Source organism: Pristis pectinata, chromosome 2 (genome assembly GCF_009764475.1).
Source record: "Pristis pectinata isolate sPriPec2 chromosome 2, sPriPec2.1.pri, whole genome shotgun sequence".
NCBI classification, from domain to species: domain Eukaryota; kingdom Metazoa; phylum Chordata; class Chondrichthyes; order Rhinopristiformes; family Pristidae; genus Pristis; species Pristis pectinata.
In genome coordinates, this window is record NC_067406.1 from 90,601,670 (window position 1) to 90,673,758 (window position 72,089).

Genomic DNA, 72,089 nt, shown 5'->3' on the forward strand with positions numbered 1-72,089 from the left:
GCCTGCCCAGTTATACCACCCTACCCCTAGATGAATGAGCCCAATGCTGCTGCAAAGGCTACCAACTTGATGAGCCCAACAATGCTAGTTTTAGTTTCACCCCAGCTCCTTGCCCAGTGGAACACCTCACCTCACAACTCCACCCCAGTCCACTGACTTCATCAAGGTGAGTGGACAAATGGGCATGAACTTTCACCTTTGTACACTGAGGATGAGACTCTTGCCAGCCAAGGTACTGAATAATGCTTCTCACAGTTTGAATAGAAATGCTGATACTTTGTTTGTAGAGTCAACCTGCTGGAAAAGCTAAGTGGTCTTGAACTTAACCCTCTTCCAACAGCAGTGGAAAGAGTGATGGTGTATGTGGAGCAGGGGGTCTTACCTAAACTTACTCCAAATCATGGCAAGTGCCTGTTGCCTTTTTTTAAATCATGAAGGGATTTATTGCCATGTAATCGTTATGCCTTGAACAGATTTGAACCAAGTTCCAGCATTGCAGTTTGGGGTCTGATTATTACCTGCTGGGTTTCCCAGTAGTTCTCAGCTCCTTGAGGTAACTGCTTGGTGCCAAATGAAACAGGGGTGCTCCTCACCGGCTCCTGATGAAGGTCTCGGCCTCCCTCCTGCGCGGCGCCTCTCACCAGCCCCCGCTGCAATCTGCAGCCATTACTGAGGGGCAGCCCCGTGGGTTCCTGGTGGAGACCCCCACCACCAGCAGCCGGCTGCCTAGTCCTGAAACAGAATGATAACATGATAAGGAGGCCCAGGTATTGGATCTAATGGGAACGTGGTTGCTTGACGTGAAGTTTCACCAAATAGTGAGATTAGAGATGGTTTACAAAACAGTTATATTGAATCACTGATGCATTCAACCATCGAGTGAGGCTCAACCTGGCAGCAATGCTGAGTCACCATAAAGTGTGACACCTGGGGGAAACTATGACCACAGTTAGAGGGGGCCCTACCTAATGCACTCCTGTGTCATTCCTCTACCAGAGGGTCCATCTTTCCTGGGATCGAGGATGACTTGCTCTCATTTGGTTCTGAGATGGCTGAGGAGACAGATGCAGGAAGTCAGGTGGGGCAGGAAAAGTCTGACGGGACAGGCCAGTGGGTAGTTTGGCAGGTGGTGTGCTCCTTGGGTTGCTGACACGTGACCTCCAGGTCCTCAATACTTTCGCAAATGCTCTTTCCTCGCTTTGAGGAGTCTTGCGTCAGGGATTCCGAGGAGTTCGTGGGCAATTTGCTTTTTTTCAAGCAGATTTTGAGCAGATACTAAATCTTTTCTACCGTGCACCTGATAATTTTTTTCCCACTTCTCAGGCACCCCATCCACAACTATTCACTCGCTCCACAACTAAAGCACAGTAGCAGCAGTTTGTACCATCTCACCAAGACTCCTTAGACAATACCTTCCAAACCCAGAACCTCTACTAGCTAGAAGGTCAGGATCAGCAAAAGCATTGGGGGATGTCAGGGGTAAGTTTTTTACACAGAGAGTGGTGTGTGTGTGGACTGCACTGCCGGCAGAGGTTGAGGGGGCAGATACATTAGGGACATTTAAGAGACTCTTAGATAGACACATGAATGATAGAAAAATAGGGGGCTATGTGGGAGGGAAGGGTTAGATAGATCTTAGAGCAGGATAAAGCATCCGCACAACATTGTGGGCCGAAGGGCCTGTGCTGTGCTGTAGTACTCTGTGTTCTATGTCTATCACCACCTCCAAGTTGCCCTCCAAGGCCACATACCATCCTGACTTGGAAACAACATTAGTTCCCAACCTTGGATGTTCCACGAAGGAGCACCTCTGCTAAAACATTGGAATGTCTGGCAGCTAAATGGCAAATTAATGCAGATGCTGGAAATCTGAAATATAAGCTAAGAATGCTGTAAAGGCACAGGTTGTTGTTGCGGAGGAAGGCATGAAGGGCTAATATTTCACACAGCGACAACAATGCATTAAATGACCGCCCGTTAATGCAGCCACAATGACCTCTTTATAATCAGCAAGTGGTAAATGAAGTTCACTGTCCAACCGAGGATAATTGGAAGGGGAAAAAAAAACGAGCATTCTCTTTATCCTCCTAGTCAGGGCTCCAAATACTGTCACAATATGGTGAGTGAAAACAGTCCCACTGCCTATTCCTTTTTAGGTGATTTTGTGTCATTTAATACAAAAAAAAATCAATGAACCCACATACACTTTTTGTAAGAAAAAAAAGCATTTACGATTAATGCAAAAAGGGGGATGTAACAGTTATTATTACTGTAAATTACAGCTCACTAATATTGTTGCCATTATTGCTGATGTAAAGTTTTCCACCGGTGTAGGCTGCGCCCTTCGCCGAGGCTTTCCTGTAGGGCTTCCTCCTGCAGTGTGGGAGTATGTTTACCCTTTTCTCCAAGGCCTCTCGGCAGACGAGGGAATCCTCATAATTGCGACATCACGCAGGGGGCTCGGCTTATCGCCACTCAGTTTAAAGAGAAATCCGTGGGAGAACTGAAAGGTTTTAACGAGAGTTCCGGTGAGAAAGCAACTGCATATCTAAGGGATTCCCCTTTAAAAAGGGTGGGTTTCTTTTATATATATGCACACATATATATTGGAACAGCCATTCTCACAGACTGACTGCTTTCCGTTTTAGTCACACCAGAGATTTCTTTGTGGAGACGCTGTAATTTGCGCATTGAATAATAGCAAAGAGCTGTGAGAGTCATCCACAAGACACATCATGGTAAGTAGTATTTAGATCTTCTTGGCTTTGTATATGTCAGTATGCGAATCCGTTTAAAAATAACTGTCTCCAGTACATGGTTTATGTGTACTCAAGGTTTATCTGATCAGTGTTCTGGCTGAATGAGAAGGACGTGTTTAATTAATTTGTCGTAATTTGAATTGTTGGGAAATCACTGCCTTTTAATATGTATGATAAGACATTTTTAAAGAAAGGAGTCAGTGATAAAGCACTATATTTGCAATATAATGAATATTTCATTTACAATTATTCATATAGGGAATATTGCACTGACATTCCAGAAATCCTCTTTTAGCAATTATAAACTGGATTCTGTGCCGTGTGTTGTCGGTCCCTAAAATATTCAAACCCAATCAGAAGATCAGGGGGGACCGGGGTAAAGAATTGCTATTCAGGAACAAAAACTGAAAATGCTGAAAAATGCTCAGCAGGTAATTCAGCATCTGTGGACAGAGAAACAGAGTTAACGTTTTAGGTCCAAGACTTTTATCCGTTTCCTGTTGGGTATTCCCAACTTTTAATATTTTTCTTTCAGATTTCCAGTATCTGCAGTTTTTTCCCTTTTGTTTGCAAGGGATGGTGGACAAATTTAATAAATCAGAACATTAAAAAAGAATAAAAATATAGGCAGCTGTAAAGTACGGGTTACACTGCTTAAAACATCTACAATTAAAATAAGCAGTTTCTCATATTAGACAAAAACTGATAATCACAAGCCATTTCTAACCACACATTATTGTCTCATGGGCTGGTCTATTATTTTAATATGACCATCCACCCTGTATCAAGGAAGACCATGGAAGAACATGTAAGGAGCATCACTGCACAGATATAAAAAACAAAGTGCCAGTTGGTTAATCCACAAGACAGGACAATGTGCATACTGAACTGTGGAAGAAGCATACTTCATACAGAGAAAAGCAACCCCACAAACAACAGATCAGATCAAGGCTCTGCAGTCTTACTGCGTGCTGTCCTGAATAATGGATAATGGAACCTCTTATGGGTGGACAGGCATCTCCATTCTCAGTTCTGGTGTGGTCGAGCATGTAAGTGCAAAGTGGAAACATCTTCAGCCAGAAATGCCAAGAGGATAATCCATTTAGGTCCCAGTCATCATAGAAACAACCTTTAGCTAATTTTATTTCATGGCAAATGATATCAAGGTACAAATGAATGTTCTGGATGTAGAAAAAGCCAAGGAAGTACCAAGGACATGGTCCTATGTGTCTAACCAAGTTACTCCATTACAATTGCTTAGCTGGCATCTACCCAAAAAATTGGAAAGTAGCTTAGGTACGCCCTGTTCACAAAAAAGCAGGACAGTCCAATTCAGGAAATTACTGTCCCATCCGTCTCCTCTTAAAAATCAGCAAAATGATGGGAACTGTTGTCAACAATGCTAAGAGGTGGCACTTACTCACTAGTGCTCAAGTTTTGTTTCTGACCGGGATCTCTCACTCAAGAACTAGTTGAAAGCAATCATGGACAAATGGGCTGAAACCTACAAGCAAGTTAAGAATAACAATTTTTAACTTTAAGGCAGCATTTAACCAAGTGTGGCTTCAAGGAACAGTGGTGAATTTGAAATCAGTGAGCATCAGGGGCAAAACTTTCCTCCAACTGGTCACAGGTCACAAAAAGGATGTTGTGGTTGTTGGAGGCCAATCAGTCCAGCCTCAGGAGTTTACAGAAGGAGTTCCTTTAGGTGATATCTAATATCTTCAGCTACTTCATCAATTATGTTCTTCCAGTATAAAATCATAGAACATAGAAAACCTACAGCACAATTCAGGCCCTTCGGCCCACAAAGCTGTGCTGAACATGTCCCTACCTTAGAGACCCATAGCCCTCTATTTTTCTCAGCTCCATGTACCTATCCAAAAGTCTCTTAAAAGACCCTATTGTATCCAAAGTGGGATGCTTGTGGAGTTCCTTTCACTTCTCCCCAGATAACTAAGCTGTTTGTATTTATGCGCAAGAAGGTCTGGACAACATTTGGGCTAAATGGCTAATAATAGCTGTGCCACACAAAGACAGACAATGCTCACCTTCAACATGAGGGAATGTAACCATCTCCCATGGTAATTAATAATATCTTGAAATGAAGCAAAATAGAGCTTAAAACAGGCTTAAAATAACTGCGCTGGTTTCTTATATTTTTATTATATAACTGAATCCCGTTGAATAGATTACTGTCTCAAAATTGTTATTCTTCAGTGACTCTCTGCAGGAGTCCATAATCATATTTATTCTGTTAATATTGATTACAAGAAATAATTTGCATGTTTTAGATGATAAGCATGCTACCCATGGGATAGATTGAATTAGCAATTATGCTGATAAATATATTCATCCAAAATGGATGGTTTAGTAACTGAAATCAAGACATAATAGAACATTTGTAAAATTGAAGAACACCAACAGTTTGGTGATCTCAGGTCTGCACATTGCAGCAAACTCGTCTTACGTTTGATTTATAAATCTTGTTAATGAATACTTGCAACTGATAGATTTAAATATAAACCAGAAGCCCCTCCTTACAAGCCTCCATTGAACTCTGCGAGAGCTTACTGCTTGGGCTGGATGTCAGGCTAAACAGTCTGAATCCATGTTCCCAGCACAGAGTTTCACTCACTAACAATTTATTGAACTCAGAATATATGGTATAAAACTAAGGCATGGCAGCAGGCTGGTAGAATAAAACTTTGATTTATAACATACTATGGGCAATTTCTTGGAATCATATCAAGGTACAAAATGATGTACAAATTAACTGCAGAAGTCAGATACTGCAAAGTACCACTAGAATACTTCTATAGAGGTTGAAAGATTTCCAGTGCAGTAATACAGCCCTTCCAATGGCTCTGGAGAGCAAAAAATCAGAAAGGCAGACTCCCTTTATGCTAATGCCATCTCCACTAACTTTCAACACAGAACGTAGAACTTCCGACAGGCCCTCTCATTAAACCTCTTTCTCAAAGCTGATGCCATTTTGTGGCAGGATTGTTTGTTATCTCCTTTTAGTTGAAGCTAAAGACATTAATCAGGAAACCAAAAAAATCGATGCCAGTCACAACGGGCCTTGAATGTTGCTTGTTATATGGTGGGCAATTTTTATCCAAAGTCTGCGCGCAGAATGAGAAATTAAGGGAGGTTTTCACCAGAAGACAGTAATATTTACAAAGATTTTGGATTTCATACTTGCTATTGAGATTTCCTTCTTTTCATGCAAAATGTGAATGGGAATACCTTTGTGCCTTTTATTGAATTGTTCTTTATTGTACTGTTACTTTATTGTGTGGTATTCTTCTTCAAGCTGCAAATGAACATCAGTCATACAGTATTTACATTTTCATTCATCTTGCTTTAAGAATGCTGCATGTGGCTTTCAGAACACACAGAAAGACTACTGATCCATCTGGCTTATATGTGGGATGCACTGGTCGGTGGCATGATGGTGTTGAAAAAGAGTGAAAGAGTAAAAGGGTAGACAGAAATGGGACAAGAAACAAAAAATACTTGCTATTGTGTGAAAGAAAAGGAAGATTTTGTTCAAGAAACAATTAAGTTTCAGTCTGAACTGGTTTCTAATTTTTTTTTAATTACTGATTTTGATTTAATTGGAGAGCAAAAGTTGATGCAACTCATGAATTAAGCAATTTTTAATAGCCAGAAATACCAATTTTGTCAAATACTGGTAAAACTGAATAAACTACACTGAAGTGAACCAAAAAACAAAAAAATGAAATATTGATAGAGAATCATAGAATCATAGAATCGTACAGCACAGAAATGGCCCTTTTGGCCATTCTCATCGATTCCAACCGTGATGCATACGTACACTAATCCCGTTTGCCTGCATTAGAACTGTATCCCTCGATGCTTTTCCTATCTAAGTATAAATGTCTTTGTAACATTATAATTGTATCTGCCTCTACCACCTTCTCTGGCAGCTCGTTCCAGAGAACCGCCACCCTCCGTGTGAGAAACTTGCCCCTCAGATCTCCTTTAAATTTCACCCCTCTCATCTTAAACCCATGCCTTCTTGTTCTAAGCTCCCTGGCCCTGGGAAAAAGATCCTGAATATCTATCCTGTTCAAGTGCTTACCATGTTTCCGGAAATAAATGACTGTGTTAATATGGGAGCCGGCTATAGCTTGTTATACCCCCAGAAACAAGAAAGTTCTTCATTTGCTTTGCTTTGATACATGTGTTTAAAGCAGTACAGTTAGCCTCAGCACCCTTGATGCATTTGTTATAGCAGTACAGTTATTTCTATCTCTATACCGCAGTTGGTAATCCATGCTTGATGTATTTATGTGTTTTGTTGTGAGGACTTTTGCAGTGGAATAGTGGCTGCTGACACTAGTTTCAAGGGTCAGAGATGGGATACTGAGTACTGGTCTGAAGTGCTAGAAATTGACTAGTCACCATGATATTATAGCCTTGAGTTTCAACCCCCAGAGAAAAGAGCAAACAACAATTGAAAATATAATTGAGTACTTGGGCATCCATTTAATTGCCTGATTCAGTTTAAAGCCTGGCCTTTTGTATTCCCTCAACTTATATATTTATTTCAGTTACACAGGAAGTACTTGAATAAGAGTCTTTTCCCCAGCAAATCACTCCTTCCAAAACCCGGTGAAAGGTTATTTAGTCGCACAAAGCAAGGCCCTCCACCTATTTTATTATCCTAATTGCAACATGCAAAGAAGCCGTGTCTGGAAGCTAAATGGCACATTTCCAGCATTTTGCATCAGCCACTGGGAGGCTCAACTCTTCCATTCGAGCTGAATATTTGTTCCAAATGCTCCATTTTTAGCCCTAGAAAATTAAAGATTGTTGAGAATTACAACTGTAAAACAAACATGATCAAGCTAGCTTCATATGCAATATTCAAGTTCCAACAAAGACCACTCCCAAATAATATAACTCATCAAAGGCACCATTGGAATTAAGTTCATAAAAGTAAAATGCAAATGTGATTTTTTTTTTAACACAGACTAAATTAGTACCTGGAACACAGAATAATTTTACTAGTGCCCTTGTGAATTTTTTTATATATATGTCTCTCTTTTTTCTCTTCAATCAAGATTTTTAATGTCAACCCGAACGGCATATCATGTTTGGCAAAGAGATTATCACCATGGTTCGAGTTGTCCAGAAGGCTGAGCACATTGGTCTTTCCCAGTAAATGACTTGGAGCTTTTTGTTTAGTTTCCTATATTCGCACAGTCATCCAAAAAGCCAGTGTGTGTGTTATGATTGAGCACACCCCCCCCCCCCCACCTCCGTGAAAGATAATCATTGCAGCAATATAAGTTACAACACAATTCCTGTAAAGTAATTGTGGAAGCAAAAAAAGTGGGGAAACTGTATTTTTATTTTTAGAAATTAACTGTAAAAGTCTCAAGAAATAGAATAATGTGACATTCAGAAATAACCCCTTAGTTATTGAAAAAGGAATTAGATGTCATAGAAGGAGTAGTATTTATTAATTGAATCATTTTTTCATAGTAAATGATACTCTGTAACCATCTCTAAAACATGGCACTTGCACATTGATTGCACGCTGAATAAGCAATGAAGTCATGTTGTATAATAGCTGGAACAAAGAGTTATCCTGATTAAACTGCAAAACAGAAAATTAACAATAGTTCCATAAGAAGCTTGAGAGCCTTTTCCATTAAAGTGAATTTGTGTTATTATTTCCACTTGTATAAATAGTTTCCCTGGTGGTTCAGCTACATCCTATACAGTCTGAAGAAAAATAAGCATATTGTTTAGAAGATGGCATGGTCCCAGCAAAGGTTATCACTGCTTCCTTTGCCAGGCTTGTTCATGCCCAACTGAAATACCAAGAAATGGAATTATAGAATCACCCTGAAACAAGCAGTTTTTCTGACATATTTCCCAAATGAAAGTCAATCTCAATTCCTCAGGATTTTCTTAAATAATTAGAAAATTTCTCCTATTGCTTTGGCCAACCCTGGCAGTTAAAGAACTAATGTAATATTTTTGCTGACTGAATTAATAATATTTTCAGTTACGAACTGTGCCGTGTTCACTTACTACGGAATCCCACGTGGCTTACTGTTAAGTGACAAGCAGAGAGAGCAATGACACACATGCTCAATGTGTGCAAAACCTTGCAGCACAGCTTTGCAAGCACTGTTTGTTTCCATTTCCTTTCTGCAGGAAACAGTCATTATTATATATGTTGCCATCAAAATGTTAAACATTGAGGAAATGCTGCTTTGAAGCATTCAAAGCCTCTCAGCTTTCAACATAAGTTGAATGAGGCTTCAGACAGATAAGCCACGAAGTATCATCCTTGCTCAAGAAAGAAGTGGCATTTGAAATTTAGTAAGGAATTTGTATTTATTCCTTTTAATATTTCTAAAAGGAAATTACTGTGAAAAAGAATGCAGATTTAAGTTTGGTATTTCCTTCACCGCCTTCTGTTGCCTGTGGTAACATTTATGACAAATCATTTATTCAGATTAGAACATTGATGAAAGTCTGGTTGAAGTTATATTATAAAAATAGGTTGCATTACTCCCCTGATCATCAGTAGATCAGAAGGAGACCATATTAAGTTTTTGAGCTTTAATATTCAGCAAAAATATGGATTCATCAAATTTACAAATGATTTTCACTTATAGGTTAAATGATTTGGAGGGAGAAAGTGAATTGGTATTTAAATTAATATATTTCTTGAAACTGATTTTGAACAAATAAAGATTACATGAATGCTTTGTAATGTTATGCTACTTCATTGAAAAATATATTGCACTTTCCATGTGGCATCTGTTCAAACTCCAGCAGGTTCCATTACTACTAAAATATTGAGAGAAAGCTCAATAATTTGGGTCATTCTAATCAATATCTACCTAATGTTAATATGCCATTGAGTTCAGTGGGGGAACACAGCTGATGTGGTCATAGAGTTCACTTGCTCCACTGTGAAACTGGGCGAGCAGAACAATGTGTACGCAGAAATGAACTTGTATAGCTCTGGTCATTGGTTCCCCTCCGTCAGTGTGATTTCTAGTTAGATAACAGCTCATGGGACAGTCGTTAAGTGTTCCCATAAGAATAAAATATTTTAGATCATGGAAATAAATCACACGGGGAAACACCACACCAATCTGGAAATCCCCTCAGAAGTCTTTATACTAGCTTTCAGATATGCATACCCTACTTCTGATAAGACAAGATCTCCCTCTGATTAAAAATTATTGATATAGTTTTAAAAATTGAACATATATAAAGCAGTCTGGTTGTCATTTTCAGTTTATTTGATGGTAGTTAAAGCTTTTGACATGCTTTTCTCTCAATCATCACAATTTAGAATACTTACTCCAGTAACTTCATGGGTGAAATTTCAGTTTTAATAAAAGGGCATGTAATGTCTGTGCTACTTTGTGTTTAATTGTTTAATGGACTGATAATTAATTTATGGAAATGCATGGCACTGTAAAGGTTATTTTGGAAAATGTGATTTTATGCACAGACCTCTGAAGAAAAACTTTGCCCTATTCTTCTTCAAAGGAACTTTTGGGAAATACTTTTCTATTCAATACCAATACCAGGATGAATGGATAATAATAAAGCATGGGAAATGCCTACTCTGTTCTGATTTTAAGTCACCTGATCTTTCAGGCTTATGAAATGCCCAAGTCAGGTTGGGAAATAGACTTTTGCAAATAGTGATACAACAACATCAATAGAATCCTAATTATGAAATCTCAATCCAGTAGAGGTGTGCATATACAGCTACAACCTGAAGAGCAGGGAGTTTTATTTTCCAGCTGAATTTAACATGTTATGTCATGGAAACAAGAGCATCAAGAGTGTTGTGCTGGATCCTACAACCCCCACACCCTTACTCCCCTCACTGAACAAACCATTTTAGGGAGAGATCACCCAGAGGCATATTAATAAGTCCAGCTCTTAAAATTGGATTGTGTTCATGAAAATTAAAATCAAGCAGTATGTAAAGTAGGCTGCCATTAAGATCACACTAGTTTTTTTACTGGTGGAGAGAGTTTATTTATATATGCACATATATATATATATATATATATATATATATATATATATATATATATATGTATATAGTAGCGGCTGCTACTGCGATGTGAAAACAAGACACTAGTCGAAGGGTTTCAGAACAAGAACTGGTTTATTTTCCTGCCTTGCGCGCGAGAGAGACTGTTCCCACCCACTTAAAATGGCAATGACGTACATGCTACGTCATCAAACCTTGCCCGCGCGCGGGTTCGCCCTGTTGCTCAGGGAAAATGAAGGCCCAACGCCATCTTAGGCCTTGCCGCTCCGACGACGCGCGACCCGACCGCCGAGCCGGTTCGCTTGCTCGGACGGTGAGTCGCTAGTCGCTATAATGTATGTATGTGTGTGTGTATGTGTGTGTGTGTATATATATATATATATATATATATATATATATACACACACATGCACACACACATATATATATAATTGTGTGTGTAGAGCATGTATAGATAGAGAACAAAGCAGGAAGCAGTATAAATATTTATCTTCACTTTTTAAACTGATTCTGCTTTGAAGGTAATGAATGCTTTTTTTATTTTTGCAAAGAAATAATTATCAATATTACTGTTAAAGTTGAGTATGAATCCAAGTCAGCAGTGCTACATGCACAACTAAGAACCTGGCAAATTCAATTGACTGAGGCCTAATTTTGGTATCTATTAATAGCTGTGGATGCTTCCCACCAGAGAGGAGAATGCCTATGGCTGTACATTTGATAGTTAGCCATTACCAAGAGTCCCCCATACCTCCAGGGTAACCAAAATACACTGGTATAATTTGTTGGACTGAAGTGATTAAAATTGTGAATTTGTTGACCCAAAAACCAAAACTGTAATTAAATTACAAAGACTTCAATTTTTTGATTTCTTTGCTGCATTTTCTCCAGTACCAATTATTGGGTTGTGGAGTTTGCACAGATCTGATCATATTTTAGTGAACCAAGTTTTATTTTAGCAAAGCTATAATTGCTGATGTTGTAATGAATCATACAGCTATCTCAACAGTCCTGTAGCATACCTACAATTTTCACAAAACAATAATACGACAATGAACTGTTGTCACAGTCATTGTTAGCTAATCACAACCAGTTTGGCTGCAAGCTGAAGATGACAGAGCAAAATTAAAATCATGTGCAGGATTTAAATTGTACAATTTACAGCTTACAATTAGATTGTACCTACATTTATTTATTAAAATTTTTATTGTTATATTTTCTACTATCGACTTTGACACTTTATTCACATTCTCAGATTTTACAGTGATCACCAAACTACTACCAGATTGTGGCTATTGGCCCATTAGACTAACCCTCCTTCAGTCCCATGTGTGGTTTTTAATATGACTGTACAGGAACCAGAGAAACAGGCATCACTTCAGATAAAGTGTCAATGGTTCTATCTCTGTTTAATTCAGAGTAATTAAGAGATGGTATCTTCTGAGTTGTTGTCACAAAGACAGTTTATGTTTTTTGCCAACAGAATACAGGCGACCAGTCAAATACAGGCCAACAGAATACAGGTTTAGGTAATGGAATTTTGCCCTTACAGAATTCACATATCACTTCCCAAAAATTTGAGATACAAAATAAAATTCATTTGTACTGAATTTGTGTTTAAAAAAAGCAAATAAATCAACACAATTTTTTTTTCAACTCGCGTTTCTTGACGCATGCACAGATAACATGGGCTTCACATTATGGAAAACCATGATATGGCCCATTTTCTAGGAACGCAAACACCACATCCCCGTAACTTGGGGGTCATCTGTATGTTACTATGTCATTCAATTGCTCATCAGTGAAGTAATCTCACACTTACTGATTTGTTGGAAAGAAACTTATCAGAGCTGAAATGTATTTATACCTACACAGCAGTAAGTATTCAGAAAGTGGCCATTTCCAGCATATATTTGACACTGTCAATCATTGATTACTCTCTTTCTCAAATAGTGCAAAAGACTGCAGATTCTGAAATGAGAATAAAGCACTCACTGATCAAGCAGAATTTATGCAGACAGAAACAGAATTCATGTTTCAGATTGATGATCTTTCTTAAAGAACAGTTTTGATGAAAGACCATCAACTTGAAAAATCAACTCTGTTACTGTTTCTGGAGGTGCTGCCTGTCCTGCTGAATCTTTCCAGTATTATCTGCTTTTATTTCAAACTGTGGCGTATTTCAGTTTGAAATATTTTTAGATGTTATTGGCTGGCTTGATTTTGTCTCAGATGTTTAAACTGTTCTGAATTTGAACTTAAATTTGTTTTGGTTGATATACTGTGGGTCCTGATGCAGGGTTTGGACAATTCCTTTCCTCCCACAGATGCTGATCAACCCACTGAGTTCTTCCAGCAAATTGTTTGTTGCAACAGCATTAATATTCACCTAACTGTTTAATTTTACTTAATTTTTCTCTGGAGATTTTAACTATCACAATAGCTTCTGGTTACTGTCATTAATGTTTCATTACAAATGCTCAGTATATTCACGGCAGTTTCTTCTCTCTACCATTTCAAGGAGGGTATTAACCCATTAAAATATATTTAGTGTTCATATGATAACATAGATGCCACTTTCTAGTTTTATGTCATTTTAAACATTTGCAAACAAGCAAAATTATCTTGCATATCGAACATTTTGTTGTCCGTGTTCCAGTCTATATTCTTTTACTCTCCTGATTTAGTGAAAATTAGAACCTCTTTCAGCATGTTGTTCTATCAGTGGCTTTGGTTCAGTCCTACTCAGGCCCACTCCCCCAGCTGGTTTTTGGTATGTGGACAACTCCATTGGTATTGCTTCCTGCAGTCAAACAGAACTCGAAAATTTCATCACTTTAGTTGCCAACTTCCACCCTGCTCTCACCTTCACATGGTCCATCTCTCACACTTCCCTTACTGGATCTTTCCATCTCCATCTCAGGAGAAATGCTAGATACCAACATCCACCACAAGCCTACAGACTCCCACAGGTATCTTGACTATACTTCCTCCCACCCTTCCTCCTGTAAGGACTCTGTTCCATTCTTCCAGTTCCTCCATCTTTGTCACATTTCCTCTAGTGATGAGATATTCAGGAGTCTCTGAAATGCCTTCTTCCCAAACTGTGACTTCCCCTCTGCCCCATAATGGACAGACCCTCATCTCAGCTACTTCCCAAAACTCTGCTCTCATCCCTTCTCCTCCTGGACAGAGAAAGAATAGCCCCCACTCTATCAGCCTCCATATTCGGTGGATCATCCTTTGCAATCTCTGCCAACTCCAACAAGCTTCCAACATTTCGCTCCCTTTGCAACTCCCTGCTCCATCCTTCCATCCCCATCTACCACTCCCCCTCTTATAGTGCTTTCCCATTCAACTGTTGGAAGTGCAACACCTATTCTCTTCACCTGTTCCCTTGTCACCATCCAGTACTCTGAATAATCTGTCCAGATGAAACAGTGATTCACTTGCATTTCTTCTAATCTAGTGTTCACAAGGTGGCCTCCTCTACATTAGAGAAACCAAATGCAGATTAGCTGATTGCCTTGTGGAACACCCACACTCAATTCACAGGAGTGACCCTGAGCTTCTGGTTGCCTGCACGTTAATTCGCCATACTACTCCCACTCTGACCTTTCTGTCTGTGGCTTCCAGCACTGTTGCAGTGAGGCTCAGTGCAAGCCTGAGGAAACAGCACCTCATCTTCCTCCGGGCACGTTTCAACCTTCAGGATTCAATATCAAATGCTCCATTTTTAGATTACTCACTCTTTCTTTCTGTCTGTATCAGAATTGCCTCATTCTCCCTTTATCACTTTTGCTTAGGTTTTCCTTTTTTGTCTAGTTTGGCCTGCTGGGCATGCCCCACAACCTTTACTATTAGCAACACATTACACAAATAAAGAAGCTTAATCTGATCTTGACTGTCCCTTATCTACCACATCAGGTCATCTGGTCTCACCCTATCAGAGGTATTCCCTTTGTTCTACCCATCCGATCCCCCCCCCCCCCACCTTCTCTACTACTGAAAACTGACTTGTTTTCTTTCCTTCACAGTTCTGATAAAAGGTTCCAAACCTGAAGCGTTAACTATTTCTCTTCTTGCAGATGCTGCCTGACGTGCTGAATGCTTCGAGCGTTTTCTGGTTTTATCAGTAAATTTATTTCCTCGGTCTTTTTTTTTGGTCAACAGTTGAGACATGAGAACAGAGAAGCAGAAAGACTTCTGGAGCAGCCTTTGCATGGAGTCAGGTTAGTGCACTTCAAGTGTCAGTGGTAGAGATAAGAACTGTGCCAGCCTTCATAATTGAATTGGATATTTGGACAGAGGAAAGGGGTTTGAGGGAAAACAAGAGTCGATTTATGTGAGTAAAACTGTCAAGGATAGACAAAGACTTAGAATGGTTCTACTTCTATTTTAGTTAAATGCTGCAAACAGCCTGTTGCAATTAGAACTAGTAACATGCCATTAATTAAAGGTAAAGTATCATAAATGGTGAAGCTACTATTAAACTTAATGGCATTACACCTGTTCAGACACAAAATGGCCACCCCAGTATGTAATTGCTACCACCTCCTAATCATTCTCTCTCACACCCACTAACTTCCTTCATTCTGCCAGAGCTTACTTAACGCCTGGTGCCAGAGAGACACAAGAGACCCATTGAGCTGTGTGGGAAGTCTGACAGAAACAGCATCCTTTCCTGAAATGAGATGGCATAAAGTAGCCCTTCTGGGCACTATACATTTTTTGGAACTTCACCCATTAGCTAGCAGCAAAAAATGATATTTTATTAATGTCATTCACATATAAATGAGGCCAGAGAGCAATATCAGCTGTGCTGTTCCAAAGCAGTAATCATTCCTTCAATCCTTTAAAAGTCCTTCAGTGCTGTTAAACATCAAGCTGGTTCCTCCTCACAGTGAGAAAAAGGTTTAGATGATTTAAACCTCCAGCTAAAACATAAAACATTGCTTGGTGTCAAAACCCTTTTGCCTTTTTGTTCATCTGAGACAAGAGTAGGAAGTGCGTGCCTTCATCCCCCAGCACCTAGATTCTTTCCCTGTCTTTCCTTTCCATTCAGTGACACCTCCCCAGTATTTGTCTCTTCACCAGAAATGCAACCGACTGCTCTCTCAATAGCAAACACCAACACTTTATAATTTCAGTCTTCGGCCTCCTCCACTGCCAGGAGCATTCCAATCGCAAACTGGAGGAACAGCACCTCATTTTCCATCTTGGAACCTTGCAGCCTAATGGCATGAACATTGAATTCTCTCACTTTAGGTAATACCCAACCACACTCCCTCCCACCAAACCATTCTCTTCTTCCTTTTCCTAGCCTATCTCTCTTTTTTCCACTTTTTTTTCTTTTTTTCCTTTCTCTCCTTACCTTTGACCCATCCCCCGGTGGATCTGCTCTCCCCTCCTCCCCCACACCTGCCTATCACTGTCTCTTACCTTGCATCTACCTATCACCACCTTGTGCCCACCCCTTTCTCCCCCCCTCTTTTGTCCACCTATCACTGCTCTATTTTCCCTCCAATATATTGGGCTTCCCCCTTTCCTATCTTCAGTCCTGAAGAAGGGTCCTGACCTGAAATATTGATCATCTGCTTTTGTCCACAGATGTTGCCTGGCCTGCTGAGTTCCTCCAGCATCATTGTGTTTTTCTTCTGGATTCCAGCATCTGCAGTCCTTTATTTCTCTAGCTTTGGTGGGGGGGCGGTTTTGAATGCCATGCACAATCATCCTGGGGGCCTTCCAGGTTCTAGGGGTGGAGGTGGGGAAACATTCGTGGGTGATTGTTGGTAAGATGTCAATGAGGTGTTTAAGATGACAAAAGGGCTCAGTTAACAAAGTGACCAGTGCCAATACAGATATACCCAATAAAGAGCTGATGCCATGTGACTTTCTCTATATCCTTGGTCCAGACTTCCAGATTATGAGTCCTGTAACATAACTACTCTGTTATAGTTTCTTATACAATTTCAAATGCCTTTTCCTTGCAATATATTCATCATTGTTTATCTCTGGATAATTATTGTAGAAACACAATTCACCAAAAGGGCCTGAAATAAGTTACCAATTTACAGAATGAGTGGAAAATTTAACACATCTGTTTGGAGAATATTTGAAGGAGTTCCAGTTTCAAGCCCAGTGATATGTAGGCATGTTGTAATGGCCATGTGTGAGGTTGAAAGCCTCTGTTTGTAAAAAAACACATTGTTTTCGATTTATGATATATGCCTTAGACTTTGCATATATTTACTACTTTGCTGTCTTTGGATAGTGCTTCAGCATTGGACAAATCATCCTAGAGAGGCTTGCAATATAGTTGCTACCGTTGCAATCATTACTCTTGAGTTCAAGTCTCAGGACAAAGTAATGACATAACTAATCATAATCAAATGTGTACACATAATATATTGTGTGAATGCCTTTAGGAACCAGGTGTACCATGTGATATGACTTTTGGTACATTGTTGTGTCAGCCACTGTTGTTCATTTCAATAAACTATCTTTAGTTAAAAGCCCTATACTTGTTGCTTGTTGAACACCAATGTAGTACAACCCATGGATGTTACCTTGGTGACAAATTTGGGGTGTTGCTGTTGAGGAATTAGCAAGGGGAGTTATTGACTGTGAGGGAAGAGGGCAGGAATAACTGCATAGAGCAATAGCAATGGCAGGCAATGAGCATGGCAAATATGTTGGTGAGCTGGAAAAGTATGAGAGGTAACACCCATCTGTTCAGTATGTGGAGATGTTCCTGAGGGCAAATGACATAACTGAGGTACCGAGGGAGGACACAGAAGAAAGCAATATGACCATGCATTAAAAAGTGCTAGGTCATTGGGTACAGGGCTAGAGACAAATGAAACCCTAGTGTGTTTAAGAGCACTGAAAACCAAGGATGAGGTCTCTTATGGGGATATTGTAAAAAAATTTTAAAGTGACATTTTAATCCAGTGTCCTCAGAGATTTTTGTGAGTTACAGATTCAGTGTTCAGCTGGAAGAGATGGTGAGTGAATATGCCATCAGTTTAAAGACCAAAAGGTGCAAATTTCTGACCTATTTCAATTGGGCACTGTGGTGTGTAGGTTGGGAAATGATTTGAGCACTCTAGACCTGATGTTCAAGGGAATGTTACAGCTATGGAAGAGGCATGAAAAAGCATGAAATAAATGGATATATATTTATGTAAATTTACGTTTTCCTCATGACATGACCCTTTATACAGGCAGGATGTAAGCCCACTGAGCTAGGAATGTCGGTATGGGCTTCTTCATGGCCAAATCACGTATCTGTTAAAGGCACGTTGCACAGGAAATCAGTAGGTCACAGGAGTGCCAGAGGCAACAAGACTATGAATCATGTGGGCCGAAAACCTTGCTGCATTGGTTAAAGAAGCCACCCAGCCTCAGAGTGCCCATTCAGGATGAACTGATGTTTTAATTGGCACTGAATAGGGTGTGTTGCACAGACGTGTGAGTGCTTTACTTTGATAGAATGTGGACATTGCATTTATTGTCCATCCCTAATTACCCCCGAACTGAGGAGGCGGTTGAGTCAATCACATTGGGTGGATCTGGAGCCACATAAAGGTAAGGCTGATATATCGCATAAAGATGGCTGATTTCCATTAATAAACCAGTGGGTTTTTACACCAATCCAATGGTTTCATGATACTGTTGTTAGTTTTTGCTTAGCATTCCTGATTTATTTAATTAATTAAATTGCAATTCCCCAGTTACCATAGTGGAATTCAAACTCATGGCTCTGAATCAATGGTCTAGAACTCTGGCTGTTGATCCAGTAACTTAACCACCACTTTACAGTGCCTGTGAAGAAGGCATCTACTACTGGTAACAACGTATACCATTGTTTGCCTTGGATGCCAAGAGACCAAAGATATAGTACAATCCCAATGGGATACCATTGATGCATTGGAATCAGAGAGGTGGAGGTTAAGTATGCTAAATGGAATTTACTGCACACCCATAGAGAGAGTTATTAACAATCGGTTGGTAACTTCCACATCAGTTGGCAACACCATGTACTGTATGTGTGCTGATCTAGGTACAAGCCAATCAGTTATTGATCAAGATACATAACAAAAGTACCACAAAAACGTTTAATTGAGTGGTTTAGTATTGGGCACCTATACAAATGGAATTCTCCAGTTTATGTGGGCAATAGACTGTTGGGTTGCCGGTGGAAATAGAGCCACTTAGCATCGTGATGGATCAGAGCTGTGTACTTATAAACATGGGCATCCATTGGATTGAGTCACTTGAGTTGAGGAACTTGAGTAGCTTCAGGCGCTTAATAAACCCCACGCTAAAATTTTGAAGAATTTCAGCTTGGGTTTATTAATCTCCTGAAGCTACTCAACCTGAGTTATGCCTCTCACACCCCAAAACAATTGGTGAGATGGGCTCAAGAGCTGCCAAGAAGTCTGGAACTCATAGACACAAACACATGAGGATCACTCGCAACAGCTCTAACAAAGTGATCAAGGGCATTTTGAAAATTAGTAGCCACATTTCTGCTATAGGTGAAGGAGTGAGGAGTCATAGAGTACTACAGCACAAAAACAGGCCTTTGAGACCACCTGGTCCATGCTGACCTGATCTTCTACCTAGTCCCATCTACCAGCACCCAGACCATATCCCTCCAAACCCCTCCCATCCACGTACCTATCCAAACCTCTCTTAAATGTTGCAATTGAACCCACATCTACCACTTCCACTGGCAGCTCGTTCCACACTCGCACCACCCGCTGAGTGAAGAAATTCCCCCTCAGATTCCCCTTAAATATTTCACCCTTCACTCTAAACCTATGTCCTCTAGTTCTAGTCTCACCCAACCTTGGGGGAAAAAAACCTGCATGCATTCACCCTATCTATACCCCTCATAATTTTGCATACAAGGAGGTATCCATTGAAAAGAAAACATAATGAAGGCAAGTGACTCTGTCAAGGAGAAAAAGTGTGATGATCGTAGTATTGGTAGAAATACCTTGGCACCATTTCAGGTGGTGTCAGGAAAGCCCATCTGAAGAGCAGCGTGTAGCTTGGGCCATTAGGTGAGGGAAACAAATATATGCAGGTTCCTCAACAGGAGGAAGTCTAGAAGTTGAAGTCAATGTAAAGGTTGTGTGCACAAGAGATTGTGTGCACAAGATCCATCAGTTTGGAGCCAAGTGATTGTACATAGAAAGATGATCAAGGTCAAAGTTGAGTTTATTGTCATATGCACAAGTACATGTGTGCACAGGTGCAATGAGGTACTTACTTGCAGCAGCATCACAGGCACATAGCATCATATAAGCAGCATTCACAAGAAAAACATAAACATAAATTAAACAATTTTTACAAGAAAGAACATAATCAGACAAAAAACAAAGTCCATTTTAGTGTAAAGTGGTCATAGTGTTGCTAAATGGTGGTGATTAGAGTTGTGCCGGTTGGTTCAAGAACCCAATGGTTGAAGGGAAGTTGCTGTTCTTGAACCTGGTGGCGTGGGACTTCAGGCTTTTGTACCTCCTGCCCATCGGTAGCTGCTAAAAGATGGCATGGTCCGGATGGTGGGGATCTTTGATGATAGATATTGCCTCCTTGAGGCTGCGCCTCCTGTAGGTACTGCTAATGGTAGAGAGGGGTGAGCCCATGATGTATTGGGCAGAGTCCACTACTGTCTGCAATTTCTTATGTTCCTACGCATTTGAATTGCTGGACCAGATCATGATGCAACTGGTCAGGATACTTTTAACAGTACATCAAGAGAAGTTTGTTAGAGTGCTCGGTGACAAGCCACACCTCCTTAACCTCCTAAGAAAGTAAAGACGTTGGTGCGCTTTCCTTATGATTGCATCTATGTGCTGGACCCAGGACAGGTCATCCGATATGTTAACGCCCAGGAGTTTAAAGCTGCTGACCCTCTCCACCGCTGATTCCCCAATGTGTGGTGAAGTTGGGATATACAGTATGGGACTGCATTCCTTGTAAACCATCTGTATCACAATTTTCTGTCACTCAAACCCTTGACAAAAATTGACAAAATGCATTATTTCTGTTTATTTGATTATTTTTTCTCACATAAATTCTGTAAGAGCTCATTTTTATTCCCTATCTCATTTTTTTGCTATTTATGAATTCTGTAAGGGTGAACTTCCGTTACCTGAACTGCTGTTGGGCGAGAGCACACCTTATCTTCCGGGGCGTTAAAAGAATTGTAAGAGTGTTTTTCAAAACACAGAGGTTTGCAGAGTTGACTGCATATCTGTCAGCAAGAGCTAAGCACATGTTTACTTGCTGCAGGACAGTAGGACCTGGGCAGTAGGTCCATGTGAAATTATCTGCAGGAGGCCACCATGAGGTAGAAAGAAAAAAATATACAGCTCAGCATCAAGGGAGGAAGAAATGTAGATAAAGACAAGATACCCTGGAGTGACAAGCAGTTTGTAATGAGCAATTTGAGTGTAGTATGCAGTGTAGACAGAGGTCGTCTTCTGAACTATGGGAGTCCTCAGTAGTGAGTGGTTCAGGAGGGGACTTTGCATTTTGTTTAGATGAAACATATCAGCCATCTCATCAGAGTACCAAGACAAAACTGTCTCCTTGCCTAATCTGCTGAAAAAATGGGAAGTGTTGAATGGTGCTGCTGTGATGGGAGAGATTCATAGGGCTGGGAAAAGGATGCAGTGTCCATAAGATATCTGCTGTTCACAGATCTGCTGAATAGCCTGAACCCAGCCCAGTTGGATCTGATTGCCTAGCAAGAGGATTGTGTTGCCATGTGGAGGCAATTGAAAGTGCCTGAGGATCCCATACTTGATGTTATCTCAAGCTTGGACTTACTGATGTTGGCTCAGAACATTATAGCCAAGTATTTTGGAGAAAAAAAAGTATGAATACAGTTGTAGTTGATGGGTATATTGTTCAATGTTAAGAGTGGGAGTTTAATATTGATATTTAGAAATACATGTGATGTACTGTTTTCATCATTATTGTTACACAGACACCTTTGTACGGGTCATGAAGCCTACTGGAGAAGTCTATTTATTGAGATACATAATGTAGAGTTGTTAAGTTAAGTGTATATTGAGGGGACAGGAAATAAATGGATTCATATTTATTGAAATTTATAGTTTCTAATCGCGTATATGTGTGTGTGTTATAAATGGCTACTTGTGTGAATATCTGCAAATAGTTAATTGATAGAATAAAATATACATAAGTGTTGTTGTTATGGGTTCCTTTTTTTAAAAAGGGAAAGCAGAATCGTATGTGAATGTGCATGTACCTTTAAGAACCATGCGTGCTAAGTGGTTTGATCTTTGATCATGGTTGGATCAGCCACTGCTGTTAGTTGACTGTTGCTTGCCTTCAATGTAGGATGTTTGGTTAGAAGTTATATCCCTGTTACTGACTTCACTGAATACCATAAAGAAGCTGGGAATGCTACAGTGGCAAAATGCTGCTTCTGACTAATTTCCGGAGGATGGTCCTTGTGCATGCATGTTGTCAGCTACTTGTATGGAATAATGGAAGCTGTGTTAATGGGGTTAACTTAAAAGGGACATAGTATTTTAATTAGTAGAAAAAAAAACTCAACATGGAGCTGTTAAATGGCATAATTCAGGACGGACAGAAATTTCACTGATATAGGAAATGCAAATAACAGCATACTTATCAAGCATCTGTGTGGGATGTGGAATCACTTTGGGGACAAAGGTTTACAAATTTGGGTGTGCCAGATGTGAATTTCGGATTAAAAGTGTCAGTCAAAAAACATAAAAGTATATCAATTATGAACCATACAAAATCTTTCAAATTAATTAACATGAATCATTATTAATGCAACAAAAAACAAGCTTCATAATGAGATAGGAATACAGTACTAGATTGGCTTGGGGAATACAGAAAGAAAGCTTCAACATTTGGGACAAAGGAGTGTGAAAATGCTAAAATCATTGTCTTCAGCTACTAATCGGAGTGATCCTACAATATAGGCTCAAATTTACTTGGGAATGAAATAAGTCTTTTGTTCTCCTAGTGATAGATTATTCATTATTCCAGGAGGTCTTGTGGAAAACATACTGGCATATAAACACTGCTTTCTGAAACACAATTATTAATAATGTACTTATCCTGCTGATTACTTAAAATGATAGCTACAAATGTATATCTGATATGCTTTAGCTGTAATTAGCTCTTTATATATAAATTCCAGGTTGATTTTTAAATTGTTTATGTTGAGTTTTAAATTAACAGATTTGTTTGCAAATGCTGATTAGCTTTTACGAGTTGGGCATGTAAATGTTAGATTTCATTATACTACCAATAGCTAAATCTAGACTTGATGGGGATTTAGAAAATACTTGTTACAGAAACAATAAGTTAGGTCTTTGTTTACAGTCTATAGATCCCACTGCACTTGAAGTGCTCTGAAGGAAATAATGGTGGTTGAGTGTCACAGCTCCATCAGAGAAAGCCTTTACTTAGTTTTCCAGTCTATTTAAAACACATTTGCAATGCAAAGTATTGCTTTCAAAAAGCCAGAAGCTGACAATTGAGGTGGTAGCAGGAAATGAGTCTGAACCAGAATAAGTCATACTTCTGAAAAACAACATCACCTTCAGATGAAAGTTGCAGATCCAAGAGAATATGTGGAGGAAGTCCCTAATCTTCATCTAAGATTATCATTGATAAAAATCAATTTCATTTCTCAAGTGCTGGTTGGCAGAGCTTATTAAAATAAAAGCTTTGAAATTTTCTAAAAGCCCATCATTAGATGTAAATCATGACAAACCTGACAGAAATGGTAAAGGTTTTCTCAAAATGAACCTTGGCACTGGACAACATTTGTATGGTGTATTTAGAATTGTCAATATAGCTCAAGAAACTATCCTCATAATCTGCATGCAAAGCATATTGTAATGAGGAGACTGTGCTGCTTCATGCATCAAATGTGGGTTGAAAAAAAATTGATTTTCCAAATAAACAAATACTATGACAATATGAAGTATTGCGTGGCCTCTCTATAAACTGCTTATTCTTTATTAAAGAAAATTAATAAAAGGATTGTGAATGAATGAGTAAAGAGAAGAGGAATGTGAAGCTGTCCAGGATTACATGGTGGAGAGTATGAGCTTGGGTGTAAGCTTAGAGGAATTTGCAGAAATAGGGTGGCATGAGATCAAGGAAAAATTTGTAAATGCTGACAAGGATTTTTCAATGACTATATTAGTGCAGGTCAATACAAAAGAAGTTCAAAGATCTTTGACAACACAGCCTGTCAATGGTGGAGTCTCAGGATCCACCTGACAGTGGTCACCACTGGTGGATGTTCTGCCTTGCAGGATAATTCTGGCAGCCAGCTCTTGAGGTCAATTTGGAATGTTGAGCCATGGGAAAAGCAGAGAGGGCAAGCAAGGGTGGCAGGCCAGACCGAGAGTTATCTAGCATATTGTTAGAGGGAATGAGCAAGTAGATGAGGAAAAAATAAAGACCAAAGATGAAGCCTCCTGACATTTCAATAGGTGTTTGGGAGGAAGCCATTGCTAACGTAGATGGAAATGGAGGTGCTAGAATGTCATGGAGTGGCTCAGAGTGGAAGAGAATGGATCTGCCAGTTTTTGTAAATGCCACAGAGATATCACACCACAGATAAAGCTACCTTTGTGAGCTTCACCACCGCACTCTTCCTGTTGTTGGTGGAATAGGCATGGTGCAAAGTCAGAGTTGTAGGAGAGGTGGGTCTGAGTAAAAACGGCAGCAACAGGACTCCATAGTTATTCTCATATCTTTGTTATGCAGATGTACAACTGTAGATGTAAGTACTGAGGCACAAAGTTGGACAGAGAAGGCGATCAAAAGTATGGAAGACCAATATGAAATTGCCTCTACATACCAGAGGACTAACATAGATGAAGAGAGTCATTCAACCCAGCAGGTGAGTGTCTCACTATCTCTCTCTTAGGTGCTGGTATATTGTTGCTAATCCAAACTAACAAGGGCACTGCATTGAATAAAAACCCTTACGGTGGCAGGCATCATTTCTTACTGTGCATTTTTCCACACTAAAACTTGGTTACAGCACAGAGAGAACAGTTTGTCACATAACACAATCCTTAAAGTCCAAAGCTTTATGTTGCCTGTATCACATGCATAACAAAAACAGAAAATGCTGGAAATATTCAGCAGGTCAGACAGCATCTGTGGGATGAAAAACAGAGTTAACGGTTCAGGTCAGATACCCTTTGTCAGAACACATCTGTTTCCTGCCTGTTTCTCTTCCCACAGATGTGGTCTGACCTGCTGAGTATTTCCAGCATTTCCCATTTTGTTTTAGATTTCCAGTATCTGCATTTTTTTGATATTGTATGTATATATTACAATGAGTAAGTGATCATTTAATAGCACCGCCAGGAAAGAGCAAGGGGGAACACCCCTGGAAATGAGTGAATTAAAAGGCCAGCCTGAACTTCTTCATTTTAAGAAATCTTGGAATGCACGTTGAGTGTGCATTTCCCATTGTAGTGCGGCCACCGTTGTACAGGAAATAGATGATATTAAACTGCCAGTGTCATTTGTTCTGTGGAATCAAGTGAAGGACAGCGTTTGAAAATATTGGTGCCTTGGTATGTAAAGACAGAAACTTCTCTATTAGTATCCAGGACTGGATTATTTTTTTCTCTCTTCTGTTTAGCAGAGTCAGTTGCCTGATATGGTTCTGAGCTTGTTGATAATTTCTTTGTTAATTCTGTCATGGAAGGTGAATGCCATTGGCAAGGTCAGTGAATAGTGGCCATCCCCAGTTGTTCTTGAGAAGATGGTGGGGAGGTACCTCTTTGTAATGTTGTGGTCCTTGTGGTGAAGGTACTCGCAGAGCACTGGAGAGTTTTCCTCCAGTAATAACAAGTGAATAACAATATAATTAGGAGCCAGATGGTGGGTGATAAAGGTGGATGTGTTCCTGGGCTCCTCCAGCCCTCGTGCTTCTAGCTGGTAAAGTTGAACTGCTTAGAGGCTGCTGTGAAGTAAGGATTTGTCACAGTGCATCTTGTAAATGCTACAGACATCCATTCAGGCTGCTTTGGAATATATAAACAGAAGGCGCTTGAAATACCAGCATCTGCAATTGTTATTTTTCATTCAGGCTGCTTTGTTTCTTGGGTGTTGTTGGAGCTGCAGTTATCCATTATGCCTTGTAGATGATGGAGAGGCTTTGGAGAGTCAGGAGTTGATGGGGGGGGGGGGCGGGGAGGGGTGGGTAGGGAGACACTAATAACAAAGACACCCAACCTGCAATCTTTGATTCAGGGACAAGTATTGTAGGAGCAGTGGTCTGCCCATTGGATTGTGCCAACAAGGTGCCCAAGGCCTCATTAGGATAGCACCATGGTCTTGCTGCAATTCACTGGTTCTGGGCCAGGTGAGAGTTTGGTCAGCTCCTGTGCTAACTGGCTGGCATGTTAGCCTGAGGTGAAGAATTAAGAAAACAAACCCAAGTGAGAACTTGAATGATAGAGCAGCAGCACAGACCATTTTAGGGATCCAAGGAACAACACAAATAAGAAGCAAATGCTCCTTGGTCTTTTTTATTGAGTGATTCCAGTAAACCCTTCAAGGACCATTGGTTAGGCCATTGAATCTTTAATATGAATGGACAGAGCTTGCACAGCTTATGTCCTGCTGACTTGTACCTGAAAACTTCAGTCAAAGTAGTGTATGTACTTAGGATGCTGATTTACATATTTAAAAATCTGATGCCTGCTTCAGGCATGGAGGATGCTTTGCCAATACAGCCCTTCCCCTTCAGAAAATTGCATCAGGGAGAAAGGAAACAGAATGGTGGGAAAACTTCGCGGGTTAGGCATCACCTGTGGAGGTTAAAAGAACGTCGATGTTTTGGACTGCCTCTGGACCAAGAGTGTAGTGCAAAGATTGCCAGTATAGAGCAGTATGAGGGGGTAGGGTTGGGCTAGTGGCTGGTAGGTGATTGGTGGAACCAGATGGAGAGGGGATGTTGGGCAGATGGAACCAGGTGAGGGGCGGTGGGGTGGTGGGAAAGGTGAACAATGGTAGAAGAGAACTACATGGATCGGTGAGTGTATGTGGGAGGAGAACAGCGGGGGTGTGGGTTAACTGAAACTGGAAAATTCAGTGTTCGTACCATCGGGTTTTAAGCCACCCACATAGAATATGAGATGGTGTTCTTCCAATTTGTGTTTAACCTCTCCGTAGCAATGGAGAAGGCCGAGGACAAACAGGTCAGTGTGAGGGTGGGAAGATTAAAATGAATGACATGCAACTGGATACTTGAGATGGCCGTTGCAGACAGAGTGCAAGTGCTCCACAAAATGGTCGCCTCGTCCACACATCAGGAAGATCAATGTGACCCTCTATATATTTAGTTGTTGGCTGCCCATTTTTCAGATCAGCAGTGGACAGCTGGTAGTTGAAAAAGACCCTTTAGTCCCTTCCCTGTTAATGGCTTTCACCATGGTATTGTTAATTTATTTGCATTTCTGCTGTGGCATAGGGTAATGGAATAGCAATGCACTTGTCATCTGTTAGGACATTGTAGTGGTACTCAGCTCCACTTAAGCCACTATTATTAACTGTGAAGTGGGAAGCAATGACTGTAAAGAGCAGTAACATGTAAAGGACCCAAACTCCCTCACTGTAAAATGGATATGTTGTAGCATACCATAACAAAATTGGCCTCAATCTGTTACTACGTGCACCAGTTAATTTCTGAGCTGATCACATGTTTTATTGGGACACACCTCCTACCTCCAACACAGGGAAGATTATAACAACTGTAAAACAATGCACCATATTTTTTGGAGGTGTATTTATCTTCAGTTTGTCTTCATTTCTTCAGGGAACCAAATGTATATAGGCACTTTGTGGATTTTTATTTCTCTGTATGATATATACTTTTCTCGACAGGAGAGGAAGATTCCTGAACATATAAGATCAATTGCAAAGAATAAAGGGCTAGAGTGTGCTAACCAATGGCTAGCGGTTCTGTTCCGTTCACAGTTCAGAGACAAACTAGGGGTCAGATCTGAGGGTGCTCCTTGCCACTGGACTCACCATTGAGCCCAGCAGCAGTTCAGTGACTTGCTGGAGAGAAGGTCCTGAAGCACCTCACAACCGGACCCTCCGCTTTACGCCAGGGGCACTGGTGTATGAATGACAACCCCTTTTTATTTGAATGGGGTCACCAACCCAGTGGAAAAAGTGTAGATGAGTGTTTGACTTAATTTATCATCCTTAATTATTAGTTCTTTAATGTATCTTTAATTACTTTTTTAAATAATTTTTAATGTTTGTATTATCTAAATGTACTTGAAGAGATTTTCAATGTCTTTGCATATCAGAGACATTTTAAAATGTTTGAAAAAACCTTTGACTGCAGTGAGCTGTCAAAGACCAGCAGGGTGTTCAGAGTGCGGGGCCTTGGGATCTGTCACCTGAGGCCTAGTTGTCACTCAGATGCTGCCCTTCCACGTCAAACAGTTCCCTGATACATAGAACATAGAACTCTACAGCACAGTACAGGCCTTTAGGCCCACAATGTTGTGCCAACATTTTATCCTGCTCTAAGATCTATCTAACCCTTCCCTCCCACATAGCCCCCTATTTTTCTATCATTTATGTGTCTATCTAAGAGTCTCTTAAATGTCCCTAATGTATTTGCCCCCACAATCTCTGCAGGCAGTGTGTTCCATGCATCCACCACTCTGTGTATTAAACTTACCCCGTACATTCCCCTTATACCTTCCTCCAATCACCTTAAAAGTATACCCCCTCGTGTTAGCCATGGGAAAAAGTCTCTGACTGTCCACTCGATCTATGCCTCTTATCACCTAGTACACCTTTATCAAGTCACCTCTCATCCTCCTTAGATGAGAGGTGACTCAGCTCACTTGGACATCTGTATGCAGAGAAAGGAAGTGCAGGCAGGTAGGTGCTGTGGTCTACAACCAAATCAGCAAATCAACATTGTACTGAACCAGATTATGCTTGTTCCAGCCTGTGCCGCTAAAACATCCCTGTACTAATCCTGCAGCTGTGTTTCACATTTGCAGCTGTGCAGCTCCCTGCGATCCCCAGGCCTTGCTGCACAGCTGTTCTGCAGAATGGTCTGCGAGCGATGACTCAGCCCCAGGCAGTCAATTGATCCTGATGATGGCCAGAAGCAAAAAAGATGAAATATATTGAAACAATTAACATAATTAAGAATCATCCAACAAGTGAAAACAACAATAAATTTATTTAAAAGTCATCTGCTGTAAATTAAAATTATTAATATCAAGTAAAATAAAGAAAATAAAGCAACTTGCTTATCTTCACTTGCCTTTTCTATTCAGGGCGCAACCACATTTAAATGAAAGGGACTGCACTCAGGATCCCATCCATGACTGGTGTAAAGCTGAGGGATCAATTTGAACCTCTCAGGGTGATCAGGAAGCGCTCTTGGACTCAGTGCTTCCCCCACAGATTTAACATGGACACTATACCCAGCCAGGAGCTAGAGAGAAGCACATTCCATAGGCCCGGAAAGAAGCGTAAGATTTGTGGGGTAATTGAGTACAGTGGTAAGCAAGAGATCAGATATGCCCACATCTCACCTCGAGCGCATCCTGTACTTCCATACTGCCATAGACAGGTACTGAAGAAGGAACTTGTGACCCACTAAGAACACCTCCAGAGCCTGCCAAGGCCTACACAGGCACTGCCACCAACCTTCTAACCCTGCTCCCACTGCTCTGTGGGTCTGGGTCTGTGTCTGCTGCAGATGCCCTTTCAGCATCTGGGCCTGAGACCCAAGTGCAGAAAAAAAATGTGAATTGCTGTAATTACTCAGACAGGAGAATAATCAGGCATTTTAAAACTGAAATTAATGAGGCAAAGTGGATAAATCACCTGCTTCAGTCTAACCACTCCCATCTGTTTTCTGACAGGTTTTCTGTGTCCGGTCCACTCCTTCTGTGTCTGGACCAGCACGGCATTGATGAAAGAGTTACACCACCAGGCTTATGCTTTGCCCAGCCTGTGGATGTGTTTCTTTTAGCTTTCTAGCCAGTTATGGTATCCGCGAGGGAGGAGCAATGGTGGCAACAGATCTCTGATGTTTATTGCAGCTTTCACAAGGTGGAAATGGTTTTGTTTGTTTGGACACAGGGTAATAAAGTATCTCCAAAGCTGGAAGCATTTTCATGGAAATAATGACTGCTGGTTCCTGCCAGCCTGGCGTTTAAGGAGCCAGACTGGACTGGGCAGACCTATGGTCACCCTAAGGGGATGATATTTTGCATGCTCTTCCTCATGCCCTGAGCTAGGCACCCTCCATATAACCTATCATTTTCAATGAGAACAGCATGCTGCTGAGAAATGTATGAGCACCCATCATAACTCGTGCTTCGGCCTATCAAGTTTGGTGGTGACGTTCTTGTGGGCTCGACCTCTGGTTCCATATGTGACCACTTGCTGTTTCTTCACTGCTTTCTCCAATTGTTCTTACTCATGTACCCCTTCAGGTAAACTTCCAGGGGGAGAAAGCTAGAAGGGTTAGAAAGGACAGTGCACCATATCGTGCTGTGGTATGTCTTCATGTTATTAAGTAAGAAATGGGTAAAGCTAACACTGAGTCTAACACAAGGGGGCAGGGTGCCTTCCTCCAATTGTTCCATCCCCTGGGCCTGCTCCAGGTTCCAGCTCAAAAGAACTGAATGCTGTCCCTTCAATTCCTCATTGCTCCTTTAGCTTTAGTGGCGCATTGCCACCATAACCAACAACGTTCAGCTTTATCCTGAAAACACACATGACATCTTGATGCTAGAATTTGGCAGGAAAGTCTGGCAGGCAGCCTCCTATGGCCAGTGCATATCTCCCCACGTGCAAGCACCTTGTAGCACGGCACAATTTCAGGTGACAGTGTTTGTTCAGAATGTGCCTGTCAGCAGTCCTGTGCCACATGTTGCAAGCTGCTGTGCGGCTCACCAAATGTCACGTGACCTGCAGCCAATCAGTGAGCACAAAAGAGCAAAGTGTTGATTCCACCCTCTATATTTTAATCCTCAATGGGACAGCAGTTCTCACATTTGGGTTGTGCCAAATGAACTATTTCCCAGTAGTAAAATAAAGATGAGTATATTTACATTGGCACTCTTCCTAATACCATAAAACCTCTTCCTTTGCTTTTAACAATCTTATCCCTCTGACAAGGGTGGGAAACTTTTCCGTACTTTTTTTTGCTGTATCTATGTTCCCAGCATGCGGTAATAACATAACTGGTTTGAACTTTAAATCAATCTGAAATATTACCATTGCAACATCTGCTGTAAACCTTCTCTCACAGAAGGAATTTCCCAGGGAGACCACTGCTCCTGAGGTGCAGAGATTTCATTTTCTGATTATTTGTAGCAATATTTTGTGTTTTTTTTTAAAAGGTTACTGTCTCACTATAGATACCACATAGTTTGGTGGTGCAGCTGGTTAATATTTTTTATCCCTTTGCGAGTTGTAAAGAAAGTGAAATCACGTCTTTTTTCAGCCAAAAGTGTGGACAAACAATATCCTGAAAGAAAATAATGGCAATTCTTCAGTGGCAACGTGGCAGAGCTAACCTAATAGCCCCCACAGCCAGGGGTTCAATCCTGACCTGGGGTGCTGTCTATGTGGAGTTTGCACTTTCTTGTTAATGACTGTATGTGTTTTCTCCAGGTGCTCAGGTTTCAGCTAATTGATGGGCTAATTGGCCCCTGTAAATGTGTGTAGGTGAGTGGTAGAAACTGGGGTAGGGGGAAGTTTATGAGAATAGGTTATAGGTGGGGAATGGGATTGTTCTGTGGGCTGGCATGGACTTGATGGGCCAAAATGGCCTCCTTCTGTGTAATATGGAAATAGGGAACACCACTTTTGATGACCATGTAGTTTTAGGTCCATATCTGGAGTTAATACCTGACTGGAGTTTGGGAAGGGAAGTCTGAGAGAAAGAAAAATATGTATGTAAATAGAGACCTCCAGGGCGAAAGGGGTCCTCTGAGCTGGAGGATGGAGATAGCAAAGGACTGCAGGGTGGCCCGGGACAGTTCCCATCCCTGTGAGAGGAAACACAGGAACACATGCCCATTACTGCTTCAAGGCCCAGCCAGGCTCGCCACCAGGAGAGTGTGAGCTTGAAACTGTGCCCGGGGAGTGTGCCGAAGGCCGACCAAACAAATCAGAGCAAAAATCTGAAATCCGGTCAGAAACCAAGTCCGACGTGAGCGTGAGGACTGAAGCCGCGGGGCCGAGGTCAGGGTCCGCTGAGGCGGATACCGACCTCACTGTACCTGGGTGTCCCCACATATCACTCCCGGCTCCTCCCAGCGAGCTCCCCCTGCAGCACCGGAATGCCAGCTGAAGCCAACCCCAGCAATCAGGCTCCGTTAGAGGGCAGCATCAATACCTTCGCACCTGTCATTTCATCTGCTTCTGGGAGAAGATGCAGCACCGAGAATTGGATGCAACTCACACCATGGCGTCTGACTGGTATTTTCATTAATGGAGTCACGGAAAACAACAATAAAAGCTGGGAGACATTGTTGCATCTTCCAATGTCGGTAAGACATAAAATTACCGTGTGAGCATCTGCAGCATCTGTTTTATTTCGCGTGCTTTGAAGGAAGTAATTGATGTAAGTTGCAACGCTGCTCGGTCTGCAGGCAGTTTGAGGTGGTGGGGTTCAGGATATGTGCGTGAAACCGAGTGCAAACTGTTTGCATAGGCTGGTGCTGGGAGAGCTCTGAGGGACGTGGGCTGGCCACACCAGCGCTCCCTCCGCTGACAGCAACCCACTTCAAGGTCGTGTGGGAGGAGAGCTCAGGTAACCAGGTATTGTCAAGACTTTCGACGAGGAGAAGCGCGTGTAATAGTTGTCAGCGCTACTGTGTTTACAAGCGGGAGAGCAGAACGCAGCCGCGAGAAGTTCGCTTGCTGTTTTTTTCGCCTGGTGCTTCTGCAGGCTGCCGTGCCTGTTACGGCTTCTGGAGAGGAATTAGTGATCAGCACCGTACAGTATCGTCAAGGGATCGCCACCTGGCCTGCTGCCAGGTTTAGAGCGGAAGGTGGGGCCAGGGGTGGGATCTTAACCTGAATTGTTATTTGCTGCTTAAAAAAACGAAAGACAGTTCTTGACACCACTAGCAGGGCCTCTGTGTATCTGGAGGCAGGAGTCTAAATGGGGAATAATGGACTGCTGCTCTGAAAATCTGAATGTTGGTCTCTGATATAGGTTAGAATGTCAGGAGCACTCATTCTTCTATAAAAGCAGACTTTCTGTTAATAACAAAAGCCTGGCGACAAATCCAATTGAGAAAGATTTGTTAAACGTAAAAGTTTAATATAATTCAGACTTTTCTAATTCTGATGTAAAGTCGTGGATTTGAAACTTTAACTGTTTCCCTTTCCACAAATGCTGCTCGATCTGCAGAGTGTTTCCAGCATTTTTCTGCTTTTATTTCAGATTTCCAGCATCGGTAGTTTTTTTTACTTTTCGAATTTTGAACTAATTCTCCCCCCTCTTGATCAAAGTAAAATGTAAATTCGAAATAAAACAAGAATTGCGGCACACGAGGCGGGAAATGGTATTTGAAACTACTGGGCATTATGTGTCTCTGGCGGGGAGGTTTATAAATTATTCCAAATTAATCAATGTACCCATCGCGCAAGGTTCAAGCGGCTGAACGTGCTTAGCACGTCCATCTGAATGTTCTCTGCCCCTCTTCCATCTAGATTGCTGATCTTTTTTTTTCAAATTGGCTCGTGCCTTCACAAAATTCACGGGATGTGGGGGACTTCAGATGAAGGAATGCCACTAAGCGGTATCGTTGCCACGCTGACATAACGAGATCTATTCCTGGTCCCTCCGCCTTCGTGTCGTGCGCTCAGGCGCTGTGGAATTTGAAAAGTGTTTGCCATCATCCAAGACTCGTGTAGTAGTAGTAACCCCGTGGTTGATTATATATGTAGGAGCTCCATTTCTCTCAGTGAAGGGAGGAACAGGCCGCATTATGAGAAATGTTAAGGCAACTTCAACATTGTGCAAACTGACAGTGAAATGTTGCTGAAGTAATAATCCGTATGAGAAAAAAATTGATCACAAATGGTGTGAAACAGTGGAATTTCCAGATTACTCCACAACTAACTAGCTCATTAGTCATTCTGTATTATGCAAGATGTTCATGTCCATTAAAATCAAGCTGCATTTATTTTGATTGCGCTGCGTACATCGGATTTAAACAGACAGGGGTCACGGGCTTTAATGACGGGAACATAAGGTTCCCAGTTAAGCAGTCACGCTGACGTGTGCGTCTGAATCTTGGCTCATTATCTCCATCCAGCCAGGCTCTGTGTTGGCAGATACATCTTCGTGATTCTGAAAACAGTGTCGCACAAAAGCAAGACTTAAGTACAAGTCTTCCGCTGTAAATTCTAACACTAACTTAACGTTTTATGAGGCGCCGTGTCCGTCCGGACATCCCACCCTCCCGTTATATTTTTAAGGTACAGGAATAATTGTTAGTGATATTATCAGTTCAAGTCCCGACTATTCACTGACCCCGAGTGCTGTTGATGGCACCTGGCGTTAAACGCGATCTTCTAGTCTACTTAAAGCAGGACCAGCTATGCTGGCTCCTCTTGTTCGACTCAAAAGGAATGGGCAAAAGGGCTGACTGTTTCTTGGCTGTTGTATAATCACAACGATGATGGATTGGAACAGGGAAGGTCACATTCTGTAATGGAGACAATATGCGTGACCTTTATTATTTTCTTCCATGAACTAATGTTCAGTAGTTCTCATATAGTGCAACGACACTGTTTGTCTATCGTTTCTCCTCCGCCGCTGGCGAGGTTTACAGGCTGTTCCATTTCCAGGTGTTGTTTGATTCTGTTTAATTTCTTAGTCATTGGAGGGAGACATAACAGGTTTGCAAAATAATGGGAAGCCCAGTTCTCTTTCACATCAGCTGTCATCGATAAAAAAATGTTGAAATGCCCTTCTGTGTAATTTGGTGTGGTTCTAAATATGATAAAGGAACTGGGATTGTTTAAAAGCCTGGAATTGAAGACAGACGAATCAGAGGACTAGATTGATCAATTGGAACTGGAAATACACAGCTTTCGTCTTTGCTTTGAAAAGACCAACACGTTATGGTAAATAAGCAAAGAGCTTCCAATGAAGAAAGGGGAATGAGAGTTCATATTGAACAGGTAGAGTGGTTTAACGTCGCAAGATCCTTTTATCTGCTGCTGTTTGTACACCTGGCCTGAAAGGGTCGGTAATTAATGCACAGATGACTGTAACATCAAAATAATATTGGAATAGTATGTGTTTTGTTAGAAATTGTAAAGCTGTGTTGAGCTTCTTTGTCATTGCTTTGCTCTGTACTAGTTAATTTTTTTCTGAGGAGAATGGTAGGAAGTATTGGATTAACAAGAGCAACCTGAATTCCCTTAAGGACCTTGAATTTCCACAGAAAGACGGAATCAGAATGTTTTTTAATCACTGACATACATCATGAAATTTGTTGTTTTGCTGCAGCAATGCAGTGCAAGCCATAAAGATTACTATAAGTTACCAAAAATAAATAAAACAGTGCAAAAGAGGAATAACGGGTAGAGTTCATGGGTTCATGGACAGTTCAGAAAGCTGATGGCGGAGGGGAAGAAGCTGTTCCTGAATCATTGAGTGTGGGTCTTAAGGCTCCTGTACCGCCTCCTTGATGGTAGTAGTGAGAAGAGGGCATGTCTCGGGTGGTGAGAGTCCTTAATGATGGATAAGAGAGGAGTTGAGAAGTGCAACAATTTAGTGAAAATGTCCAGCAGAGACAAGGCTGAAATGACTGAGAGTTTTGTCAGCAGTGGTAAAACAGGGTTATGCGATAGAACAGGGGGGCTATGGGAAATACATAGATGGGCAGAATCAAAAGACTAGTGAACTTAGTGAAAACTGCAAAGTTTAGATGAAAAAAGGCAATGTTTTCAGTATCACTGTGGGTCAGTGATGCATTGGATGTGCATGTTCAGATGGAACTGGCCAATGGAGAAGGATGGCATGGCAATGCCACAGGCAAGTTATGGCAGCTGCAAAGGCATTAATGGTCAGTCTGAACCAATGGGATTTAAGCATCACATCATGGGACAAGTGAACACAAGGCTGGAAATGAGAAGGTGTTGAATAACCATGGAGGGAAAAGGAGGCAAGAACGTAAGTGTAGAGAATGCAAAGCCTGTGGGTGAGGTTTTTAAGAAAAGTGCAAACTGAGATTTGAGGACAACAGTCAATTATATCATAAAACATTGAGATTACTTATATTCTTCTCAAGAAAATTTACTAAGCATGAATCAATGAGCCTGCTCATGGGAACAAATTAAATTAGCATACAGAGATACGGCTAGTAATATTCATAGGCACAGTAAATGCTTCAAGTCACTTCCTCTGATAGCAGCATCTGAGCAAAGCATCAAACAAATGAACTGGAAACTCAAAAGGTTGTGGAAACCTAACTTAATTTGTCAGTACACTTATTTTCTTGAAAGCGTATCTATAGTAAAAGTTTGCTTTCAATAAAGTAAAAATCTATTCAGTGTAAACTCGCAAGTAAACTTGCTTTGGATTGTGAATGTTAAAAGCATTTGGCATAAATTGCAAATGGAGTCAGCAAGATAGAAGCTAAAAGCATCAGTGAGAAATGAGAGAATTAAAAATCTCTTCTGTCCTTTTCTTTCATAGAATGTAACTGGAATGGAAGTCGAAAACCAGAGGAAAACTTCTTTAGATGAAAAGGAGGTGTTTGAAAGACAGATTAAGACTTTAGAAAATCAGAGAAAAGAGGTATCTTAATTTTGAAACTGCCATTGTAATTAAGTGTGCTCTCTGTGTGCCCTCTTTGGTTACAGTTCTGTATGTTATTTCACACAGAAAGCCATCCCAAAGCACTTTGTACTTCAGGGATCAGACAAAAATCAATGCTAAAACAAAGATAATGATACTAGGAGGGCTAATCGAATGCTTGTGCTGAGAAAGTAATAAAAAGGGTGAACTTAAAGTGGTATAGGGAGCTAGAGAGGAGGACAGGTTTCAGTCACGGATAGCTTAAGGTATGGTCAGAATTTGTTGTAATATAGAGTGGGAAGAGCACAAGGTTGAGCAGACATTTGGGAATATGGGTAGGAGAGTTTATATGGACGGAATAGTTAAGGGTTGGCAGGGACTTTTTAAATCTAAAGAATACTAGTTTGTCTAAGTCTTGCCTTAGTTATAAAATCTTGTCCAGGGTGTAATGACCAGATGTTATGTTCTTCTGGTTGGAATTAAGCTGAACAAATGTTTATTCTGGTATGATGTGCTATAACTGTAACAGTCAAAAATGCTGGAAATACTCAGCGGGTCAGCCAGTGCCAGTGGATAGAGAAACAGAGCTATTTTGGTGAATGACCTTTCATCAGAATAGGAAAATGTTAGAATTGTAAGAGACCTTGAGTAAGTGTGGAGGCAGGGAAAGGGCTGGTGGCAGGTAAAGAACAAAAGGGATGGCCTGTAAAATGGATTAATAATGGGAGAAGTAAAAAATAAAGATGGATCTAGAGGTATGAGTGGGAATATCATAATGAGTTGAAGCTATTAACTGTGCTGCCTGAAAATAAAATGGAAGAATTCTGAGCTGAAGTTGTTGAATTCATTGTTGAGTCTGGAAGGCTATAACGTGCTCAATCAAAAGATGAAGTGTTGTTCCTCAAACTTGCACTGAGCTTCATTGTGGAAACAGGAGGTTAATCTGGGTAGTTGGCAGAGAATTAAAGCAGTAACAGACTGGGAGCTCAGGGTCATGTTTGGGGAGTTGGACTGGGAGTGACTGATGTGTGGCCAGGATGTTGTGAAGTCTATTAGAATATTAAAGGGGAGGAAGGGGATGAAGTTTTTTGTGATGTCCTGCATTGGAAATGAATTCTTCCAAGTTCCTGAAACTCAGGAGTTGTTCCCTCCTTTTTGATGCTTTTTCTATGTCTGTGGAGTGGTGCTTTCCAAAATACTACATTTTCAAAAGATTAACCTTTAGTCTGTGCATTTTGCAATGTGTCTTTAATTTGGATCCTGAATTTATTGTCGTGACAGCTTTTGGAGATAAACAAGCAGTGGGATCATGAGTTCAGGAACATGAAGGCACTGTATGAGCAAAAGGTAAAAAACCGTATCCTCTCGACTTTTAATTCCGGTTATCTTTTAGTTTTGTATTTTCACATCATGATGATGTGCACTCCTAAAATGAATCTTCAGAAATGAGTCCCAGAGTTGTACAGCACAGAAACAGGCCCTTCAGCCCACCACATCCATGCCGATCTTTATGCCTGTCTGCACTAATCCCATTTGCCTACATTAGGTCCACATCCTTAAACATCTTGTCTATTTAAGTGCCTGTCTACATGTCTCTTAAATATATTGATCGTAGCTGACTCCACTGCCAATGAGTCGCAGATATCACCCACACTCTGCATAAACACTGTTCCCTGAAATCTCCTTTGAAACTTCTTCCTCTTACCTTAAACATATGCCCTCTTGTTTTTGGTACCCCTACCTTGGAACAAAGATTCTGATTATGTTTGAGTGAGGGGTAAAATCTGGGGGGAGTTAATGGGGAGAATATAACTGGATCGGCGTAAATGATTGGTTGGTGGTCGGCACGGACTCGGTGGGCCGAAGGGCCTGTTTCTGTGGTGCGATTCGGTTTGTCAATGCCCCAGTGATGCCTGTCAGTCAGTCCGCCAGAGACAGCAGTAGACCCCTCGAGCCTGCTCCACTAATCATGAAGATCGCGGCAGGTTCCCTTCCTCGATCCTGTTGTCCCAGTCTCAACTCCCGAGTGAACTCAGAATCAGAATTAGAATCAGGTTTATTATCAATGATATATGTCGTGAAATGTGTTGTTTTGCAGCAGCAGTACAGTGCAAGACATAAAAATTACTATAAATTATAAAAATAAATAAATAGTGCAAGAGGAATAATGAGGTAGTGTTCATGGGTTCATGGACCATTCAGAAATCTGACGGCGGAGGGGAAGAAGCTGTTCCTGAATTGTTGAATCTACCCAATCTCTGCCTCTTAAATTTTTATTTATCTTTCTATCAGATCATCCCTCACTGTCCTTCGATGACCTCAACTGCCAACTCATCCCCCCAACTCTATATTTCATGCCCTACCATTTGAAGGCAAGCATGTCATATTGCCACCTTCACCATCCTATCTACCAGTGTTGCCACTTTGAGGAACTATGGACCTGAACCCCAAGATCCCTCTGCTCATCAACATTTCTTGGCATCCTACCCATTGACTGTATGTCCTACCCCTATTTGACTCTCCCAAAATGCATCTCCTTGTTCTTGTTGGGATTAAATTACATCTGCTAATGCCCTGCCAACATTTCCATATAATCTATATCCTGCTGTAGCCGTAAACAACTTTCCTCAATATCTACAACACCACCAACTTTCATGTCATACACAAAATACTAATCATACTTCCTCCATTCACATCCAAGTCATTAACATATAATCACAAACAACAAGGTCCCAGCACTGATTGTGATATCAGACCATTGGTCACAGACTGTCAAACAGAAAAGCATTCTTCCACGACCACCCTTTGCCTCCTATCACCAAACCAATTTTAGATCCATTCAGCTAGCTTGCCTTGGATCCCTGATGCCTTAACCATATAGATCAGTCAACAATGCAGGACCTTGACAAATGTCTTCTTAAAGTCCATAAAGGCAACGTTTACCACCCTGCCTTCATCAATCTTTTTAGTTTCCTCCTCAAAAAGCTCAATCTAATTCATGAGGCAGGATTTATCCTGCACAAGACCATGCTGACTATCCTTGATTAGCCCCTGCCTTTCCAAATGTGGATAAATCCTAACCCTTAGGATTTCCTCCAGTAATTTCCCTACCACTGTCATAAGGCTCACTGGCCCGTAGTTATCTGGCTTATCCTAGCTGCCTTCTTAAATAAAGGAACAACATTAGCTATCCTCCAGTGTCCTGGCATCACACCTGTGGCTAATGAAGATGTTAAAAACACCATCAGAGCCCCAGCTATCTCTTTCCTTGCTTCCCATAGCAACCTAGAATAGTTCTCATCTGGCCCTTGGGATTTATCAATCTTTATGTGTCCCATACATCTAACATTTCCTCTTCCTCCTTGCTGAGATGTATTCACTTCGGACTTCACCCACATTGCCTGACTCTACACATAGATTATCCCTTTTGGTTCCCAAGGTTATCCACTCTTTCCCTGGCTACCCTCTTTCTCCTGATATACTTATCGAAAATCTCAGGATTCTCCTTAATCTTACTTACCAAGGATATTTCATGGCCCCATTTGCCCTCCTAATTTCTTCCTTAAGTTCTCACTATATTCCTCAAGAGACTTCCTCAATACCTGCTATATGTTTCTTTTTTTTTGCTGATCAAACCTTCAATGGCCTTTGTCATCTAAGGTTCCCCAAATCTTGCCATCTTTGCTTTTCACTGTAACTGGAACTTGCTGGCCCTGAACTTTAACCAACTCCCTCTTTAAAGACTCCCATTTGTCAGCTGTCCTTTACCTAGAAGCATCCGCTAATAAATATATAATTTAACATATAAATCCCAAAAAGCTTCAAAGCATTATACAACATGTTTGGATTAAATTAAAAACAACTGCTTTATTTTCCTTTTCATTTAGTATCTTTCGTAACATGCATTTGGTTAACTCCCAACTCAGATCTTAAGTGTCTTAATTTAATGCTAGACTGTTCTCACACACCCCCTAGTGAATTATTAGAAAATTACATCTGTTCTATCCTGATTTCAAGCCATTGGTGTACTATCTTGGTTGGGGGTGCTGTTTGGTGCAGAAACCATAGAAAGGCAGGGAAAATAAAACAAACATTAAAAAATATATCTTTTATTTCAACTGTATGATGTTTGTGTCAAATAAGTATTTTGTTAAGATGAATTCTTGTTATTTATAGCAAGCCCTGATATTCATGCAAATTAAACAATGCATGCCTTAATTTTACCCCTCATTGAATCTTCCGTAACATCCCAGTTTATAATAGATTCTACCTTATCTCATAAATTTCGCAGCTCAAGGAAAAGTTCACCAAATATCAGCAGTCCCTGAGTGCCCTGGAGAAAGAACTGGACCAGAAGCAGAGGGATTTCGATAAGAAGCTGCTGCTAGCTAAAGCCAGACTTGAAACAGCAGAAGTACGTCTTTGTTACTACTGGCTCGAAAACAAATTATATTTGATTATAAATGAACAAACTCTTCTAATGGAAGGTTTGAACTTTATTTGATTCAAAGGCTGTAGCAGTTATGCAACTAATATATGTTCATCTCAATAAATGTGACTTGGAGTTGGTTGAAACTGTTCTCCACAAATCTGGTCTTTTATGTTACTTTTGCTCTTTCTTCCCTTTTTTTAAAGGAAGAAAAGCAGACACTAAATGCAAAATTGCTTGAAGCTGAAGAACAAAACAAGCATTTACAACAATGTCACTCTTCGACAACCAAACAGAAAGAATATTACGAGCATGAAATTGCTCGTTTGAATAAGGTTTGTAAAGTTGCCATTTTGTTCTTATCTGCATGTTCATCTGTAGACCAGGGGAATAACTACACAAACATATCGGCCTCTCACTAGTTAACTTGTTTCCCATGTCTGCAATGACAAAATCATCTGCTGAATATTTTTAACGCAGCTCTCTCTGCTCCTCAACTAGAAAGGTGCAAACGCATGAAGGCATTAACATTCTTCTGCATTCCATTTTAATAAACTTTATTTGGATAATTTTTATCTGTCATGTTCTGTGTGTAAGCATTATGACAGCCTCTCTAATGATTTTCAAAATTATATAGTTTTATATTTTAGTTTTCCAGAAGTTAATCTTTAAAAAGATAAAATATATAACAGGCTTTTGTCAACACAAAACATCTGGTTAACTGCTGTCAAATATTGCACTCCAGACTTTCATGTGGCATGTGATATACAAGAGTCTTGGGTATTCATACAAAGTACTGGAGCTGAATCCAGTCTGTGTGATCATGTCTTGAGTCACAGAGCCATACAGTACAGAGTCAGGTCTTTTGGCCCACCATGTTTATGCTGACTATCAGGTAGTTATATTAATCCCATTCATCAGAACTTGGTCCATATAATACTATGCCTTGGTGATTCAAGTGCTTGTCCAGATGCCTCCTCTCAATGGTTTGGTGGCACAGTCCAGTAGTGAGTAGAATGACTGGGACTGGGTTGTGAATGCTGTTTTTGTGTGCGGATGTGTGTGAATATATAATGCATGTTCTTTCTCCCCTGGTGTGCTAAATTGAGTTCCTGATTTCATCTTATCCCTTTAAAGAAAAGTCCAAGCAGAGACATCCTTCCTTAAATAGGAGAAAAAGGACAAAGTTCAGAAGACTGCCTAACCTGCTCCGCATGGGGACAGTTCACTGACACTGCCCTGTTGATTGGAGAAATAGTGAATGACTAAGGATCCTATGGAACTGACAAAATAAATATTGCAGAGGAAAAAAAACTTGACTATACCACTTAACAAAAACACTTAAAAGCCCAAAAGCACAATGAGAGCATTTTTAACTATATAACAAAAACATATGGAAAAAGTGAAGCAAGAATTTTTAAAAATTCAATCAGTTTAGTAACTGACTCAATACAATAATTCCAAAACACAGAAACAGATGTGATCTGTGTTACTGGATTATGTCCACCAGTTTATATTCAAATATCAGTATCCTGCTGTTTCACACAACATAGCTTAAGTACTGTTCTGAAGATTTATGATTGAAGTTCTGAATACATAGAATATATTTGGGTGCAACTCCTTGACTTTCTAAGCGTCACAGTGAGAGTTGTTTTTCTGCTATAATAGATCAAACCAAGATCTTCTGTGATGATTTCAGAAGGAACCATGGTGGAACCATTTTTTTGGAAGAATTATTGCACATTTGTATATTAGATTAAAATTATGAATGTAACAACAATCCGGATCATAAGCCTTATTGCCAAAGCCAAGATGTAACACTTCAAGAAACTTGAAATAATAGTGAACAAGATGAAATAGCAACATAAATTCTGTAAATAGAAGAGTTCTGTCAGTATCAGAAGTGGATTGAGTCTGATGAAGGACATGCTCCCAAAATACTATCGTGTTTTCACCTTGTTTCCATCACACCACCCCCCCCCCCCCACCACCACCCTCTCCCCTTTCAGATGACATGTGTTATATTTCAAGGGCTGACAGAGCTGCCCCACAGTTGTCAACACTTGCTTTTTATTTCAGTCGGTTTTTATAGTTGGTAAATATGTTTTAAAATGGCTCTCCTTGGTAGTTTTTCCAGGTTGCTGATAGCGTGATTACTGTTTGGCTGGGGATTTCACTGGTGAGCCTGTGGAATTTTCTCTAAACAGTACTGTACCTCATAATTGTTTAGCTAAGCAGAATGCCGAGCCTGAGGCAGAGGTTCCAGATGGGGACACAATAACTCGGTCCACTGGAACTCCATCCTGCTGTACCGCCCAAATAGGTCCAGGCCCATATTTACTCATGTAGGATTTGGGTAAAAATAAAGCTTGGACTAAGCTTTTGTGACTCAATGGAAATTATTTTTGTTGCAGGCTTTGTCCGATGCTTTAAGAGAGCAGAATATTTTCTGCATGCCGCACAGTTTTGATAGAACAGAAACAGTAGGAAAATCTCGTCCTGAAGAACTGACAACACAGATTGAGGTCCTAAAGCAACAGGTAACACATATTTAATTGAAAATCAGGTTAGAAGTAATAAAGTAATGTGCTGTACTAATAATTGCAAAATTATATTTTAGAAAGCCCCACTCCTTTGTAAGTATTTTCAGTTATTTTAGAACTTTTCACCTTGATTTCAATGCCTCTATGACCTAGAGTCATAGAGCAATTCAGCGCGGATACAGGCCCTTCGGTCCAACATCCAGCCAACCATGGCGCCCACCCATCTAGTCCCAATTTCCTGCATTCAGCCCATATCCCTCTAAGCCCTGGCCCTGCATGTACCTATCCAAATGCTCCTTAAGTGATACTATTGTACCTGCCTCAACCACTTCCTCTGGCAGCTCGTTCCATATACTCACCACCCTCTGCGTGGAAAGAGTTGCCTTTTAAATCTTCCCCTCTCACCCAAAATCTATGCCCCCTAGTTTTGGACTCCTCCAGCCTGGGGAAAAGACTGACGGATGAAGGCCAGCATGCTAAATGCCTTTTTCACCACCCTGTCTACCTGTGACGCCACGTTCAATGAACTATGCACTTGTACTCCTAGGTCCCATTACACTCCTTAGTGCCCTACCATTCAAAGTATAAGTCCTACACTGATCTGACTTTTCAAAGTGCTTTACCTCACACTTTTCTTTATTGAAATCCATTTGCCATTCCTCAGCCCACTTCCCTAACTGATCAAGATCCCCCTGTAATCTACAATAACCTTCTTCACTATCAACAACACCTCCTAATATCATGTCATCTGCAAATGTAATGATCAAGCCTTGTGCATTCAGATCCAAATCATTTATATAAGTAACAAATAACAAGGGTCCCAACACCGACCCCTGTGGCACACCACTAGTCACCGGCCTCCATTCCAAGAAACAACGTTCAACCACCACCCTCTGCTTCCTACCTCCGGCCAATTTTGAATCCATCTAACCAGCTCTCCCTGGATTCCATGGGACCTAACCTTCCAGACCAGCCTACCATGCGGGACCTTTTCGAAGGCCTTGCTAAAGTCCAAATAGACAACATAATTTGCCCTACCCTCATCTACCTTTTTGGTTATCTCTTTTAAAAAAAACTCTAAAAAGGTTCGTCAAGCACAAGTTTCCACACACAAAGCCCTTTAGACACTTTTTCTCTAAAATCTCCCTTCTGGAACACTTAATTTTGTTAAAACAGTTATATAACTGCAACTTATCCATACACAGAAGGAAAAGATGTTGGTTTGTTTTCCTCTGTGTGTAGTCATTTTTATCACTGAAGAGTGATTGGAAATCTCTGAAATACAAATATGACCATCTTAATGCACTTGAGGTATTTATTTCACCAACACCTTTGGCTATCTGTTAAAATTATTTCAGTTCATTTACAAGCCAGGATTCTGTTTAGATTTGGCGTCATATAAATTTGATGGCTCCAACTGAGGCCCCCCATCATTATTTGTTATGTATAAAATCAAAATTATTGGGCAAATAAGATTAATGCAAATTATATTCACAAGCTTTTAAAATATTTGGGATTTTGTTAAAGGTGCAGATATTTGAAGAAGACTTCCAGAGAGAAAGGTGTGATCGGGAAAGAATGAATGAAGAAAAAGAAGAACTGAAGAAAAAAATTGAGCAGCTACAAACAAAACTCACATTACTTAATACACGGGTAATGTTATCATAATTACTGTTCTGCATTTAGTTTGTTTCATTGTTTTCAGCTACTCAAATAAATCGCTGCTTCAAGTTCCACTCGCATTATTTATTTGGTTATGTGACGAGCTATTAGTTAAGGGAACTTTTATTTATTTTTCTCATAGCTTAAAACTTATGAAGAAGACTTCATAAAAGAAAGGAAGGAAAAGGACTTACTGGGGAAGAAACTGAAGAAACAGGTATGAAAATGTACTGCTAAATATCTACGATAGGAAGCCTCTCCAGACTTCATTTTAATTGAGACAATAAAACATTGTCAATTATGTTTTCTTTCAATGGATTTTTATTCGGTGTAAAATATTATGTACTGCTGACTCTTGTCTTTTCACAAGGAAATGTGAAGTTGAATGTGTGGACCTGACTTTTAAAATGAATTTGAATATAAATGTTGAACCTGGACACCACGTAAACACAACCAATGGTTTATCTCTCATCTGTTGTGATCTTGGAGAGAATAGATATCAGGATAGTGACAAATGAACAAGTTTAGTTTTGATTTGGTCTGACAGCTATCCTTCTAATTCATATGCAATACATGGGATTTCAAACCAAACCATTGCACCTCCCATATGTTATGTTGCATGTTTATTGTTCTTGTCTCCCTGGTAACAAGATTTAAGCAACTCTCAGTCACTATTGTCTGGTTATTTAGTGACTTTAAGATGGTTCTGTTATAAAGATAACAGGTTATAAAGCCTGTAGATTTTGAATGAAGTTAGTAGAGATGAATCTATAATGACTGAAGACAATAAATTGAGATCCTTTTAGGAAAAAGGAGTCTGTTATAGGGTAGACATCTGTCTTCAGTTGTACATGCTAAAACATATGATATATGCGCATTGAGCTCTGTTTCCGAAATTCAGTCCTATTGAAGCAAAACAATGGACATCACAAGTAACTGATGTAACATCAGCACTGCCAGCAGGAAGTTCAGACTTCAGCCAATGATCTCTCATTATAGCACATTGTTGAACATAAGTTCAGCAGCAGGAAAGAGCCACCTCAGTAATATGTGAAGGAATCATCAAATATTTACATTAATTTTAAACAGAGTTCTACTGGTTGTTGCTACAGTTAGATAAGATATCTTTATTAGTCACATGTACATTGAAACACACAGTAAAATACATCTCTTGCGTAGAGTGTTCTGGGGGCAGCCCGCAAGTGTCGCCACGCTTCCGGCGCCAACATATCATGCCCACAACTTCCTAACCCATACGTCTTTGGAGCGTGGGAGGAAACTGGAGCACCCGGAGGAAACCCACATAGTCATGGGGAGAACATACAAACTCCTTACAGGCAGCGGCCAGAATCGAACCGGGGTCACTGGCACTGTAATAGCATTATGCTAGCCACTACACTACACTACCCTACCTGCCCACAGGAGTTTTACAGGCGTTTGGTGCTTTTTGTACTCTGAAGTTGCTAAAGTATGCAGGGAGTGGTGGGACGGGTAGTGAAGGACTTTGTCTTGACCTCACAGCTTCTGCACATATCAGTTACTACCAGACATGGGGCAGCAGAAGTATTTCTCTTAAAAAACAGCACAATTAGAAGAGTGACCAGAGAGTAGGGGGAGGATGGTGAAAAGGGCTGTGTGTACAAATGTGTTCCTGGATAAATTGATAAACAAACTGTGAGATAATTTGCACAGAGCTATCCATATCATGAGTTCCTAGAAGTAGTCATCTGAGTGTAATATATCCATAACACTTATAGATAACACTTGTAAAATGATTGATTCCTTCTACTGTATTTTTCCCAAGTATTAGTGACATATAATATAATTGTACAGCATGGATACAGGCCCTTTGGCCCAGCTTGTCCATGCTGACCAAGTTGCCAACCTGAGCAAGTCCCAATTGCCTGTGGTTGGCCCATATCCCTCAATCTTTTCTATCAATGTACCTGTCCAAATGTCTTTAAAAGTTGTAACTGTACCCACCTCTTCCACTTCCTCCGGCTTCTCGTTCCACATGTCCACCAGCCTCTGTGTGGAAAAAGTTGCCCCTCAGATCTTCTTTAAATCTTTCCCTTCTCACCTTAATTCTATGTCCTCTAGTTTTAGACTCCTCTACCCTGGGATAAAGGACTGTGAACATTCACCTTATCTCTGCCCTTCATGATTTTATAAACCCCTATAAGGTCACCACTCAGCCTCCTATGCTCCAGGGAGAAAAAACAGCCTATCCAGTCTCTCCTTATAACACAAGCCTTCTAGTCCCAGTAATATCCTTGTGAATCTTTTCTGCACCTTTTCCAGCTTAATGACAGCTGGGTGACCAGAACTGCACACAGTACTCCCAAGTGTGGTCTCTGTCCAAGGACTTTTCCTTAGTTTTTCCTTACAGCGGAAATGTGGAGGTTGTTTGGGGAGTACTTGCATGGGCTTCTGGGTAGGTTTGACCCATCGAGGCAGTGTAAGGATGGTAGAGTGAAGGAACCAAGAGACAGAATATCTTGTCAAGAGGAAGAAAGAAGCTTACCTAAGGTTCAGAAAACAAGGATCAGACAGGGCTCTGGAGAGTTACAAGATAGCCAGGACGGAGCTTAAGAATGGACTTAGGATAGCTGGAAGGGGGCATGAGAAGTCCTGGGTGAGTAGGATTAAGGAAAACCCCAAGGCATTCTACACATATGTGAAGAATAGGAGGATGACTAGAGAGAGGGTAGGACCGATTAGGGATAAAAGAGGAAACATGTGCCTGGAATCGGAAGAGATAGGGGAAGTCCTTGGACAGAGGGGAGAAATGCCTGCTTATTGAGGTGTGGGAACTTATTAGAAATCTTATAGAATTCCTCAAGTGTTTTCTGAGAGGTGAAAGTAGCTTGCCATAATTTCAGTTCCCAAATCAGAAAAAAGTGATGTGCCAGGCGTGCAGGCTAAGAGTGGTCTGGCCATTATTTGTGGACCACTGTGTTTTTCCAGATGGCCATGTGGAGGGTTCCAGCTCCATTGGTCTCAAGGGGCTGCAGAAGGTTAGTGTGGTCACGGGGATCGCGCAGTGGGACATGGGGGCGGTGGGAGGCAGGGGGGAAGGCAATGGGTAGGAAGTGCAGGCTAGTTTAGGCACAATCAGGCCCAAATGGTTAGGAGCCTTTATAATTGATATTGGTGGAAATGATAATTTATTTATGCTAGTTACCTGACGTAAGTGTGTGAGTAATGATGTTCGCAAATGTGCAAACACACTGTGACTTATTGTTAGGATGATGCCCATCATCTCCAAGGAATAGATTGTAAAAATAGTTGTATTATTGCTGATTACTTTCTAATGTTGAACAGGGACAACATATCTAACATTAATCTAGAAAGGTACAGCATCTTGTTCTGATGTAAGGAAATAGATTAAGTTAACATAATATAGTTTAAGTAAAAATTTCCTTATCACATGTAGTCTGAGTTGACAATGCTTTCAGCTCCATTGCCAAGTATTCAATATTTTTTGTTATTCAAGAAAATGCTGTCTTGTTGATTCATTGCTTTCTTTCACTCCTTCTGACCCAGACCAAACTACTTGCCCTTCCAGACATTAAAGAAGGCAGCAATTTTCCCAATGAATACTTGACTTGTAGGTCAGTTACAAGAATTTGTTTTGTTTTTAATGAGCACTACTTTAAAATTTTGCTCGCTCTGAGAAGAATAAATTAAATGTTTCAGCCAAGAGTATCCTTCAGCAGTGGGTTAGACTTGACCTAACAGTCAATGTCAATAGGATTGGGCTGCTTGGAGACGGATAACTTTCAAAGAGCTCCAGTACTCATGGCCAGCTGTCTATTCATTTGGAATCACAGACAGATAACACAATGGAGATGGGGTGGGGGCAAGAAACTCATGTAATCTAGCAACTTCTCTGAGGTGGCATTTTCTGATTATGTGTGAGATGCAAAGAGCAAGGATGAGCAAGGCAGCAAAGAGAAGAGCGTCAGTACTGTTGATTTTGTGGTGCCAGAAAGAACATCAAATAATGCTTCTGGCCCTTCTAAAAGTTGTTTTAAAAAGTCCTGCAGCTAATGTTTTAGAGCAGGACACAGAGTCCCTTTAAGCACGGCTGGTGAGGCTGCTTTGTTTTTTGGATAAAGCTTCGGCTACATAACTAAAGGCCCCAATCAAAATGGCCACAGGCCAAATAATGTCATGATTGAGACAGTAAGTCTGTACTCCGATTCCACACATGGTAAACCCTTGTTCCTGGTAAGAATGACGATGCATATCAAAACCATGCAATCTAATATCTCTACATCCAAACCTCATCTCATACTTTAGTTTCTTTTTTATATTTGATTCAAAGGTAATGTGAAGGAAGAAAAAGTCATTTTCATTTTAAAAGATTCAAGTGGAATTATTGAAACTTGCATCCCCTCAGAAACAGCTGGAGGTTTCCCATAATCTTCCTCAACTACTTTCCAATTGCACAATATTGCAAAATCTAGCAGGAAGCTAGAGGATTGGGAAGCTTTTAAAAACCAACAGAAGGCAACTAAAAAAGCAATAAGTGGAGGAAAGATGAAATACGAAGGTAAGCTAGCTAATAATGTAAAAGAGGACACCAAAAGTTTTTTTCAGGTATATAAACAGTAAAAAAGAGGCAAGAGTGGACATTGGACTGCTGGAAAATGATGCTGGAGAAGAGGTATGGGAAACAAAGAAATGGCGGATGAACTGAATAAGTATTTTGCATCAGTCTTCACTGTGGAGGACACCAGCAACATGCCAGAAATTCGAGAGAGAGTCAGAGGGCAGAAGTGAGTGTAGTCGCTATAACTAAGGAGAAGGTGCTGGGGAAGCTGAAAGGTCTGAAGATGGATAAATCGCATGGAATGGACAGACTACACCCCAGGGTTCTGAAAGAGATAGCTGAAGAGATTGTGGAGGCATTAGTAGTGATCTTTCAAGAATCACTAGAGTCACAAATGGTTCCAGAGGACTGGAAAATCACGGATGTCACTCCACTCTTTAAGAAGAGAGGGAGGCAAAAGAGAGGAAATTATAGGCTGGTTAGCCTGTCTTCAGTGTCTGGTAAGATGTTAGAATCCATTATTAAGGATGAGGTTTCAGGGAACTTGGAAGCACATGATAAAATAGTCCAAAGTCAGCATAGTTTCCTTAAGGGGAAATCTTGCCTGACAAATCTGCTGGAATTCTTTGAGAAAGGAACAGGTAGGATAGACAAAGGAGAGTCAGTGGATGCTGTTTACTTGGATTTTCAGAAGGCCTTTGACAAGGTGCCACACATGAGGCTGCTAAACAAAATTGGAGCCCATGGCACTACAGGGAAGGTACTAGCATGGATAAAAGATTGGCTGACTAGCAGAAGGCAAAGAGTGGGAATAAAGGGGTCCTTTTCTGGTTGGCTGCCGGTGACTAGTGGTGTTCCACAGGGGTTGGTGTTGGGTCCGTTACTTTTCACATCATATGTTAATGATCTGGTTGACAGAATTGAAGGCTTTGTGGCCAAGTTTGAGGATGATACAAAGATAGGTGGAGGGGCAGGTAGTGTTGAGGAGGCAGGGGTTCTGCAGAAGGACTTGGATAGGTTTGGAGAATGGGCAAAGAAGTGGCAGAATGGAATACAGCGTAGGGAAGTGTATGGTCCTGCACTTTGGTAGAAGGCTTAAGGACATAGACTATTTTCTAACTGGGGAGAAAATTCAGAAATCGGAGGTACAAAGGGAGTCCTTGTGTAGGAATCCCTAAAAGTTAACTTGCAGGTTGAGTCAGTAGTAAGGAAGGCAGATGCAACGTTAGCATTCATTTTGAGAGGACTAGAATATAAACGCAAGGATGTAATGCTGAGGCTTTATAAGCATTGGTCAGACCACATTTGGAGTATCCTGAGCACTTTTGGGCTCCATATCTAAGGAAGGATGGGCTGGCATTGGAGGGGGTCCAGAGGAGGTTTACGAGAATGATCCTGGGGATGAAAGGTTTAACATGTGAGGCGCATTTGATAGCTCTGGGCCTGTACTCGCTGGAGTTTAGAAGGATGAGGGGGGGGATCTCATTGAAACCTACCAAATATTGAAAGGCCTGGATAGAGTGGACATGGAGAGGACGTTTCCAGTAGTGGGAGAGTCTAGGACCAGAGGGCACAGCCTCAGAATAAAAGGACATCCCTTTAAAACAGAGATGAGGAGGAATTTCTTTAGCCAGAGGGTGGTGAATCTGTGGAATTCGTTGCCACAGACGGCTGTGGAGGCCAAGTCATTGGGTATATTTAAAGCGAAGGTTGATTGGTTCTTGATCAGTAAAGCTGTCAAAGGTTAAGAGGAGCAGGCAAGAGAATGGGGTTGAGAGGGAATAATAAATCAGCCATGATCAAATGGCAGAGCAGACTCGATGGGCCAAGTGGCCTAATTCTGCACCTATGTCTTATGGCCACTCTGTATGCTCTTATCGTGTTCAATTCCTCCACACTTTCACCAGGTTGCGGACCTCAGAAGCCCACTGTTTTGGCAAATAACACAGCACAGGGGTGGAGATATGATGGATTTTCTTCCTATTTCCTCTCTTTTGGTTATGCCAATACTGGTTAATGAGCAACTTGCCAGAGCAAATAGCTTTTCTCTACCTGATCTATCAAATCACTGATTATCCCCCGCAGAAAACAGTCCTCTCAATCAACATTACTGAAGTTACTCACTTATGGCATCATTTTGGAATAGCTGCAGAACCTTGAGATTCAGAAGCACAGTGGCTAGTATTGAACTCGATACACCCAGCAAATCATGGAAGTTTAACTTGACTTCCTTATTTTTGCATTCAATGCACTAGTTTATAAAGTCAGGCATCTCGTATGTTTTCTTAATTGCATTAACATCTTGCTCCGCAACATTCCAATATTTGCCTAGAAATTTGAGTTGGTAGCACATTTTATGCTTAAATCAAGCATAAAAGCTGTTTTGCACATACTTTAATACAATAGCAACCAGTTCCAGCAGAAGTCCTGTCAATCGGGAAATCGGACTGCATACTTCCAGGTGTCATTCACCTTAACAAAACTAATGTTCTTCCAGTCGTTAGTGAAGAATTGACATCATCAATGTGAATAATGCTCATCTTTGTTCTACTGGCAGAAATTAGAACAACAATGTACATTCTACAACCCTCGTTTATAACCCTCAACAAAACAAGGAACAAATCCCACAGTATAACGTCAAGTAAATTTGAAATAAAGAGTCCCAACTGTGTTGCTGCCTGCATGTGCTTATGTTTTCAAAGTGCATATACTTGTATCAATGTTGGGTATCAAGTCCTTGCATAGACTTTCAAAATAATGCACAGTGCAGAGATGCTGCAGTATCTGCCTGAGTAACGGGCCCATGATTCACAGTGGACTGAGGCCACTTGCAGCACTGGACTTGCATACTAAAGACACATGTACCTCCTCGCACCCCTTTTCCCTCATCTCCACAGCAGCATGTTGTGCCACTGTACTGTGGCTGCCATGCAGGAAAGTTGAAGTCTGAAACCTCTTTCCTATGCTTCCTTGCTTCAAAGAAGCAGCATCTGTGAGCTCTGCAGGCTGTGGCCGTCAGGTACCACCAAGTCCCATCTTAATGCAGCATGCCACCCTAACTATTTTCAAAGGTAAATGTTTCCAATTTGGAGTCCCCTAATTGGGCGCTAATGCTAAGCGCAACAGCCATTCAATGAACCAAATAGGGATGAAAAACAGTTTCTGGTCAATTGTGTTTAGTGTTTTTCCATCTTTGAATTAAGGCTGATACAAATGCGGAGTGAACATGAATGTAACTGAAGAGAACAGCTGAATTACATTACTGAATGTAGAGGATGGCTTTAGGCCCAGCTATGGTGTGTCACAAGATAAAAATTCTGCTGCTGTTCTCTGGTTCTAAAAATAGAAAATTGAAGGCACAACACATGTCAGTGGCTTAAAAAGAGCATTAATGCAGATATGATTACAGAGTAGCTTATTTTTGCTTTTTCTTTCTTTCTCTCAGGCCAGGGAGTTTTCACAGTCACCTGCCACCCCTTGCCTACCAGTTGCTTATGCACCCTGTGCACCGTGTGTTAACTATGGACATACCTCTTTTGGAATCCCCATCCACTATCCAGGCCCAGCAATTCTAACGGCACAGACAGCAAACAGAGGCTATCAGCATCCTATGGTAAGTAATCATTTATTTTGTACCTTGCAATGAAATGCTAAAAATATTTGAAAGTAATTTCTAACACAACTCTTCCAGAAAGAGGAAGTAAAGTGTATGGAAAGCATAGTGCATTTTTTTGTTTAAAATACTCGTGCCCATATCTATGTATATATAACCCTTACTGTACAGAAAAGAAAAACTTAAGGTTCTCACTTCACTGGAGATCCAATCCGCCAGGTCTCTCCTTCCCTGTTGTCCAGGTAATGTCATTGACGAGAGGGTCTGCTTTCACCTGTGACTGACCACACCTGATTGAGAAACCAGCCTGCGATCAGATGCAAACAACCCCACCCTGGAGCAAACATTGCACACTATTGTGATTTGGTTTAAGTAGACAAAGCCAAGAACTATTAATTGAATATCCTCCTTTCTGTTTCACTGTCCTTTTTCTCTCTCCCTCTCTTTTTCTCTTCACCTGAAAATAAACTATCATTTCCAAAGTACACCTGTTACTGTACAATTGAAATAGTTCAAAGTTAAGCAACTTGTTATTTGTGAACGTGACTGAATTTCACTTACTTTTTTGAAAGGACGGGAATGAACAGAAGTGCAATTGCTTCCTTCTGTGCTGCATCGTTCTACCGTGCTGCTTGTCAGAATCAGATTTATTATCACTGACTTAGATAATGTGATATTTGTTGTTTTATGGCAGTAGTATCATGTGAACACAAAATTACAATAAATTACAAAAAGAAATAGTGCAAAAAAATGGAATAACGAGGTAGCATTCATGGACTGTTCAGGAATCTGATGGTGGAGGGGAAGAAGCTGTTTCTGAATCGTCGAGCCTTAGTTTATTAATGTGAAGTTACCCTTGCAATTCTGTGCAATTAATTTAGACTTCTTCCTGACCAAATTAAACTATACTGAGGGATGTAGCCTGAGGGCTAAATGCAGACCAGGATGTTCAAAGAAGAGCATGGGATTTTCTTGAGGATGGGAAATTGCAATAACCTTGTCATGGATTTTAAGCAAGGTGCAGTGGGATGAAAATTTGTCTTGGATGGCAATACAATGCAGGTGCTGGTGAATTGACATCCTGTTTTATAATTCACTTTGGCAGGCTGCTAGTTTGCTGTCACTTTTTTTATGGTACAGTACAGGACAGATTTCTACCCCCATTGTGCCTGGTCTTCACTGTATTAATAACCACACACTTGTACAGATCCATATGTTCAGACAGGGACTGGTTCATGAGCAGGTACCTGGCTGTGTGATACTGTTGTTTAAAAAGGGAGAAATGGATCTACTGCATAATTATAGACCAGCCCATCTGACATCGATAATGTGCAACATGTTGGGAAAAATTCAGAGAAATGGTATCAACCAGCATTTTGAGAGGCACGGTTTAACCAAGGGCAGTTAGCATAGATTTGTGAGGGGAAGGTGATGTCTAATCTTTTTTCATTAAAACTTTTGAGCAGATAACAAGGAGATTTGAAATATGTTTGAGGTTCACATAGATTATAGCAAGGTGTTTGACAAAGCCCAGATTGGCAGGTCAATCAAGAAAGTAAAAGCCCATGAGGTCCATAAAAGTGGCTGCCTGGATTAGACTGCCCAATGGGAGAAAACAGAGGGAAATGATTGATGAGAGTTTTAGTTGCTGGGGAGGTGTGTGCAGTGGGGTACTGCAGGGCTCAGTATGAGGTCCTTGCTTTTTGTGATATTTATAAATGATACAGTTTTAAATGAAGGGGCCAAATTAAAAAGTTTGCTGATGATATTGAAATTAACAGTATGTCAACAGTGAGGAAGAAAGTTCTAAGCTACAGGGAGTATTGGTGGCTTGGTTGGGTGGGCACAAAAATGGCAAATAGGATTCCATCCAGAAAAGGGCAAGGTATTATATTTTGGGAAGGAAAAAAAATCAAAAGGATATACAATAAATGGTAGAACGTTAAGAAATGTAGAAGAACAAAAGGATTCTGGAGTGCATATCCTTGAATCCCTGAAGGTAGCAGAATAGGTAGAAAAGGAATTTAAAAAAGGCATACAAGGTACTTGACTTTATTGGTAGATTTTATGAGGTATAAGATATCTTTATTAGTCACATGTACATCGAAACACACAGTGAAAGGCACCTTTTACGTAGAGTGTTCTGGGGGCAGCCCACATGTGTCGCCATGCTTCCAGCACCAACGTAGCATGCCCACAACTTCCTAACCCGTACGTGTTTGGAATGTGGGAGGAAACTGGAGCACCCAGAGGAAACCTACGCAGACACGGGGAGAATGTACAAACTCCTTATGGACAGCGGCCAGAGTTGAACCTGGGTCGCTGGTGCTGTAATAGTGTTATGCTAACCGCTACACTACAGTGCCTGCCTCTAACCATAAGAGGGGTCATGATAGAACTGTAAAAATCACTGGAAATGGAATGGCCAAACGCTAGGAAGGATGTGATGGAAGTAGAGAAGGTGCAGAGGAGATTTGCAAGGATGTTGCCAAGACTGGAGAATTTTAGCTATGAGGAAAAATTGGGTAGACTAGGCTTTGTTTCCTTTGGAACAGTGGAGGCTGAATAGAGATTTAATTAAAGTTTATAAAATTATGAGAAGCTTTGGTGTACCGTAAGAACTTATTTCCTAACAAGGTGCCATAAATTACAGTTAATTGCTGGAAGGATTAGCGGAGATTTGAGAAAAAAAATTTCACATATGCATGGTGGAGGTCTGTAACTCTCTACCTGAAAGGGTGGTGGAGGCAGAAGCCAAAAGTGCCAAGTTAAGTACTTGAAGCGCCGTAACCTGTAGGGCTATGGAACAAGAGTTGGTTTGTGGATAACCAACCTTAAACAATGGGCTGAATGGCCTCCTTCTATGGCACAAATGTCTTTGATTCTATGGATGTATTATTGAGTGTAATTTATGTTAGGCAATTCTTAAAGAAAACTTTACATCTTTGATGTGGATTCACAAATTGATGCAAGTATCAAAGGGCTGGCTCTGGCACAGTGCAGGTAGCACATGTGGTGTCATATTACAGAATGATAGTGCCAATTCATACAAAATCAGGAACCTGAATGTGATCTTGGTTAATATTGCAAAAATGGCAGTAACAAATTGGTATCCCATTTCGTACAGCTCCTACTTCTTATTTCATCTGGAAAAGCAGTTTAACAACTTGTCCACTTTTCTTTTGCCAAGACAAATATCTATCCCATTCTGCCTTACATAAAGTTGCCAGGAGTGTGTTTGTTGTGTCTACTTCCCCAGACTGATAAAGCAAGGAAGATGTCTAATTTATTTCCACAGTTTATTACCGCTGGCTTGGCATTTCCATTCCTGACCAGTTGTCCACCCTCTCCACTATAGGTTCTCTGAAAATTACAGGAGAAAAATCTAAGATAAGATAAGATGGCTTTGAATTTAAAATTTTAACCTCTCAATAGGTACATACCCTCAGAAAAGTGCTTGAAAATCAGAATGTTGCAAAGTCAAATCCTGAAATCTTATTTTATTTGTGCTAATTATCACACTTTCCTTTTTTGCTATTGATGTGTTCAGTTCAAAGTAAATTTTAATATTTCTTTTACATCAAGAATGACTTTGCAAAAGAAATACATTTGTAACTGGTGTATTCCAACAAGATTATGTTTTGTATTTGTGGATGAGATGTGTTTAAAAGTGTATCTTTGCATCACTTACCATTAACATTGAAACTGCCCCCTGTATCTGCACTAGAGAATGCAAGGTTATCATTCCACTTTCATTAGCCATTCAGTATGTTTACAACAATTCTTCAATTTGTGTACATATTGTAATTTGCAGCCAGAATATCCCTGGTATGTTCCATACACCAACCAGCCTTCGTCAGATCAGCAAAACAGTCAAAACTGCAGGTCAAAAGGTAAGAATTTGACCAGTACATTTTACATTTATTAAATGATTACATTTTAAATAAACTTAATAATATTAAATGATTACATTTTAAATAAACTTCTTGCTGTTCTTTGGATTAAGGTATAGGGGCATCAATCCAATTCCATTTATTAATCAAACATTCTTTTGTCCCAGTACTTTCATTCTTGAGATTCTTGTTTGTGGCCAGAGCAGATAGATAATGCCAGTAATGACATCCATTGAAAAACCTGAAATCAAATGCTAACAAACAAATTTTGAAAATTGCATTCAGCTAATAACAAACAATTTTTCCACATTTGTTTGCAGATGTTACCTCAGCAAAAAGAAATCCAGAATAGCAACTTGCAGAGTAAGATGATTGCTGTGACTATTTATCAATATCTTCAAACAACACTAGGCTTTTTGAGATCATTGCTCTGATGCAGCTGCCCCTATTATAATTTAATGTACATTGTTGGCTTCTGCTTCTAAGAGAAACACATTAAAGAACAACACAAAAGCTTGCCTCCTTCATTTGTGTCAACAATAATAACAATTTATACTTGCACAGATCCTTTAATGTATCAAAAGCCCCAAGGCATTTTACGAGCATTGTAAGACAAAATTTGGCACATAGCCATATTCGGAGATATTAAGGCAGGCAGAGATAAGGGCTGAGAAGCAGAGATCCATGGAGGGAATTCCAGAGTTTGAACCTAGCAAGCTGATGCTGTGGCCTTCAATAGTGGGAGCAATAAAAATTGAGTTGCTTATGAACTAGAAAGCACTGAACTTAATCTGTATATTCTTACTATACGTTTTGTTGAGTTTCTTCAGGTTGTAGTTGTGCCTTTAGCTGGCTGGGCTATCAGCTCTGAAATTTCCTCCCTTTACCACTCTGGTTGCTCACCTCAATGAATGCCTTCCTTAATTCTCTTTGGTCATCCATCCAAATGTTTCCTCCTTTGGCTCGGTATTAATTTTGGCTTTATTGGATTCTTGTGAAGTGAATCACAATGTTTTACATTGTTGCAGGCACCACAGAAATACTGTTGTTGGCGTGCCCCATTCCAGCACTTCAGTATAAAACAGGCTGTCACTGCAGTACAATTATGAAAGAGTTCATAGAATGATGCAGCATGGAAACACCCTTCAGCCCATTGAGACCACATCAGAGCCCTTCAAGCAGCTATATATACTAATCGTATAGTAATCCCATTTTATACCCCCATGTTCCCATCAATGTCCCTTGATTCTACCATTCATCTGTACACTGGGGTCAATTTACAGCGGCCAATTAACTTAACAGCTTGCACATCTTTGGGATGTGGAAGGAAACCACTGCATCTGGGGGGAATCCATGCGGTCCCAGAGAAAACATGCAAACTCCACTCAGACAGCACTGGAGGTCGGGATCAAACCTGGGTCACTGGAACGGTGAGGTAACAGCACTATCATCTATGCCACTGTGCTGCCCTATTTCAGTATTGTTGTTCATGAAATTGTTTGGATGTGGCATTAAACTGACGACTAGTTCTGGCAGTCAGTGACCTCCATTGTTTCTGATAGGCTTGTTGGTGTCTAGGTGAATGTCCCTCCTGAGACCAACACCAGCCAGGCAAGATTAGCTAGCCATTCATCTCAATTTGTTTGCAGGACTTGGCTGAGTACAAAATGCCTGTCCCAGTTAGCAGTAATATTGTTCTGCAAGTAACTTTGTTCTTTATGATATGTTTCTGGATCTTTTTTTGAGGGGCATGAGATTGTACTCAAATGTTGCTCTTGTTCAGATGCTGATTTGTTCTGTGCTGCATGTCTTGGTTGCTAAATGCTTTGCATTCCAAATTGTGCATGAACTGCCAGTATTGCTGGGGTATTTAAGTCGGCCATATCAAGATGTTTAAAATGCTTTGAAACGTTGCCTCCTAGTGGCGGGGTAAGGAAGTTAATAAACTCCCTAAATCTGTGGTACTCAGAGTTAAAAAAATCTTTATGCACCTCAATCATTTTGTGTTAAATAAATTTGGGGTAAAAATTAATTCCAAAATTAGTCTCACCTTTTCACTGTTGATGATTCTCCATCTGAGATGTGTAATTCTCCACATTAAGTAGTTCTGGCTGAGTTGGGGATGGAAGTAATGGGATTAAAATTGTGCAAAAAAAAATAGTCAATTTACTATTTAAGGAGCAAAGGCAACAGAAACTATAGCAACTTCTCCCAATAACGCCAGGGAAATTCCTGTGGAAAAACATGCTGAGATTTGAGTAGTTACATGCAAATTACAGGCATAAATCCAGTCTCAGTCCTGAGTAGCCACCATGCTCATTTGGGAGGGTACTTACCCAATCATATCCATGGTAGGGAATGGCGTGTTCAATATGTGCAGCCTAAGATTAAACAGAAATCTGCAGATACTGATCAAAGCTGTAAAATGGAGGGAAATTTTGTTCAAATCATTACGGGCTCTGAGATTTTAACCTGATCAATTCAATGATATTATTTTGAACTTCAATTTTCATTAAGGAAACTTAGTTTTATTTTTCCAAACATATGTAAACCAGAAAATTTATCTCATCGTTCATTATGGATACTGTTGCATGAAAACATATTTCATTTTCATTTGCTATAGAATAACTACTGCTGTGTTAATATTTTTGAATCAATCTATTGTCATCTTGATGAAATGTTTGTGTACATATATTAAACGTAGAACCCTTTGTAACATATTGTGACTGTTTAAAATCAAATGATGCTTTTTTAGATAATGGGAAAAAGAAATTTAACCTGACTCTTTGTGTGGTTATTTGCAAGGAGATCACGCAACTTTAATGAATGCATGTTCATAACACAATCACATACTTCTCCAGGTTCAGAGGTAATCAGTGTAATCTTGCAATGTCAATACAAGTTGTAAAAATAACACCATGGAACACAAATGTCAGATGGTATTTCTGCATGATAATCCTTGAGTTACTGAGCAGGACAGCACAGAAGGAGGCCACGAAGTTAGCCCATCACATTTTGCGATAGTTCTTTCAAGGAGCAATCCACTTAGTCTCATATTCCTTCTTTTTCCCCTGTCCCTATATTTATTCATTTCCCCTTATGAAGGGTATTTATGATGTATGAGATCCCTCTGTTCATTCTTAAGCTTTAAACCAGTTTAAGATAAATGAGTGAGCAAATTCATTATAATTTGGGGGAAAATATTTCATACATACCCAATGGTAGTATTGCTTGGCAGAATTTCAGTCCCTGTATTCAAACAAGGAGGTTGAAATCAAGCTGTTTAACATGGCAAATGAACAGCAACAAACTTTCATTGCAGTTTTAACAAAGAGATTCATTTATAACATAAATGGGATAATGCTTTTGTTAGGAATCAGAAGGGTTTGGCGTATGTTTGCTTCTAATTTACACAGTGTCCGACTCCAGCCTTTTTGTTATTAACACTGTTATTAAGCAAGGAAGAGTGGGTGGTCCCAATCTGTTCCTTATTTTCTTAAGAGTTAGTCATCAAGAATAACTCTGACTACATTCACTGTCCACCCAAAGTAAAACAAAGCAGATAGATAAACAGAAAGAATGGGTCCAATTAAGCTGGATGCAGCCATACCTTTTATCCACTTCACACAGGATACTCACGATCATATTTACATTGTGCAGCTCCTAACATCTTGCAGGCCTCATTGATGTTGGTGTTCCATGAGGCGGAGTGGGAACAGCAACTAGACTACAGGTGGTGGAAACTAAGGCCACGCCCATGGACCACCCCGGTGATCTACTGACAGCTCATGCCTTACCAGAAGACCTTACCTAATATCTGATTAAAAGCTAAAAAATAGTGTATACATTTAAAACTCCATTCAAATAATGTAAATTGATTTAAAGTATAAAGATTATTTATGAACAAGGACTTATCTTCACTTACATGTTTAGTAAGGATTGATGATGCGATTCAAATAAATGAGACTGCTCCAGACACACCATATACAGTTGATGTGATGCTGAGGGGCCAGACTTGAAGTGCATCTGGCCCTTCATCATGTCACCGTCATTGTGGACAGAATACTAATTTTTTTATTTAAAAAATTTCATGCGATGAAATCAATAGTTTGGGATTAAGAGTGAGGACTTGTACTGAGATGAAGCAGAGGAGACTCAGAATAAATTATAGAAGGAATAGTGGTGCTTGAACCAAGATAATATGGGATAGGCATAGGGTGAATACATCCTGTAACCCGGAACCATAGCATTGGCAAAAGGGGACTGATAATTTAGGGGTTCTTCTTGCAATGAGAAAGGAAATGTCATTTTGGAGTCATTATAAAGGGAGAGAACCAGTGAGTGGGGATTTCCATGGTCTGGGCTTGTTAATTAGCTGTTCATAATCTGGTTGTTTGGTCACTTCACACGAACCTCAACTTTTCTACATTGCTTATCTGTAATAAAAAAACGTAGATTTCAGTACTTAACCATTGAAAAGAAAGATAACAGCAAGGAAGCAGCTCTTTATTACAACAACACCATTGCCTTTCACCAAGTAGGTGAGACTGGTGGTATCGTACAACTGCTATAATGTGCAAGAGGACACGGTCTTGGTCTTGCTGAACTAGAGCCTGTGGAATGTTGAATGATAACGGGTGAACCGCCGTAGGGTTTCTCCATATTTCCTGAAGGAACTTTACCTGGAGCTTTATGGAATCTCAGTTTACACAGTGAAGTTCTGATGGCAAAGGGGTAAAAGCTATAAGAATCAAACCCTGCCTCCTCCTGGTGAATAAAGCCCACTTTATTAATGGTGCCTGTGCATCTTATTTCCCAATCAATCTGCACTGCTGTTTAGAAATTTGGAATCATAAGGAAATTGCAATTGAATTCATGTTCACATAATGCCAAGTAGTATTAGCACAATTGTCTGTACTGTTAATGCTATTTAGCAGTTGATCACAGGTAGTAAGATTCTGCATGACATATTTTAAAGAGGTGCCGTTTATGTTTTTCTTGCTGCCACAAGCAGTGATTCACTGCCTGGGTCATCTCTCGCAATTACATCTATTACCTGTGATTTTCCTGTCCTTTGGATTGAGTGATATTCAATATGTCAAAAATGTTTTCACTGAACTCCAATTAAGAATGACCACATTTGAGTGCTTAAGTGATTACTACATGGTCCATGTAGTAATCACTTCTGGAAAGCAAAGTATTGAAGCCTTTAGCTTATAAAAGCAGTGGATTGGATTTGTAAAGGGCAAGTATTTTCAAGGAAGCTTTTGAATTTTTTGAATAAGTAAGGATGACAAAGGATGTATTTTTTTTATTTTCCAGTAAGCATTTGGCATGATTTCACATCAGAGCAAGTTAACAAAAGTGACAATACATGGAATTGGTGACAATCTGTTTGCTTATTTAGGGAATTGATTAGGTGTTGGTACAGAGTGTGAGGATAAATGAGTGCTGTTGTATATTGTGACAACTGTTCTAGAGCTGATGAATATTGTGTTAAATAAACTCCAGCAGAACCAAGAGCTTCAGAACATGTGCTAACACTTTACTGAAAACTAATGACAACATCACTTGTGCTTATGTCACATTTACTATATCATTGCATCGCGCATTGTTCTTGGTACTCTGACTTCCATGAGTTTATTGTACTGCTTCTCTTTTTCTATTCCCATTGAGTTGTTAGGATGCAAATAAAGATTTTTATTTTAACTGCTGTCCCTCCTCCAAGTTGGACTGTAATAAACTTAAACACATTCAATGCTTCTGATACATCAACAGCTCTGCTGGGGTATCCTGTGGTAGAATGTAACACTGTAGGATACCAGAACAGGAAATAAGCTAACTGCTGATTCATATTTCAACTCAAGGAATCTCAGAATGTCTTTCCAAATGTGCACAGATGGCACAATGAAAAACTGGTAGAGCTGCTGCCTCACAGCTCCAGTGACCCATGTTCAATCCTGACCTCTGGTGCTACTTACATGGAGTGTACATGTTCTTCCTGTGACTGTTTCCTCCAGGTACTCTGGTTTCCTCCCACATCTCAAAGACGTGTGTGTTGGTACATTAATTAGCCACTATAAATTGCCCCTAATATGTAGGTGTGTGACAGAATTTGCGATTGATGGGAATGGGATTAGTGTAGGATTACAGTAAATTGGTGCTTGATGTTCGGAATGGACTTGAGAGGCCAAAGGGTCTGCTTCTGTGGTGTATGACTTTATAACCTCTATGACCTTTTTTTCGGCAGCATCAGAGACTGAATAGTATGGGGAGACCGGGTGTCGATATGATTTTACAGCATTCAAACAGTTTTGGTCTGAATTCAGATCTGTAACCTGATACAAATTCTTTTGATACATTATGAGTTAAAACAATCAATCTCAGCTTCTTGATTGTACATTCTGCTGTTGTGCATGATTACACATGTTGAACTTGGAATCATTTAGAAATGAGAGCCGATAAAGACTGTAAAATTATTGTTGACTTTCTGACAAAAATAAGCCTGGGATCTCTAAAATGATCATGACAACCACTGCCACATTTGCAGGGATGTATCTGGTGGTCTTGTTCTGAACGCTTTACACACTGTACATGCTGACATGGAATCTTTAAGATCTATCTCAATACTTAACCAGTACACAAAGCTTCTGCCTTCAAATTTATGTTCTAACTTTATCATTTAAGCTTTATCTTCTCAGGATGTTGCGGACAATAACATCATGTCCCCATGATCATCATAAATCTTCATGTACTCTCATATATTGGTATTGTGTGCCTGGAATTTTTCAACCTAATTCTCCACTTCCAATTCATTGTTTTCAATAAAAGAGATTTGCATTCATTCCATTTAGGTCACGAAAAACTCACACCTTCAGCGATATATTTTTAGGCTGCCAATATACAGTATGTCATTATGCTCTGTTGTCCCATTTCCCAACTATGTAGTGATGTTGCTGCACTGAAATCGTCCTTGCACCATGTTCAACTCTCTTATCTTTTCTCCAGTTATCAGCATCTCCCTGTCTCTCACAGAACTACTGACCACCAGTGTTCTTTTAATTGCATCTCCCTGAGTGCTAGCCATAGGTTTACTGATTACCTAGAACAACTATTGTTGAAATTTCAACATCTCAGCTGTTTTCCCTTTCAAACTATGGAGCATTCAACTTCTGTGCTCAGCTGGTTCTTCAGAGCTTCTCTAAAAAGCATTACTTTGTTTCTCTGGATTCAATGTCCACCTTTTTAAAATTCTGTTTCTCTCTGCACATATACTGCCTAACCTGCTAAATATTACTGAGTATTTCTGGAATTTTCTGTTGTTCTTTCAGATTCTCCAGCATCTGCAGCCTTTTGCTTTTGAAGTAGATTATTTGCAAGTGGCCAACGTGCAACAATTGTAGAGCTGATGAGAACTGCTTTAAACAATCACTAGCAGACACCAGGAGCCTCAGGAAATGTTAACTTTTTATCAAAGGCTAATACATGTGCTTATGTCCCATGAATCATTATATTAGATGCACTATATATTAGATTATTTGTATATTTAATATTGAAACATAGAAAAGAAGAGCAAATATAGACCATTCAGTCCTTTGAACTTACTCCATCATTCCATATGATCATGGATGACCATCCAGATTCAGTATTCTGATGTGGCTTTATCCCATATCCCTTAAAGCCATTTACTTCTAACATCTAACTCCTTCTTAAATATATTTGTAATGATTAGGCTTCCACTGCTTTCTGTGGTAGAGAATTTTACAACTTCACCACTCTCTGGGAGAAGAAATTTTGCCTCATCACTCGCTTAAGTCCTTAGACTTTAACCCCTGGTCTTGGACTTCCCCGACATGGGGAAGATCCTTCCTCCATCAAATCTCTCCCGTCCTGTTAGAATTTTGTGGATTTCTGTGAAATCCCCTTTCACTCTTCTAAACTCTTGTAAATAAAAGCCTAATTGACCCAATCTCTCTTCATACATCAGACCTGTCATCCCCAACTGTGGACACATGGTCAAATTACCAGAATGTAGCAAACAGTGTTCCCCAAAGGTCTGTATCATGACCTCAGCTGTTCACAATATTTATAAATGATTGGCATGAAGGAACAGAGAGCTGTATATCTAAGTTGGGTGGCAACACTAAGTTTGGTGACAGTAAGTAGTGTTGACAAGAGCAGAAAGTTGCAAAATAATGTTATGTGAATGGACAAAACTGTGGCACATGGACTGCAGTTTGGGATTCAGTGAATGTGGAGCAGAATACTTTTTAAAAGGTGGGAAGTCAGAAGCTGTGGGAGATTGAGGGGGTGGTGCGGTTGTGTGCAAGGGGTAAGTGTCTACAGAGAGAGATCTCCAGGTCCAAGTACAGAAGGCACTTAAGGCTAGTGGGAGGGCATCAAAGCCTAATGCAATGTTAACTGAAAACAAAAGGGTAATTGTAACTGGACAGCTCTGGTTTGACGCTATTGCATTCATTCCTGAGCAGTGCACGTCAGGAAGGAGACATTGTTCTTAAGAGTGGGTGCTGCATAGATTCATCAGGCAAGAAAGAATTAAGTCGTATAAAATAGCTTTGTATCACCTACGTGCAGAAGATTAGGGGATGATCTAGTTAAAATGTTCATGATCAAAGGAAAAGCTAGAGAAGGGTGTTATCTTGTCTGGAGTCAAGTACATGGGAATGTAAGCTTAAAATTAGTTCTAGACTGAGCAGAGTAATGTCAGAAAGCACATTTTCACCGCAAAGGGTAGAGAAGTAAAAACACAGAAGTGTAAGAACTAGTTGCAGGAACAGGAGCAGGAGCAGGAGCAGGAACAGGAGCAGGAACAGGAGCAGGAGCAGGAGCAGGAGCAGGAGCAGGAGCAGGAGCAGGAACAGGAGCAGGAACAGGAGCAGGAGCAGGAGCAGGAACAGGAGCAGGAGCAGGAGCAGGAGCAGGAGCAGGAGCAGGAGCAGGAACAGGAACAGGAGCAGGAGCAGGAGCAGGAGCAGGAGCAGGAGCAGGAACAGGAGCAGGAGCAGGAGCAGGAGCAGGAGCAGGAGCAGGAACAGGAGCAGGAACAGGAGCAGGAGCAGGAGCAGGAACAGGAGCAGGAGCAGGAGCAGGAACAGGAGCAGGAACAGGAGCAGCAACGGGAGCAGGAACAGGAGCAGGAACAGGAGCAGGAGCAGGAGCAGGAACAGGAGCAGGAACAGGAGCAGCAACGGGAGCAGGAGCAGGAACAGGAGCAGGAACAGGAGCAGGAACAGGAGCAGGAGCAGGAGCAGGAACAGGAGCAGGAGCAGGAGCAGGAACAGGAGCAGGAACAGGAGCAGCAACGGGAGCAGGAACAGGAGCAGGAGCAGGAACAGGAGCAGGAACAGGAGCAGGAACAGGAGCAGGAGCAGGAACAGGAGCAGGAGCAGGAACAGGAGCAGGAACAGGAGCAGGAACAGGAGCAGGAGCAGGAACAGGAGCAGGAGCAGGAACAGGAGCAGGAACAGGAGCAGGAGCAGGAACAGGAGCAGGAACAGGAGCAGGAACAGGAGCAGGAGCAGGAGCAGGAGCAGGAGCAGGAACAGGAGCAGGAACAGGAGCAGGAGCAGGAGCAGGAGCAGGAGCAGGAGCAGGAACAGGAGCAGGAACAGGAGCAGGAGCAGGAACAGGAGCAGGAGCAGGAACAGGAGCAGGAACAGGAGCAGGAGCAGGAACAGGAGCAGGAGCAGGAACAGGAGCAGGAACAGGAGCAGGAGCAGGAACAGGAGCAGGAACAGGAGCAGGAGCAGGAACAGGAGCAGGAACAGGAGCAGGAGCAGGAACAGGAGCAGGAACAGGAGCAGGAACAGGAGCAGGAACAAGAGCAGGAACAAGAGCAGGAGCAGGAGCAGGAACAGGAGCAGGAACAGGAGCAGGAACAGGAGCAGGAACAGGAGCAGGAGCAGGAACAGGAGCAGGAGCAGGAGCAGGAGCAGGAACAGGAGCAGGAACAGGAGCAGGAACAGGAGCAGGAACAGGAGCAGGAACAGGAGCAGGAGCAGGAACAGGAGCAGGAACAGGAGCAGGAACAGGAGCAGGAGCAGGAACAGGAACAGGAACAGGAACAGGAACAGGAGCAGGAACAGGAGCAGGAGCAGGAGCAGGAACAGGAGCAGGAACAGGAGCAGGAACAGGAGCAGGAACAGGAGCAGGAGTAGGAACAGGAGCAGGAACAGGAGCAGGAGCAGGAGCAGGAACAGGAGCAGGAACAGGAACAGGAGCAGGAACAGGAGCAGGAGCAGGAACAGGAGCAGGAGCAGGAACAGGAGCAGGAACAGGAGCAGGAACAGGAGCAGGAGCAGGAGCAGGAACAGGAGCAGGAGCAGGAACAGGAGCAGGAGCAGGAGCAGGAACAGGAGCAGGAACAGGAGCAGGAACAGGAGCAGGAACAGGAGCAGGAGCAGGAACAGGAGCAGGAGCAGGAACAGGAGCAGGAACAGGAGCAGGAACAGGAGCAGGAGCAGGAGCAGGAACAGGAGCAGGAACAGGAGCAGGAACAGGAGCAGGAACAGGAGCAGGAGCAGGAACAGGAGCAGGAACAGGAGCAGGAGCAGGAACAGGAGCAGGAACAGGAGCAGGAACAGGAGCAGGAACAGGAGCAGGAACAGGAGCAGGAGCAGGAACAGGAGCAGGAGCAGGAACAGGAGCAGGAGCAGGAACAGGAGCAGGAACAGGAGCAGGAGCAGGAACAGGAGCAGGAACAGGAGCAGGAGCAGGAACAGGTTATTTGGCCACTCCAATCTGCTCCACCATTCATCAAGATCTTGGCTGCTTTTTCTATCTCAATGCCGTCTTCCCACACTATCCACATATCCCTTGTTTCTTTTAATATCCAGAAATCCATCAAACTCTATTTTAAATGAGCTCAAAGTCTGAGCCTCAACAGCCCTCCAGGGTAGGGAATTGCAAAGATTCACCACCCTCTGCGTGAAGAAATTTCTCCTCAACTCAGTCCTAAATGTCCGCACCCCTATTCCGAGTCTGAGATATTGCATTATACAGGTATTTCTTTTGATATAGGTAATCAAAGAAACAAAAGCTGAAGGCAGACATATCAATGGAGAATGAAAGGAGAATTTATATTTTTATTAGAGCACCTGTGTGATTGCTGTAGGTTTTTGAAACAAGAGCGGGTGAGCTAAATCTGTCGGTAGTTGCAACTGTTGCTTTTTTCAGGCAGGCAAACACCTGCTCTGCCCCCTTTACCTTCAGGCGCAATCAGAACAGACTAAAAGGCAGTTTTACATTCGAAGAGTGCAGCCAACACAAGGAGAGCTGGAAAGATAAACAACCCAAGCTTTGTTCTTCCATCTGCAGTAGAGAGCCCAGATTCTGTTAGATCTTGCAAGGCTCCATTGGGTCTCTGCTTAGAAGTTAAAGTGAAGAGTCACATGAAGTCACTTGCAGCTGTGAGAGTGCCAAGTATCCAGTTTCTCATAGTGGCACCAGGTAAAATATACTATATAGATTTTGTCAGGGAGAGACACGTTCATCTCCATTAGGAATTGCTTTCTGCTCCCCGGCACTGAGAAATGCACCATAACACCCTTAGCTGCATGAACGGTGAACGGGGTGCTTTTACTTGTGTCTATATTAACTTATATGGAATCTATTATTATTTCTGTGAAATCCGTGGGCAGAAAAGAGTTCAGTCTTACCGCTTTGAATAGAGTTTCTTTTCATACTGTGTGAATACCATTTGCCACAATGTAATGATGTAATCAGGTCACTAATTAGGTCTCCGCAAAGCAACAAAAGAACACAAGCCCCTGAAAAGCTGGCAGCAAGAAGTTCATTTTCCAACAGATTTCACAAGATCATAAGATGATGCAGATGAGAAATGGATCATCCTTTGAGAAAAGCTGACCGGTCTCCCATCATAACTTCCAATTGTCTCTTAAACATGATAGTTTCTGAGAGTGACAGAAAAATACACCATGGAAACAAGCCCTTTGCCCACTGAATCTGCACAAAACCATCAAGCATCCACTTTTTACACTAATCCTACTGCAGCCCATTTTATCCTCTGTTGAAGGGTCCTTGTCCTGAAACATTAACTCTGTTTCTCTTCCCACAGATGCAGCCTGACCTGCTGAGTATTTGCAGCATTTTCTGTTTTTATTTTAGACTTCAAGCATCTGCAGATTTTTTGATACCCATTTCATTCTCCCCACCTTCTCATCAACTCCAGCCCCCCCCCCCCATTCCACCATTCATCTACAAATTAGGGGCAATTGTTTGAGATGTGGAAGGAAACCAGATAACCTAGAGGTAATTCACACAATCACAGGGAGAACATGCAAACTCCACACAGACAGCATAAAATCCAGATTAAACCTGGCTTGTTGGAGCTATGGGGCAGTGGCTCTACTAGCTGTGCTACTGTCAGGTCAAAACAGCCACAGTGTGATGTTAAGTTTGTAGTCGAACTCACATGAGTCTGAATAGTGGGGAGTCAAGAAAAGGGAAATTTCAAAAATGAAAACAGAAAATGCTGGAAATACTTAGCAGGTCAGGCTGCATCTGTGGGAAGAGAAACAGTTAAACTTTCAGATAAAAGACCCTTCATCAGAACTGGGAAGGAGGGAAAGGAAGTTTGATAAGCTGCAGGGAGGGTGTGGAATGGTGGATATCTCTGATCAGGTAGAACCAGGGTGACCAAAGAGGTAAACTGTAAATGAGGTTACCTGCTCAATGAGTGAATGGGAGCAGTTAGAGAGTGAGAACATAGACATTAGAACATCGGCAGAAGAATGTGGGAGTTGCGAAATGCAGAGCAGGAAAACATGCCCGGCAGGTCAGGCTGGGCACATTCTCCACTTCCAAACAAAAAAGAAAAAACTGGGAAATAAAAAGCTGAGCCAATATCACAGTGAGGTGGTCAATACAGACCAAGAAATCAAATTCCTTGAAGCTGTGGAATTCAGTATTGAGTCCAGAAGGCTGCAACATACCCAGACATAAGATCAAGTGCTGTTCCTCAGGCTTGCGTTGGGCTTCATTGTAACATTACAGGGTAAGATAAGATAAGATAAGATCTTTATTAGTCACATGTCCATCGAAACACACAGTAAAATACACCTTTTGTGTAGAGTGTTCTGGGGGCAGCTTGCAAGTGTTGCCACACTTCCAGTGCCAACATAGCATGCCCACAACTCCTAACCTGTACATCTTTGGAAAGTGGGAGGAAACCGGAGCACCTGGAGGAAACCCATGCAGTCACGGGGAGAATGTACAAACTCCTTACAGACAGTGGCCAGAATTGAACCCAGGTCTGTGGCGCTGTAAAGCATTACGCTAACCGCTACACCACCATGCCTGCCCATTGAGGCCACAGTCTGATAGGTCAGAGCGGGAGTGGGATGGACAATTAAAGTGGCAGGCAACAGAAAGCTAGGGTTGCCCCTGCGGACTGAGTGCAGTTGTTCCTTAAAGTTATCACCTAATCTGTGTTTGGTTTCTCCAGTGTAGAGGAGCCCACATTGTAAACACTGAACACTGGATCGGAAGAAGTGCAAGTGAATCACTGCTTCACCTGGAAAGACTGTTTGGCTCCCTGGATAGTGGGAAGAGAAGAGGTGAAAAGATAAGTGTCGAATCGCCAACCATGCAAGAGAAATTTCACTCGTGGCTGGTTGCAGAAAATTGTTCTCAAATTGAGTGATGTCACATAGATGTTGGTTCAGTGTAGGAAGAAGTATAATTTACTTTGACCCCTGCAGAAGTGTTTGTAACATATATAGAGAAGGTTCCATTTCTCCTCGTAACATTACTCCATTGCGCAGTTCAAGATTACAAACTCACTGAACAAGCTTGTAGGACTGATTTTCCAGACCTACTCTGTGATCTTTGCCAGCCTATAATAAATCTCAAAGTTAGGCATGCTTTGCAGTTGATTTTCTGGTTGTTTAAAGAAACAGCCAAAAAATGCTGTAGCAGGCACCCCTGACTCTGCTGCCTGCTGTCTGCAGGACAGGCAGAGATAAAGTCGGAAAACTGCCTTCCTTGCATTAATGAATTTCTCATCTTGCAATGAAATTGTGAAACTGCTTCGATCACAAAAACAGAAAATAAAAAGAAAACTATAGTTGCTGGAAACCTGAAACAAAAATGGAAAATGACACAAACATTCAAATATTGTGGAAAGAGATAGGATCTTCTCGTTTCAGATCTGGGATCCTTCATCAGGGCCAAGGGTCTTTGATCTGAAACGTTAACTCTGTTTCTCTTTCCACAGATAACGTCTGAGCCTGCTGAGTGTCTGACTTTGTAAAATAGCGTTAAGCAGTGAATCAGCCATCAGTTTGACGTTTCTCCTGATTCAGGATTAAAGTAAAATATCTTGCTGAATTGGCCAAAATTAAGATCCAATCCATAATCCCAGGAAAATACTTTCTGGAAACATCAGTGTCCAGTAGAATACTCTCATCAGTGAACACCAGCATTAGCTACAAATACCAGAGCCTGACCCAGGAGGTGTTTAAAAGAGATAATGCAGAGTATTTGGAGAGGTTTTAAGAAGTACTTTTCTGGAAAGGAGAAGCACGTGAACTTAATATGGACCAGAAAATGCCACTGGCAATAGCAGCAGATGATTGCTTAATGCACTTAATGGCATTGTTCCATTGCATTTTCACAGCAGCATTA

The 72,089-nt window shown here is 41.0% G+C and overlaps 1 protein-coding gene across 8 annotated transcripts; it reads left to right on the plus strand.

Moving 5' to 3' along the window:
• The first annotated feature begins 2,397 nt into the window (after positions 1-2,397).
• Positions 2,398-60,169, plus strand: LOC127585396 (TNFAIP3-interacting protein 1-like). Of its 8 annotated transcripts, XM_052042828.1 has the most exons (14): positions 2,398-2,528; positions 2,649-2,738; positions 15,010-15,068; positions 24,646-24,781; positions 36,623-36,724; positions 38,006-38,071; positions 41,016-41,138; positions 41,360-41,488; positions 43,568-43,693; positions 45,224-45,349; positions 45,501-45,575; positions 53,362-53,529; positions 57,344-57,422; positions 57,743-60,169. In XM_052042828.1, the coding sequence occupies exons 2-14, from the start codon at positions 2,736-2,738 to the stop codon at positions 57,772-57,774; spliced, it is 1,224 nt and encodes a 407-aa protein (XP_051898788.1). In that variant the 5' UTR covers positions 2,398-2,528; positions 2,649-2,735; the 3' UTR covers positions 57,775-60,169. The 8 variants fall into 8 exon arrangements, with proteins under 8 accessions (XP_051898788.1, XP_051898799.1, XP_051898806.1 ...); XM_052042839.1 differs by lacking the exon at positions 15,010-15,068; XM_052042835.1 differs by lacking the exons at positions 2,398-2,528; positions 2,649-2,738 and adding an exon at positions 9,090-9,128.
• Positions 60,170-72,089: the final 11,920 nt, after the last annotated feature.

What these genes read in the sequence shown, in the direction of transcription:
- LOC127585396 (XM_052042820.1), top strand. Translation starts at nt 32,241, where the DNA reads ATGCCAGCTGAAGCCAACCCCAGCAATCAGGCTCCGTTAGAGGGCAGC. An exon ending in AAATTGCTCGTTTGAATAAG is followed by an intron (nt 41,489 to 43,567) that starts GTTTGTAAAGTT and finishes TTTTTGTTGCAG; the next exon opens with GCTTTGTCCGATGCTTTAAG. An exon ending in GAGGCTATCAGCATCCTATG is followed by an intron (nt 53,530 to 57,343) that starts GTAAGTAATCAT and finishes TGTAATTTGCAG; the next exon opens with CCAGAATATCCCTGGTATGT.